Genomic DNA, 71,214 nt, shown 5'->3' on the forward strand with positions numbered 1-71,214 from the left:
TTAAGAGGTGGTGTCATTTTAATGCACCCCAACATATACATAATTAAATAACATGTTTTATTCAAACATAATATTTTATTTTAATAAATATAGTTAAATGGAGTAGTAGTTTTTATTAAGTTTTTTTAGATATTCAGCTTTTGGGGGAATTTTTGGATATTTCAGATTTCCGATTATCTTCATATTTTCAAAATTATCGGAACAGTTTGGATTTGGTAAAAAATCGTTTTGAAAACAGAATGTTAATATCAGTTATTATTAAAAATTGTTTTAAAATATTTTATTTAATTTTAAATACTACTTTTAATAATTGATGGAATTACCCCTCAAAACATTGAAGATATTATTGACCAAAAATTTTGAAAATAGTAAAAAAGTACTTCAATTGATTTTAATTCGTAGTTGACTGACCTCAAATGATATTTTCAAAGTTCATGAGCCTAAAATGGACCTAAAATGATAGTTTGACAAAATTCGCGGACCATAAAAAAATATTCTCTCTCTTATTTAATTATTTTATAGAAGATTCGGTCCGGCCAGTTTTTAAATTATTGCTATTAGAGTGTCCACAATAGCTCAGCCACGGCGGTTGACGGGGCGCAGCTGCGGCGGTGTATTGCACGTCGTGGACCGCCGCAGCGGTGCCGGTGTTTGTAATTTTTGTTTCTTATTTTATTTATATAAATACAACCTATTCCCAATTCATTTTTTTTTCATTCCATTATTTTTATTCTACTCCAATTAAAATATACCAACGATTAATAAAATAATGTGATTGATAGCTGTGGCGTGGGCTGAACAAGTTTTTGTGATTGTGGATAAGTTTTTTGACTGTGGCGTGACTGTGTCGGATTATTGTGGACACTCTTATGGTTGAGTTTAAAATTGTCACATGCAATTGGCCGGCAACATATTAAATTGAAGATGGAAAGGTCAATCAGATCTTCAGAATGAGTTGTTTTCAATTGATTGGAATAAATCAATAAAAATTGATGCATGCATAATAAAAGTATATAGTCGGAACCGATCTTAACATTTTTTCTGCTCATGCAATTAATACATTGACCTAAGTCAACCTTATGTTTGGTCAATTAAATCAACTGTATATTTTATTCACTGTCCCTTTATTTTATTTTGTTGGTATTCATGATTCTCGATCAGTCGATTGTGTGTGCATATACGTAATTGGCGACATCATTTTCAATTCCTCAAATCATAGTTGGAAAATTTAAATGCATACCCTGTTGATTTGTTGGGACAGAACATTTTTTCCTCATGCGTTTAATATGTCGACACATAATTCAATTTTTTCTTTCTTAATTATTTCATGTCTAAGCTAGGCGTTAAAAGTGGAAGATGGGAGTATATGATGCATGGAAATGATTTTTGGCGTAATTTTGTTTTTTGTTTGTGAAAATGTGTTAATTTAAGGTCCGTAGTGAAGGGTAATTAAGGGCGTGTTGTGCAATTTCTAACTTTGGGCATGTTGTATGATCAGAATATATCATAGGAATACTGCAATTTCATGATACAAATAGTCACGGAAAGGGAAAATAATTTTGCGACCTTCTACAGTCGGCGAGTTCCATCCCCACGATATTTTTTTCTTCTATATATTCAACTAAAGATAAAAATAATAGTACTAATTTAGGAAAATCTATAAAAAGTAGTAGTAGTAATAGATTTCACTTTCAGTCTCAATAATTCGAGTCGCTCATGATCTTTAGGTTTAATATCAGAAATAGACTCGCAGAAAACACGTTATTGAGTAATAATACTCCTTCTATCCTACTCTAACTGGATCATGCATTTCTTATTTAGCACGAGATTTTATATAGCGTAAAGTGGAGAGAATAAAGTAAGAAAGTGAAAAAGGTAGAGAGGGTGATATTTTGATATGTAGAAATGTATTATTTGTAGTGGGACATCCCAAAACTAAAAATTTGTTCCTTGAAGTGGGATGGAGTGAGTATAATTTTCAAATTGATAAATTTAGAGATAATAACAGTTAACATCACTAGTATCAATCATCTGAATATAAAAACCACAAAATCTTATTAGCTAAATGATGTCGGGGTCCTATGAGAATGACCAAGCCAAGATAAAATGGAATGAAAGATTGAAGAAATGCTACTTTCTTAAATCTAAATTTAATCTTAAAATGATATATATGAGACCTAAAATGATTTCTACAGTGTTTACAATTACATGGCCTAAAAACTTTCCATAATTCCTTAACAATTCAAGATAAAATAAAATAAAATAAATTGATGTTTTCGCCTCTCAAACAACTCAGGGTGGCCAAAATCTATCTCGATTTCTATGTCTGTTTCGCAAGTTGTGTATGAATTTCAAGGAATTCTTACTTGACTTTTCGTGAAAACCCATATTTAATAAAATTAATTGAATTTAAGTCCATGAAGCGATTTAGAACAAATATTAAATCGCCATCTTGTCTCTAGCAAAAACTTCCTCTACATTATTATTAAATTCTACAAATAAATTTATATCATCATCTTGTCTCTAGCAAAAATTTCCATTGCATAATTGAATTCTACACATAAATTCCACATGTGCAAGTATTGTTTCTGAACCCAAATACACTCATCCACAAGTTCAGTGTACCATTCTTATTGAGAATACAACTGTTTTCTTAGACCAACAAACATATTTTTCTTGTACCATTTTAATTTGAACATAACTTGACAAAAATATCTAAAATAGGTGAAGGCTCGTGTATTTTACATGCAAACAATCAATGGAAAGTGATAAGTATTTGAATTGATACAATTTTGTAGTCTGTGTTGAACACAATGAAAAGACTAGAAGACTATACATATATGATCATATCAACTTCAAGCTGCACGATTAATAATAAATCAAAAAATAAAAATAAAAAAGAAAAGAAAAGAAAAATTGTATTCTAACAATTTTATTAATAATTTTTTTATCACATCAATCAATTAATTTAGTTATTATTTTAATTAATTGATTGAATTTACTTATTGATTAGTAGTATGATATTTATGAATACTATTCCATGTATGTATTACACTATACAATAATACAAAGATACATTTGATAATTAATGATGATGGAAAGCTTAATAATAAACAAAGGTTTTGCCGTGACGACTAAGAAGACATCGTTTTTCAACTCCTTAGTCATCGTTGAATAATTAAATGAATACCCATCCATTTGTTGGGACAAACCTTACTATTTTATTCTCATACATTTCATATGTGGACTTATAGTTCATATTTTGTGTCTTTTAATTAATCCATGTCTAGGCGTTAAAAGTGGAACATGGGAGCATCACAAACTTAAGATATAGGTCAGCTAGTAAGTACTATTACACTACTATAATTTTATTTTTTCTAAAAATATGTTAATCTAATGTCGTAGAATGAGAAAAAGGTATTTGAAAAGATAAATAGAAAGATAAAGTTTTATAACTATCATATTTCATATTGCCAAAAGTCTCCATAAATCAACCTCCGATTGAGCACTATAGCTTCGCCTCCGATTTAGAAAAAAAAAAAAAAAAAAAAAAAACGCCACAAATATCATTCTTGTACTATTTTTATTCGAACAATAGTTGAATGAAATACGTAAATAGTTGAAAGCTCATGTATTTACATCCAAATAATCAAATTGAAAATGTGAACTAATATTTGGATATTATATACTAATATAGAGTTATTTTGGGGGGAGTTGCCACTCATCATGATATTAGTTATGCACCTAATTAGTTAACACAAATGCCAAATATTCTTGTAAGAAAATTCATAACCACATTGATAGTTTTTCTATTAATATTAATGTAGAGTAGAAAGTTCAACCAATAGAACAACCACCAAGGGCCTAATGTGGAAAAGTATTTGAAAGTGAAATAACAATATTAATGTGTATCGTGTCACAATAAATAGACTGGAATTATAAATTATATATTAGGTCGGTGTTCAAAGCGCCAACCTAGAATTCTTTTTCGTCTTGTGCTTCACTATAGGATATAAGTAAAGCTTTGGTCTTTTAAATTGACTTCTATTTTCTCACAGCTACATCAAATTTTTTAAGTTTTCAGACATTTGATTTCCTCCTAATGTGAAATGACCGCTACAACTTACTCCCGGAGTTCCACAAAAGATATCACACTTTCCTTTTTAGTTTGTCCCACAAAAGATGTCACATTTTCCTTTTTGAAAAAAGTTCTCTCTCACATGAATATAAAAATTATATTTTATCTCTTCATTTAACACACAAAACAAAACCTCCTAAAATCTCATGCCGGCCCACAAGTGTGACATCTTTTGTGGGACGGAGGAAGTACATAATAAAGTTATCTAAGAAAGTATTAAAACAAATTATTTTTCAATTAATTACTCTCACTCAAAATGATCATACTCCCTATGTCCACAAACAATAGATCACTTTTGTCATTTTGGGACGTCCACAAAAAATAGATTACTTTCTTAAAATGGAAAGTTTATCTCTCATACCTTTCCCACTTTTTCTTCCATCTCTCCAACTTTACTCACTTTTTCTCCCTATCTCTCTTACTTTACCTACTTTTTCTCTTCCTCTTTCTTACTTTACCAATTCTACATTAAAATTTGTGTCATAAACAAAGTGATCTATTTTTTGTGGACGGAGGGAGTATTTTTTAGTGACACTAAGGTTTAGGTGGAATAATTAATTTTGATAAAGTAGAGTGGAAAAAGTGATTGAATATTTTAATAAGGAGAAATGAGAGAGGTGTAATTCCAAATAAAGAAAGTGAACATCTTGAATGAGACAAACTTAAAATGAAAGATGAACATCTTGAATGGGACGGAAAGAGTAGTTTTTAAGATTAAATAAAAAAAATTAAGTCTGTGTACAATTAGTTCCCAAATCGCCTTGATGTTTTCGGGCGAAGCGTATTTGCTAGAAATGAGCCATGTTTATCCATGCACTTATTTATAAAAAAAGTTCAATTCACCATTTTATCAATGTGAGATAAGAATATGGTTTAAAAAGGATCCACAATGTGTAGGCTCGAATAATCACCCGAGTTACGCACTTGCAAGTTGCAATAATGAAATTTATTGTCAACTTAATTATGTTATGATACCATGTTAAAAATGAGTTCCTTTTTGCTTTGAAAGTCTTAGAGCACTCCTAATGGTTAGGCGTTAGGGTCGGCGAAAAATCGCCGAAAATCGCCGGATTTTCGCCGGGCGTTGGGGTGATTTCGACGATAATTCGGCGTTAATTCTACCGATTCATCGCCAACTCCCGATTCGCGATTCGGCGAATTTTTTTTTTTTTTTTTTTTGTGCAACCAACGGCTATAATTCCTACACTATATATAATTCCTCTTCCTCCATTCATCACACACAATCTTCATTCTATCTCTCAATTTTTCAATCTCATTATCTCAATCTTCAATCTTCAAAATTATGAGTTCAAGTAGGAAAAATTCCCGAAAAGGTAAGGGCAAAGAGCCGAGTACGGAATTTCCCACTGATGACGCCCCTCCCTCTTAGTTTTTTAAATCTTTGTTTTTTATGGTTTTTTATTTGTAGTTTTTTTTTTCTCGTTGTATTATATTTTCCAATGATTAATACAACGATGAATTGTTCATTATAAATCTATTAAAGACATTTGTAGGGAAAATTAAACAATATTAAAAATGATGATGTAAAAATAAAATGTTGAGTTAGGGAGAAATAAGGGAGAAACCATTGGAGCAGTTGACTAAAAGTTGGCTAAAAACTGGGGATAAATGTTGATGCTGATGTGGCGCTGCAGGAGTTAGGGAGAAATAAGGGAGTTTTTAGCCGGACCATTGGGAGTGCTCTTAGAAAAGGGAAGTTATATACTTATTTAAGTGAGTGTTCAGTTTCCTAAATAAAATAATATCAAAAAATAATTTAAGATTGAGTGGTGAGATTATTTCAGTCATAGTGGGTTAGCTCTGACTAATTATCTCATGATTATACATCTAGGATTGAATTGTAGAATTAAATTTTATGAACCAAATACACTACAAATTTAATCATAAAACATAATCTTACGAATCGAACACCCCTTATATAAATATGTTACGTCATGATAAGGAGTTTTAGTAATACTATGTAGAGTTTATCTTTTTCAATATGATAGTTTGCTTATATGTTTACATAACTCAATTATTAGCTAGTTCTCTAATCTATTAGTTAGGCAAGAAAAATATAATAATTGAATGGGCATAATTACAAATATGCCAGCATATACTAGTCTTGACTCTTGAGTGATGGAAAGTCTATATAAAGGAAGGTAACCGATGACAAGATTCACCAACACTTGTTCAATTGCTCTTTCCTTTCTGTGCAATGGCAATCACAATGAATCACTTCTTCCTACCTGCAATGGTCATACTTATTTTCTCGTTCACATCTCTGGATTTAACTGGTTAGTCTTTTTTTGTTCTCTTTTCAATATCAGTTAAATTTATCTTTAATTAATGTTCAAATGCTCACTTTCACTCATAGTTGAGACATAAAAAAATATCTACCATTGCTCAATCTTATTTTAACTTCTAAATCAATTGTATGCATTGGCCTAACCTATCACATTAAAAAGTAATACTAGTATTAATATCTTTTCTATCCATCATAAGTTCATGACTATGTATAGTGCGATGCATTCCTTAAAATTAAGAGCTTTTGTTGATTTTATAGTTGGTACACAACTTTTAACATGAAACTCAAAGTGTTACAACTAAATAATAGCACTATAGGGCTATGGTAATAAAAGATACTCTCTCTCCCACAATAATTGTCACTCTTTTCAATTTCGGTTCGTCTCACAATAATTGTCACATTTTATTTTTTACCATAAATGGTAAGTAGGTCCCACATTCCTATATAAACAAATGACTCTCATATTCCACTAACTTTTCTAATTAACTTTTCTTTATATTTTTTAAAACTTGTGCCCATAATAAGAGTTATAATTATTGTGGGACGGAGGGAGTATTGAATTCAAATTATAGTTTACTTTTATGTACGGTGTTGTATTTTCCCACATTATGGTAGCGTAGTTGCGGTGACCTTATTGTTGAAAAAAAAAGTTGTCTTACCAAACTGAGTCAGAGGTGGACCACCTTATGACTAAGTTTGTCAAATGTTCATTCACAAATATTTTTACATATACTAGTATTTATTTTTTTAATTCTGTAATTTTTCTATTTTTATTTTCAAATTCTCAAAATGTTGTTACCAATAATTTTTCCACATCAAATTTATTTTCCCAGCTATGCTTAGGATCTCCTGCTGTGCTCCCTTCCCTCCACAGTAGGGGTGTTGTGCACTTATAGCTTCAGCCTCAATATTTTATTCATTAAAATATTTTAATGAATAAAATATTGGGATGATAAAAGTACATAAACCCTACTGTAGAGAAAGCCCAGCAAGGGATCTATGTCCCCAAAACATTATTAAAAACCTTTTACTATTTTCGATAATATATGCAGCCGCCCAAATCGGAGTATGCTACGGACGGAACGGCGCCGGACTTCCCCCTCCGTCCCGAGTCGTGGAGCTTTTCAAGCAATACAATATCAAAAGAATGCGAATCTACGACACATACCAACCCGCCCTCGAAGCCCTCCGCGGCTCGGACATTGAGCTCACCGTAGGAATCCACAACCCGCAGCTCCAAGACATCGCCAACAGCCGTCCCAACGCGGACCGCTGGGTCCAAGACAACATCCGCAACTACGGCAACGTCCGCTTCCGCGCAGTCGTCGTCGGCAACGAGGTCAGCCCGATCCGGCCCGAAACCTCCCAATACGTCCCCTTCCTCCTCAACGCCATGCGCAACATCCGCGCCGCCCTCGATGCCGCCGGCCTCGGCGCGATCAAAGTCACCACAGCCATCGAGACCGAGGTCGTGGACCCCGCCACAAATTTCCCGCCAAGCAAGGGCGATTTTCGACCTGAGGTGAGGCCGTTTCTCGACCCGATCGTCGCGTTCCTCTCCGACACGGGCGCGCCTATCTTCGCCAGCATATACCCCTTCTTGGCCTACTTGAACAACAAGGCGCAGATCTCTTTCAACTACGCCTTTCTGCAGCCGAACAGCGGCATCACTGCGGACGGGGTTTACTACGACAATCTCTACTACGCGCTCGGTTAACCGAGAACCGAACCGAAACCGGTCAGTTATAGTTCAATTTTAATTTTAATTATATGTTTATTTAATACTAGAAGAAATTATAATTTACTTTCAAACTTTATCACAATGGAAGAAATTGTAATTTATATCTAAATTTTGTCAAAGTCTCGTATTGCAATGTCAAAAAGTCCATTTTAATTTGTGTCACTATCAATTATAGTATTATACTTATAAATTTATATCTCAAAGTCAATAAAGTGCTTAAGCATTACTATTTTAAGAAAAGAATCACCCTTCACTTATTATTAGAGAAATTTTTTTAAATTATAGATCATGTAAATTTTAAGTCTTTTAAAGTGCCTAAACAATTTATGTATTACTTGTAAATAATAATAATAATAATAATAATAATAATAATAATAACAATAAAGTAGACGAAAAGTTAAAAGTTAAAACAATAAACAATTTTAATTTCAATTATATTTTAATTAATAATAGAAGAAATTGTAATTTACTTTCAAATTTTATCAAAGTCTCATATTTTAATGTCAAAAAAGTCTATTTTAATTTGTATTACTATCAGTTATATTTATAATATCTCAAAGCTTATAAAGTTTCTAAATAGTATTAGTATTTTATAAATAAGATCTCTCAAATTCAATAAAGTGGTTAAGGATTACTACTATTTTAACCCTTCTCTTATTATTGGAATTTTTTTTTTATATTTTAGATCATTTAAAGTAAAGTCTTTTAAAGTGCCTAAACAATTTATGTATTACTTGTAAATAGAAATATAATAATAATAATAATAATAATAATAGAAGTAGATGAAAAGTTAAAAATCATAAAAATTTTTTATTTCAATTCGGTTAGTTCGGTTATAACCGATAATCGACCGGTTCTAACCGAGTCGATTAATTAAGTAACCGAACTTGAGATCGGGTCGATTCCGGTTAGTTTTTTAGTGAAATTTTGGGGTCGGTTAACCAACCGAATAACCACCCCTAATTCAAATGTACCTTGTGTGCATTCCAATTTTAATTTTTATATTATATTTAAAAATTTTGTAGTACTATATTTTATTTTATTCTTTTTTAACCTTTTAAAAGTTTTAAAGAAAGAGAAAGAAAGTTGATCTGACATAAACTGATTATAAAAAGTGGTGAAAAAAATCATTTCAGTCCCTCATATTAAAAAAAATACCATGAATGTCTAAAAATGTCATCCATGTCTTGGGGGCATTTTTGGTGCAAAATTATGATGAATAGTGGCAGAATACCACGAATGTGATTATACCTTAGTCCACAAAGTGCTCAAAATATTTTTAAATTCTAGGAACTATTTGCGTGCAAAACGCAAAGTTCAAGGCTATTTGCGTAGTTGATCACTCCTCAAAAGAAGATGTAATGAATTTTGTGTAATGGATGAAATAAAAAAAAATAGATCTAGGAACGAATAAATTATATTACTGTAATAGTTTTATAATAAATTTAAGTTAATTGAATTAATAAAATCTGGAACTTATTTTAATTTATGTAAAATTGAAAATGAGACTTGGCCAACAAAACTAAAAAACAAGTTTTCAAACTCCCATTTTTGGTTTTGAACTAGGTCCCGGTAACGAAGCCTTAGTGTACTGTCATAAGCCTCATCTCTCTCTCTTTATTCCCTGCAAGAGTATATATTAATTTATGAATCTATACATATATAAAATGAGTTTTGACCTTCTTTTGAAATATTTATAAGTTTTGGATATGAATTTTAATTATATACAAATTTTGGTGTAACCAACAATCATGAATAAATTTTGGTGTTAAATTTACGTGCAGTTATGCACGAATAAATTTTGGGTCATTATTCTTGCAATTAATTATAATTATTATTCCCAATGACTGTGAATATGAAGGGAATTTAGTATCATGAGAATATCCGAAATTACATACATGCCATTAATACATTATAATATATCTATTTATACATATAAAAGGATAATTTTAGAAAAAATAAAAAAAAATCATTTATGAATATTATGATAAAATAAAATAAAAAGAATTAACGATAGAAATTAAACGGTTTTGGTTTTACAGTCAATCCAAATGAACACATTAAATTTCTCTATATTCTACAACAAATGCTAATTAATACATGAATAAGAAGAGTCAATTGAAACAAAGCAAATCTCTATGAATACCTCATTCACAAAATAATTTTTTTACTCAAGTTCAACAATGAAAAACGTCGGCACAAGACGATGGATTTTTGAACAATGAAACTCCATATCTGGAGTTACACTGTTTACGAACACATTTTTTTCTAAAATTGTATTCGAAATGTCAATATTTTGTTTTATTTTGAAAATATATAGAAAGTGTTTATAATTTATCTCAGGAAACAATATAGAAAAAGAAGGGAAGGCAAGAGGAAAGGAAGAAAGAGAAACCGATACAGAAGAACGACACAAGCACTTCAAGAGGATTTGGTGGTGAATATTTTTCTGGCAGCCATATAAGAAGATAACGAGAAGAGGAAGGACTGCATAAACAGAAGAGGGAGGGTTTAGGAAATGAAACTTTTTTATGCAAAATCGTACTACTATTGAAAACGGTAGGAATATTTTCCATATGGAGTATAATTGTTTAGTACAATATCTATATGTAACACTAAATTTTGAATTACATTTACATTTGTTATATAGATCTAAATTAGTTACAATCTATCCCTATAATTATGCATCTATCCCTAAAATTATGGAATTAAATTAGTGTTACCATAATTACATGAATTATGAATTATTGTACTTTTAAGATTGTTTGCAAATATAAGTACTTTTTTCATGACTTACGAATTATTGTTTTATTTACTATTAGATTTTATTCATATTTATACATGTGTGCTTTTTATTTGTTTTATAGTTCATCATTTTATCATTTTACAATGATATTATTGTCTCCTAATATTTCATTTGTATATAAAATATTTTATTAGATTTATATACTCTACCTTGGTATATATTCTTAAATTTTTTAGTCTTATATAATATGTAATGATATTGTCACTTATTTTATTTATTCATAATATCAAAATGATAGTACAAAAATATTCTAAGTCGCGCATAGCGCGTGGATTAATACTAGTTTGCATAAAAAACTAGTTTATTGTTCACTGAAACACACACACTGACTGTAGTTGTAACCACCTAACCGGTATTATTAGGTTTAGTGAATCCAAGATATTGGATATATGAGGTTAAAATTAAAAGATGATATTGACTTAAACTGTGTTAGTATGCCTTAAATCTATACTGGTTGCCGCTAGCTAAACGAGGGTCTCGTTGTGTGCCTATTCCGTCGTCTGTGTGCCTATTTATATAGAATAACACATAACTTTGTAATATGAATGTTATTCTGTTGTCTGTGTGCCTATTTATATAGAAGATCACATAAGTTTGTAATCTGAATGCAATCTGTTCTCCGTTTTCTGCCTATGGATGTAGCCAGCACAACATTGGTGAACCACGTAAATCTGTGTTTCTTTACGTTTATGTTTGTCTCGATTACACAATTGCTCTATTCTGTTACAACAAACTGACACCCCAAACTAAGTCACGCGTGATGGTGTAGCATGGGACTCAATAGGATAGGGATGGTGTAGCCAAAAGTAAGTCACGCGTGATGGTGTAGCCATGGGACTAAATTTAAGAGTTAGTAAAAGTTGAACAAGCAAATCTTATTATTATTGACTGCAACACTTCACTCAACTTGATAGATGATTGCAACTTGAAAGTTGAAAACTTTTCTGTGTCTACTTCATATTTGACAAGGCAAAATATCCCCACTTCATTTAGCTTCTATTTATAAAACCCTCAAAAATTTGTTTCATTTACCATCCTCATCCTCATTAACAAACCTAAATTGCAATTTAATACCACTTTCATGGGGACCTCTTTCCTGTTTCCTATTTTGATTACATTAAACTTCTTCTTCTTCACCCTCACCTCATCTTCGACTTTAATCACTGATCAAGATGCTCTTCTTGCTTTCAAAAATGCCACTGTAGACACAAATGGTGTGTTGCGCAACAACTGGCTCACCAATATTTCCATATGTGATTGGGCGGGGGTCTCGTGTGGCCTCAAACACCACAGGGTCACAGACCTCAACCTCTCCAACTTCGCCCTCTATGGAAGCCTCACTCCACATCTGGGAAACCTAACGTTTCTTCAGTCTTTGGACATCAGCTCCAACAACTTCACAGGCGTCTTACCTACTGAGCTAGCAAAACTACGCCGTTTGAAGCAAGTAAACGTGGCATATAACAACTTCCGTGGAGAAATACCAAGAGGTATCCTTGTAAACATGTCTGTACTGGAAACAATAGATCTGAGATTTAACAAGCTATCGGGCAAGCTCCCAAGTGATATATGCAACAATACTCCGAAACTTAAGAGATTATTTCTCAAACGGAATCAAATATATGGAAAAATTCCAACGAGTATATATAAGTGCAAAGAGATGGAGGAGTTGAGCTTGTCAAAAAACCAATTCAATGGCAACATACCTACTGAAATTGGCAATTTGAGCATGCTTACTCTTTTATCTATATATGGCAACAATCTCCAAGGTAATTATATTTATCTATGCATAATTAACTTAAGGGAACTTTCACATTAAATTAACTATTTTAACTAATATAATTTTTCATGTTCTAACAGGAAATATTCCGGCTTCTATCTTCAACATTTCATTGTTGCAATTCGTATACCTCAATGACAATAATTTTTCTGAAAGTATACCCACGAATTTAGACAATTTACTCAACCTCCAAGAGTTGTATCTTTACTCAAACAATTTAACAGGTGCGAGCAACAACTTGGAAATATATATCCATAATACTTACTATATCTGAGTATCTCTACATTTTGTTTAAACATTCATTAGGACCATCAGCATATCTGTATAACCTTATAACTTGGAAATATATATCCGTTGTACTATATCTCTATATATTTTGTTTAAACATTTATTAGGACCATTGGCATATCTATATATTTAACCTTATAACTGTCAAACGGGCTAATTTGTTTATAACAATATGAGTTTCCATCTTCCATTCTTGACTACTCTATGGAAACAAGTTAACGGATATTAGTTGATCGTTTCTTTCATTTTGAAATAATAACTTTATATAGTATGTCGTAGTGACGATTTTTTGGGCGAGAGCATACCTTATACACTACATAACATATTAAAGTCAACCACATAATACGAATACAAGTTACACAAGACTCAATGATGTATAACATTAATACAGGACCATACTACAACATGACGAAGACACCCTAGCTTCATATTTCCCACTCTATGCTAGTGACCACACTTGCATATCAATGTCTAACTCCATATTTATAGGCTAATAGTGCAAGTTGCCAAGTTGATTCATTCTCCACAACTCCAGAATTCTACAAATTAATTAGCTTCTAAAACTTTCTAGCAAAATCGGTGTTGATCTTCTTAATACCTTCCAAAATCCAATTCGAGTTTGTCTATTTTGATTGCAAATATGTCTACCACGATTACTCTAATATTCATAACAAAATTCTAAATCATTTAACCATTCCATGAAAGCATAATCTATCATGCCTTTTAGCAGTGCCAAGTGCTAACATATGAAAGAATATTTTGTCATGGCAACTACTAAAAGTGGTTGTATATATTCGACTACATATCTCTTAACATTTTTCTTGATTATATTGAATCCAAAAATCCATATTTAATTTCACTTGTTTCATATAGTATTAGCGTTTTTATAAAATTTTATAAATAACATTGTCAATTTTATTATTTAGGTCGAATACCACGCCGAATCGGGAACATATCTTCACTAGTAGATCTTGATCTTGCTTTGAATAAGCTGACCGGTATGTTTATAAATTTAAGTACATTGCTAGTTTATTACATCAAATATTTCATAATAAATTGTTATTTGTAAATACTCCTTCTTCCCGCTCTAAGTAGAATATTTCTTTTTTGATGCGAGATTTTATGTAGCGTTGTTTTGTGAATTATGTGGACAGAATAAAGTACTCCCTCCGTCCCAGATAATTTGACCCAGTATTCCATTTCGGGCCGTCCCACATAATTTCTCTCATTTCACTTTTACCATTTTTGGTAGTGGACCCATTATTCCACTAACTCATTCCTAATCACATTTTATTATAAAACTAATACTTTAAAAGTAGGACCCATATCCCACCAACTTTTTCAACTCACTTTCCATTAGATTTCTTACAACCCGTGCCAAGTCAAAGTGTCTCAAATTATCTGGGATGGAGGGAGTAAAACATATGAAAAAAGTAGAGAGAGTGATGTTTCAATTCTAGAAATAAGTTATTTAGAGTGAAACATCTCAACAAGGAAAAAAAATATGTCACCTAAAGTGGTGACTTTGACCAATGTTCCAAAAATGGTGACTTTGAAGACTAATTAATCATATTTGAATAATTACATACTGTAGGTGAGTTGCCTGAAGAGCTTGGTAATCTAGCAAACATCGAGTTCTTAACAACATCCTTCAACGATTTGTTGTCTGATCCCATCCCCTCTTCCATCTTCAACTTATCAAATTTGGTGATACTCTCTCTTCAACAAAACCAGTTTTCTGGTAGTCTTCCTTCAGACATGGGGATCTCACTTGCCAATCTCGAAGAACTTTATTTATTCTTTAACAGACTCACAGGCGAAATTCCGGCCTCTATCACCAATGCTTCTCAGCTTACTGTTATAGAATTGAACAGAAACTCATTCTCTGGTCCCATTCCCCACTTTGGTAGTCTCAGAAAGCTGGAAACCCTTCGCCTTTGGGAAAATAATCTGACTGGAGCAGACTCTCCGAATCAAGAATTGGAATTTCTCTCTTCGTTAACAAACTGCCAGAATTTGCTGCACTTGGAAATTACCAACAATCCGATGATGAATGGTATCCTTCCCGCTTCGATTGGGAACTTATCTGCTTCTCTTGACGCCTTTTCAGCGTCTAACTGCAGCATCAGAGGTATTATTCCTCTTGAAATTGGAAATTTAACAAGTTTGGAGGTTTTGGATTTATCCAAGAATCAACTCACAGGATTCATCCCAACAGTGGGAAAACTAAATCAGCTTGGAAAGTTGCATCTTTATGATAACCAGCTACAAGGATATATCACTCATAGTCTTTGCCAAAACATTGCTTTATTAGAGTTATATTTGGATAGTAATATGCTTATAGGTTCAATACCTGAATGTTTGGGAGATATTAAATCCCTTCAAAAGGTGACGTCTCGTCAGTGGGAGCTTCGTGGAAGATCGTCTCAGAGAGAGAACTCACGCAGGGGACGAGTTCGTTTAGTGAGATGAACCTACTCGGAAAAGGTAGCTTTGGTTCAGTATTCAAAGCAGTGCTTGCGGATGACACGACTGTAGCAGTGAAAGTGTTCAACTTGGAACTGGAAGGAGCGCTCAAGAGCTTCGACACAGAGAGTCGGATACTTGGCAGTATTCGCCACAGGAACTTGATCAAGATACTTGGTTGTTGTAGCAACGAGCAGTTCAAGGCCTTGATTCTTGCGTACACGCCTAATGGGAGTCTGGAGAAATGGCTGCATTCTGATGTGTATGTTTTGGATTTGGTGAAGAGGTTGAACATAGCCATAGATGTCGCGTTGGCCTTGGAGTATCTTCATCACAATCACACTTTTACAGTTGTGCATTGTGATATAAAGCCGAACAATGTATTGCTTGGTGAAGATATGACTGCGCATGTTGGGGATTTTGGCATTTCGAAACTTTTTGAGGATCGGGAAGCTGTGATTCACACTATAACTATGGCAACTATCGGTTATGCAGCACCAGGTAATCTAAATTACTCTAAAACATCTTATATTCGAATGTCTATAATGAGGTGTGAACTTTTACTAACTCTGGTAACTTAATTATCAATTCAGTGTATTAAAAATGTCAACACGATGACATTGAAATATCAACATAAACTTAGTTGATATTTTAATACACTGTATTGACTTGATATTCAGTGTTGACATTTTAATGTGATAGCATCGACATTTTTAATACACTGCGGTGATGAGCAAACAAGTTTGCAATTTAAGTAAAGTTAACATAATAACGCACCCCTGTCTATAAGTTTAAAGTTTCTTTGCTTCTTGTGGCTATTGACAAACATGTGCAATATGACAAATAGAGTATGGATCAGAAGGAAAAGTATCCACACACGGGGATGTATATAGTTTTGGGATATTGCTGTTGGAGATTTTTACGAGTAAGAAGCCAACAAATGATATGTTTAGAGGAGAAATGGGCATAAAGGAGTGGGTAGGCAAAGCATTACAAGAAGATGGGATAAGTGAAGTTGTGGCGCCTGGTTTGCTATCAAGATCCGATCGGCATTTCCCTGCAAACGAGCAATGTGTGTCTTCTATATTTGATTTGGCGATGAAATGTTTGGCCTTTTCACCCGAGCAAAGGATCAACATGATGCAAGCAGCAGCTGCATTACAGAAGTTCAGGGCTATAGTAGAAGCAGCCAAGAAGAAGCAAAGCAGATCTTGATTATGTATAATACTAGTACTTATACTACATATCATACGTAAGCATCATTCTCGTTTACTCCATGTTAGCCTATTATTTATCATCTGTTTGTGTGTTTACAACTCCAGAATTTACTACTACAATATGTTTTCGTACTTTGGTTTGATGATCAGATGGTGGATGTCACGTGTATATATATATTTATATAGGGAATGCAACATATCAAAACTAATTCTTATATTAAAATCAAGGATAAACTAGAGTCATTAGATTAGGATGATCAATCCGCCAGAATGTGTCATGTGGCAGATTTTATGATTTATTTTATATACTATAGTAACTGTAAATTTGGAAATCAATGACGATTCTTAAAAATCTCAATAAATCCTTAAAACTTAAATTTTATACTATATCTTTTCTTTCAATTTAAATTATTTTTTACATGGCATACAACATCAAATGAAATGTTATTTTATGAGGGTTTTAATGAAGTCTAAATAGCATACTTTTCGACAAAAAAAATTGCACAAAAATATAATTTGTATATTTCTATTATGACCTATAGCATATTGTTCTTCATTGCATACTTTGATATCCTGAGTAAATGTATATGATGCCATAATTAAGTTCAATGTGTATATAAGACAATTTTAATAATGTTTAAAGGTGCTTTCAAATTTACAAGCAGTTTGGGCTTAATGCAGTATGTTATAGTGGTGTAATGCACCAAGGGGTATGTATATAATGCCCTGAGCACAGTGTATATAATACCAATAAAATGTGTAAATTTTCGAATTATGTGTGTATATAATACAATTATCAATGAGACCATTTTAACCTTAATGCCCTATTCACATTTAACTAATTGCGGCCAAAAACCCTTGATCTTCATCCTCCATTTGTTTATCTGTGGAATCATATTTGGCCTTAGTTTTGATATAAAATTAGGATTCAATTAACAATAACCTATAGACATAGATTGTCTATTTTGTATAACAAATAATTTATTTCGCATAATAAACATTAAATACAATTCGTACATATATACAATACAAAAAAAAAACAGTCAATCTCTATAATGCACAATAGACAGTCTTTAATAATATCCGCAGAACTTCATCTACAACGTCCACTAATTAATTTGTATAATAGCATTTTTGGTTCGCATTATATGTGTCACGTGCCAACACGAGATTATAAGTACGTTATTTTGCATTATAGACCCATTTCAAAACAACCCGAATATAGCCAGCGGTCTCACTAGGCGTAAGCTTTAACCTAACTCTACTTATTTCTATTGGGCCAAAACCTTGCTGATTTTTAGTTGGAAAATTCAACGGATACCCTACTGATCTCTTGGATCAAAATCGCATTGATATTAGTTTGAAAATTTAAGTTTACACCTTAATTGGTTGGGCCAAAACGGTGTAATTTTTCTTTCATGCGTTTAAATATGGGCCTAGACGGCCAACTTAAGCAGAAGCAAATACTCATTCATTTCATCTGAGTTTTGTTTAATTTTTGTTAGATTAAAATGATTTCTTTAGAGTAAATAAACCAGATTTTGAAGAAAAAAATCATATCGACAATATTAATTTACATTTAAAATTTTGAAATATTGATTCTTTCGCTATTTGAGAAATCTAACATCTTACAAATGATTTAGTTATATTTATTGTTTGATACCACCTCGTCCGCGAAACATAATCTTGTTCTTTTCTTTTAAGATATCCACCAAAATTAATTGCTATTTAGTTTTAGTTATATCTATGTAATGAGGTGAGTTCTATTCTTTATAATAATATTTTTTTTCTTATCTCTTATATTTATCAATTTTGTACTAATAAGATTATTTTTCGGTGAACAGATGTAGCATTACTAAATTATTGTGGATGGCCTTAATTAGTGGTTTTGAGTATACATCGAATTCCCATTTTCGGGCATATTGGAAGAAATTGACGAAGACTATGTTAAATTCCTATAAAAGCATTAGTATTACTTTGTGAAATTTATGGTGGAAACCCCACACTTTGTTCTATAAACTTGTTTTCATTAGAAAACATATATAGACAGCTATGAAAATAATGCACGCGTGATGGTGATTGGGATTTGCAGTGGGGCTCGCTTGCTCTGAAATTTTTAGTTTTTCTATTTATAAAAATATTTTATTTCTTTACGTAGAACTAGACTTGCAGTAGTCTCTCCATTCATCAATAAAACTCTCATAGTATAATACTAATAAAAGTCTAATTTTACATTTATTATAACGATACATCTAATTATATTTCACCATAAAACTATTGTATAAAAATAACATTCAATTTTTTACTAACATTTTCAATTCACAATTTTAAACGGGTGCCAAAATATAAGAGTTCTATTGTGGACAAAGGGAGTAATTTTCATGCAATTTTGTTCTTATATAGTAGTACATGCAATGCTCCCTCCGTCCTAAAATTAGTCACTTTCAGTTTTGACATTTTTTTTCTTAGAATGAGATTGTCCATATTCTCCACTAATAATACTCTAATCATTTTATTTATATATTTGTTATAATGTACTAATTTTGCATTAAACCAGTGACATTTTTATTTTCTTTATTTTTATGGGATGGAGGAGTATGTTTTAGAATTTCAGAGAGTGAAAAAAAAATTAAATTAAATTTAATATATAGTACAAACCGATGCATCTATTTAATTAATTTTTAAATATGATTAATAAATTATAATTTAGAATTTGTGAAAGTTGAACAAGGAAAATTTGTTTGATATGATTATTCATTTGGAAATCAAAAGATCCACTTTCATAATCTTGAATGGGAGCATCTCCCTAAAGTTGATAAATGATTACTACATGAAAAAGGGAGACTTTTCTTCGTTTACTTAAGACTTTTCTTCGTTTACTTAATTCATGAGAGATACTTACTTCAAATAGGCATATTGCTTCCACTAACATGCTATATAATCTCATCCAAATCTCCAAAACTTTGTTTCAACTTACCAACAATCTCATCATCATTAACAAAACCAAATTGCAATTTCCTACCACTTTATGGGGACCTCTTTCTTACTCCCTTTCCCACTCAAACTTTTAATTACACTAAACATCTTCTCCACCTTCACCTCATGTACAACTTTAACCACTGATCAAGATGCTCTTCTTGCTTTCAAAAATTCCACTATAGACGCAAATGGAGTCTTGACCAACAACTGGCTCACCAACACCTCCATCTGTGATTGGGCCGGGGTCTCGTGTGGCCTAAAACACCAGAGGGTCACAGCCCTCAACCTCTCCAACCTCGCCCTCCACGGAAACCTCTCCCCACATATTGGGAACCTAACATTTCTCCAGTCCTTGGACATCAGCTACAATAACTTCACAGGTGTCTTACCAACTGAGCTGTCCAAACTACACCGTCTGAAGCATGTAAACGCGGCATCTAACAACTTCAGTGGAGAAATACCAAGAGGTATCCTCACAAACATGTCTACATTGGAAGCAATAGATCTGAGATTTAACAAGCTATCGGGCGAGCTCCCAAGTGATATATGCAACAATACTCCGAAATTGAATGGGTTATATCTCAAAGATAATCAAATCTATGGCAAAATTCCAACGAGTATATATAAGTGCAAAGAGATGGAAGAGTTGAGCTTGTCAGGAAACCAATTCAATGGCAACATACCTACTGAAATTGGGAATTTGAGCATGCTTACTCTTTTATATATACATCATAACGATCTCCAAGGTAATTAGGCTAATCTGTGTTTTATTAATTCAAGGGTGGTTTCACATTAACTTGAAGATTTTAATTTAACCTAATTTCCCCATCTTATTATAGGAAATATTCCATCTTCTATCTTCAACATTTCCTCGTTGGAGTACATAAACCTTGAAGGCAATAGTCTCTCTGGAAGTATACCCACAAATTTGGCCAATTTACTTAACCTCCAAGCGTTGTATCTTAATGACAACAACTTAACAGGTACATAATTCTGTGTTAAAAATGTTTTATCCCACTTTTTTATATATTTTGTTTTATCAACAACCCAACACTAAAATTCCTTCCTTCGTTACATTATTCCACATTCCATAACATTTTTTTATCTCATTCCTTAACAATATGCACAGTTTATATTCTTTCACTCGACTCTTTAAAGGTCCCACTATTTTAATTTACTTTATGAAATCTAATAATTGTTTTTTCAAATTTTTAAAATACATTTAACTTTTCATTAATTAATATTCACATATAATTTTAATTAAAATTAATATTTCCAAATTCAACCTAACTTTAAGTATGGATCAATATCAAATTATAGTTTTATCTATGGAAACACTTTATTCTCACTCATGCTTTCTCGCATCTCTCATAATTTATTGTTTTTATTTTAAACTTTAACACATCATATTTTAAATTTTGCATCCAAAAGAAATGGAGTATTTTTGGCATAATATTACTCTTAACTTTAAACTAGATCTATGTAAGAAATTTTGACCTTTTTCTTTTTCATTCTACTATTCCTTATTATGTCTATTACATGGTGCATCCGCCAGTGGGGGTGACATCATTTCCCATATAGTTATGGATTGATGTGACATATTATTGGCGTTGCAATTGTTCAAACTTTGCAGGTTGTTTCTTAGCATATGGAGTAATTAGTAGCACACGTTAATGGACAGGTAGTATACCAATGGAGATTGGACATCTTGAGTTCTTGAGTTATATGTACCTTTATCAAAACAAATTGACAGGTATGATTTGATCACTTTCCACAACCCAATTCGAATTTGTATGTAATAAATTTAAATCCTATAAGAATGTCACAATTACTCCAATTAGCCTACACAAAATTCTGATAAATCTTAAGCTTAAATTTGTTTCCAATTGTACATGCTTTCAGTAGTTTCCTCATTCATCATGAATCTCAACATCCACTATATTTGGATTCTTTGGTATAATTTCACACTTTCAGCAAGTTTTCAAATTGATCTAAGTAACTTTGTTAATCTTTTATTTATCTAGGTTACATACCAAGGCAAATCGGGAATCTCTCGTCACTAGTAGAGCTGGATGTTGCTTTGAATAAGTTGGAGGGTATGTTCATAAGCTACATTGTTAGTTTAGTATATCTCATAATCACAATAAACGTTACTAAATATATTATGTGGTGTGTAGAATAGAGAGTGTTAGTACACCCATATCTTTCATCTTAATTTCTTAAAATTAGTCCATCTTCAATTTTTTAATCTCCGCCTCCTATAGTGATCATATATAATTTGACAAGTTAATCGGTCCTTGATCCTTATTATTCTTCAGGAAAATGTATGGTCTAAGTTATTCTGTTTAAATCTATCCCAAGCATTAGAGTCATTGAATTGATGTAGGGTCAGTCAATGTTTGCAACATTCGTCAATAAAACTCGAATAATATTCATCTTGGCTACTGGCTGGTTCGACATTGGAATCGAGATGTGTGGTTCATAGTAGAGGTTCATTACTACTATGCTCACTCCACCGAACCATACAGCTGGTTGTAAAAATACTCTCTTTCAAAGAAATTATATCTCATGGTAGTGAAATTTAGACAAATTTTTGGTTCATATCATCTATATACCTGACAAGCACACTTAACAACGCATGGAGAAAATTTAAATCGTCCATGTTTAGGGATGCGGACAAAAATAGAGCAATCATAAACTTTGGGTTTTAGGATAAGGGCAAGTTGTATTTTAGCCGGAAGGAATTAGGAGAGGAGTTTGAAGGTTTAAATTTTTTTTTCTTTTCAAGTATTCCTTCCGTCCAATAAAAGATGTCTCACTTTCCTTGTTAGTTTATCTCATTAAAGATGTATTCTCTTTCACATTAATATAAATATTACATTTTCTCTTTTCACTTAACACACAAAACAAAACCTCATAAAATCTCGTGTCGTTCCACAAGTGTGACATCTCTGTGAGACGGAGGGAGTAATTTTTAGAATCTTAAGACAAAATTGAAAAGTTTCAACACCTAGGGAACCTGGATACAAATATCTAGAAGTTAATGGACTAGATATAAGTATGCCAATATATGAGGGGCTTTTTGCAAAATTGAATGGAAGGAAGAAACCACCTTCTTCCCTTCCAAATACACTCGCCGCTGCCCTTCTTTTTTGGACGGCGATTTCTCCATTTCGGGCGGTATTGGTTGACAACGTTGTGAGTTGTTTCAAAAACTTCAAGCTCTGTCTCCTTCCACTATCTTCCCCGATTGGATGACAACTGTCTCCTCCAATTGGTATGTTTGTTGTAAATTCGAGCTTTTTTTTGGTCTCTCTGTGAGATAAATCCATAGATTTTGTCGATTAAGGTTTCGATTGATTTACTATTAGTGAGAATTACAATTGATTGAGAATAATTCATCAATTGAACCTGCTCTGTTACCATTTTAAGTGATGCAGAGACTATTAAGAGATATTAGCTTCATATAAAGAGGATTTACTGTATTCACTTTTAGTATGTTTTGTTGCACATTTTTAGAATACTTTAGAATCATTTACATCATTTTATTGCTCTTCAATAATACCATGGCTTGAAAGTTGAAATTAGACCAATGTTCCAAAAATGGTGAGTTGGTGACTTTGAAAACTAATGTATCAAATTTGAATAATTACCAACTGTAGGTGAGTTGCCGGAAGAGCTTGGTAATCTAGCAAACATCGAGTTCTTAACAGCATCCTTCAATGATTTGTTGTCCGGTCCCATCCCCTCTTCCATATTCAACTTATCAAATTTGGTGATACTCTCTCTTCAACAGAATCAGTTTTCTGGTAGTCTTCCTTCAGACATGGGGATCTCACTTGTGAAGCTCCAACAACTTTATTTATTCTATAACAGACTCACTGGCGAAATTCCGGCCTCTATCACCAATGCTTCTCAGCTTACTGTTGTAGAATTGAACAGAAACTCGTTCACTGGTCCCATTCCCAATTTTGGTGATCTAAGACAGCTGAAATCCCTTCGCCTTTGGGAAAATAATCTAACTGGAGTAGACTCTCCGAATCAAGAATTGGAATTTCTCTCTTCATTAACAAACTGCCGAAGTTTGCAGCACTTGGAAATTACCAACAATTCGATGATGAACGGTATCCTTCCAGCTTCCATTGGGAACTTATCTGCTTCTCTCGTCAACTTTGAAGTATCTAACTGCGGCATCAGAGGTGTAATTCCTCCTGAAATTGGAAATTTGAGGAGTTTGCGGATTTTGGATTTATCCATGAATCAACTCACAGGATTCATCCCAGCACCAATGGGAAAACTGAATGCACTTGGAATATTTTATCTTTTTGATAACCAGCTACAAGGAAATATCCCTCGTCATCTTTGCCAAAACAGTGCTTTGGTGGATTTAGACTTGAGTGGTAATATGTTCACGGGTTCAATACCTGAATGTTTGGGTGGACTTAAATCTCTTCAGACAATCTCTTTTGCATCTAACAAGCTCAATTCCACACTTCCATTCAATTTTTTTAACCTTCAAAAGCTCATAAGTCTAGACTTGTCCTCAAACTATTTCAGTGGTCGAATTCCTGATCAAATAGCAAATTTGAAGGCTATTGACACCCTAGACCTGTCTTTTAACAACTTTTTAGGAAACATTCCAAACACACTTGTTGGTTGCCAATCTCTTGAGTATCTGCTTTTGGCAAATAATATGTTGAATGGTTCCATTCCCTTGTCTTTGGGAGAGGTTAAAGGGTTGAGGGAGCTTGATCTTTCTGGTAATAATCTCACTGGTTTGATACCCAACCCTATTGCAAAGCTCGCTCTCGAATCTTTCAATGTTTCGCACAACAATTTGCAGGGAAAGATTCCGGAAGGGGGTTGTTTCGTTAACTTCACTGCTGAATCTTTTACTCAAAACCCTGATCTATGTGGTTCAAAGAAATTCCAAGTGCCACCATGTGGGAGTGGAAGGTCAAGATCGGAAACAATTGCTCTGATAATGAAGTATGGTGTGCCTCCCTTCGTTGGAGCTTTGATTTTGGTACTAATCATAATTTTCCTCATAAAGAGACGCAGACGGAAAAATGTGCCAGCTCCTGACGTCTCATCAGTGGGAGCTTCGTGGAAGATCGTCTCAGAGAGGGAACTCATGCAGGCGACAAGTTCTTTTAGTGAGATGAACCTACTCGGAAAAGGGAGCTTTGGTTCAGTATTCAAAGCAATTCTTGCGGATGACACAACTGTAGCAGTGAAAGTGTTCAACTTGGAATTGGAAGGAGCGCTCAAGAGCTTCGACACAGAGAGTCGTATACTTGGCACTATTCGACACAGGAACTTGATCAAGATACTTGGTTGTTGCAGCCATGAGCAGTTCAAGGCCTTGATTCTGGCGTACATGCCTAACGGGAGTCTGGAGAAATGGCTGCATTCTGATGTATATGTTTTGGATTTGGTGAAGAGGTTGAACATAGCCATAGACGTCGCGTCGGCCTTGGAGTATCTTCATCACAATCACACTTTTACGGTTGTGCATTGTGATATAAAGCCGAACAATGTGTTGCTTGATGAAGATATGACTGCGCATGTTGGTGATTTTGGCATTTCGAAACTTTTTGAGGATCGGGAAGCTGTGATTCATACTATTACTATGGCAACTATCGGTTATGCAGCACCAGGTAATCTTTGTAACTTTAAAATCTTATATTTCAAATTTTCAATGTCTATAACTTTCTTTTTCTCGTGAATAGAGTATGGATCAGAAGGAATAGTATCCACAAACGGGGATGTATATAGTTTTGGGATATTGTTGTTGGAGATTTTTACGAGTAAGAAGCCAACAGATGATATGTTTAGAGGGGAAATGGGCATAAAGGAGTGGGTAGGCAAAGCATTAGAAGAAAATGGGATAAGTGAAATTGTCGCTTCTGGTTTGCTATCAAGAGCAGATCGGCATTTCCCTGCAAACGAGCAATGTGTGTCGTCTATTTTTGATTTGGCAATGAAATGTTTGGCCTTTTCGCCCGGGCAAAGGATCAACATGGTGCAAGCAGCAGCTGCATTACAGAAGTTCAGAGCTGTAGTGGAAGCAGCCAACAAGAGACAAAGGAGATCTTGAAATAGTATGTATAAATATTGTAGGGGTGACTAATATATCAGGAGAAATAGAAATGCTATGCTACATATCATATATGGATGTGACTGCCAATCTCGATTAGTCCATGTTGGAATATTATATATCATCTGATTGTGTGTTACAACTTCAAAATTTTCTGTTACAAGATGTTTTCGTACTTTGGTTTGCTGATCAGAGATGGTAAATGTCTCATATAAATATGGCTTTTAATTATATTGTTGGTCTTGAATGATATGCTCAGAACTTTAGCATGAACAAAAAAAATGAAAAATCTGTTTTTTGTACATGTAGAACAGAGGATAGAGTGCATTCCTCTTAGGGCATTCACAACATAGCCAGCATGGATGGTTGCTAGCCGAGGCCCTACTGCAGAGTCGCCTCTATCTGGGCTGCCGAGATTTCAGCCCTAGCACGGTGAGTGGTCAGCCGGACTGCTCGGTTATTTCATTGCGCTACTGTGACCGCTGTGGTTATCGGGATGGAATTTTTCTCCTTCCTTAACATTTTTTTGATTTTATTAATTTAAAACTATTGGTTTCTCTCTGTTTTCTGAACTATGTTGAGTTAATTATGTTGTGTGTATATTAATTGAATTTGTATGCGGTGTTTATCCATTGCATTAAAATACTGACACTTCTGCATTATACATTTGGCATATAATTATTCCTCCGTATTATTTCGACTAACGTACTTGGTTTTTTTTCAATACTTGGCACAACAAAAGTAATGTAGTTTTCTACGTGGTTTGTTTTATCTTACTTGCCATGAATAGAAAAGGTGGTCTTAAAATTATAAATGTTACAAGGTTGTCCACGTAGTGCTATTTTGCTGAAAATAACTTATTTGGATCGGGTTGGGAAATAACAGAGAGGATGTAAAGTTTGTGATTTTTGACTCAATAAGAATTTTAAAATATGCTACTATAATAGAAAGTAAATTAAAAAAGTTACTGAAATGTTGGCTTACTTTTACGGAGTATTAGTTTTATAATAAAATAAATCATCGATCAACTCTATGTAACCCTCTCTGGGAGGGAACGCTTGCAATACCTTCCCCATTCCGTTCCGACGTGACGAAATGCATCCCTTGCATTGCGAATGCCATATCTTTTGCACTCGTTCAGTGGATAGTCTCTATTTAGTGTTGTGTCAAATTGAAGTTGATGGATCCGATAATGGTGATAATTTTTCCAACACTATCATAAACTAAAATAAGATTAGCCTATTGTGAAAGGCAGAAAGGGTATATTCCATGTAGTCTCCTTTGTAATGTTGAGTTAATTTTATATGCCACTACTTAAGTGGCATAGTATTACTTAAGTGAAGTAAGTGGGTTAATTTTATATGCCACTACTTAAGTGAAGTAAGTGGGATTATAATAAGTTCCACTCCCAAATTACAAAGGAAAATGCTTATGGCTTACCTTGTAAAAAACACTAATGATCTTTAATTACATATCTAATTGTGGATTGCACGTGTGCCTACCTAATTAATCATCTTTTTGGAAAGACATGTCTTATCTTGGTGAACCCAAAATTTTGTTGTCGGGAAATTAATCTCAACATATTTGTAATTTTATTTTAATACAGTTTTGAAATTTTTTGTTATACTAATATCTTTCGATGGAGCTTCTTTCATGTGTATATCGATAAGAAAATTGCTCATACTTACAAGTACCAATGTGTTTATTTAAATACGCACTCCGCTTAGTCTTATTCTAATTAATGGATATAGTTTTTGAGTCACACTCTAAATGACAAATTTCTAAAAACAACAACACTATTCTCTCTCTGTATATCTTATAAATAACACTACATAAAATCTCGTTTCAAATAAGTTATGCTTAATTTGGATATAGGTGTAAAACTTGTAATATTCTGACATTTTTTTTTTATCTTTTACTATTTAATAGTATATGCGTTTAAAATTATTAATAGATTTAATGCATTATTTTGTGTTTATGTATCTACATGGAATATATACCCTTTCACAATAGGCCAATCTTATTTTCGTTTAAGACAGTGTTGGAAAAATTAACACCATTATCGGATCCATCAACTTCAACTTGACACAACACTAATTAGAGACAATCCACTGAATGAGTGCAACTTATGGAGTGTTCGGTTGGCAAGACTAAATCTCATGATTAAATATGTATCATGTTTGGTTCATAAGATTGACCCCCTCAACTTAATCCTAGATGGATAGTCTCATGCTAATTAGTCATAGCCTCCCCCCTCCAATTAAAATAATCCTACAACTTAATCCTAGATGGATAGTCCCATGATAATTAGTCATGACAACCGAACGCCACCTTAGAAACCGAACGCCACCTTAGAAGACAATTATGGCATTCGCAATGCAAGGGATGCATTCCGTCACGTCGAAACGGAATGGGGAACGTATTACAAGCGTTTCCTCTCAAAAAAGGGTTACTTAGAGTTGAATCGATAAATTGGTTAAAAATTATATTTTATTGTATATAATAGGGGTGTATTAGGGTCCTCGCAGCTTTTTGGCGTTAAGCTTCAAACAGATTACAATCCTTAGATCTTTGGATTGGATGTTTGTGATAAACTACATTATTATACTAAATGTCTAAATTATTAGTCGGTGTACATTATTAGGATGAAAATCTACATTATTAGACTATAATGCTACATTATTAGAATGAAAATCTACATTATTAAATGACGCGTGACATTAATCTAACTCTTAGATGACAAAATTGTGGGGCTGAGATTCAGTTGAATATTTGAACATTATATAGAAAAAGAATATGAATATATCTTGTATATAATATATAGTATTAGAAAGTAAGTTTTCAAATACTAGAAATGCCTTTTTCTTAGATAGGATTTTCAACTTTAATATTCGCATTTTTTAAAATAGGATTTTCAAGTTTAATATTCCTTATGATTTTGATGTGGTTTATAGTTAATGAGAGTTTTTATATTTAATAAGAGTTCTTATTGCTCTATATAAATTCATTGGATTTTAAAGAAAGTCAATGCTTAGTCTAGTAAATAAATCCAAGAGGTTAATAGAATATGAATCTATGTTTATATATTGGTTAGTAAAATAAGTCAGTAAAATATTAGTGCTATATATATTATTAGAAATGAGTCACTCATCCTTTAAAAGGTCTTATAAGGGGGAGGGTTGTCCATACTTTTATAGGTGAATTAGGATCGTTACCAAGCCGATGTGGGACAAGATATTAGAATTTTAACACGCCCCCTCACGTGTGGGACGGAATGACATATCGGACTTCCATCACGTGGGTAGGCAAGAGAAGAAATTAAGATAAATCCATCATCGGCTTGGTCCCGCTCTGATACCATATTAGAAATGGGCCACTCACCCCTTAAAAGGCCTTATCACTCTTCCGCATATCACTCTTATCTCCCGATCTATTTCCTCTTTGTTCATAATGAACAAACGTAGTGATTTGTTGCCGGAGAGTTCTCCGATCGACTCACCGCCAGCGGAAAAAGTGTTTGATCTCCTCTCAGTTTTTCAGTTTCCTCTCATCAATCTCTGTTTTTCATTTCAATCCAAAATCGGCTTGGGCCCGCTCTAATACCATATTAGAAATGGCCACTCACCCCTTAAAAGGCCTTGTCACTCTGCCGCATATCACTCTTACTTCAAGATCTATTTCCTCTTTGTTCATAATGAACCAACGTAGTGATTTGTTGCCGGAGAGTTCTCCGATCGACTCACAGCCGGCGGAAAAAGTGTTTGATCTCCTCTCAGTTTTTCAGTTTCCTCTCATCAATCTTTGTTTTTCATTTCAATTTTGAATCAGTTGATTTGAATCTCAGCGATCTGATTTTTTTTTCTCATTAAAGTTGCTCTGATACCATATTAAAAATGTGACACTCACCCCTTAGAAGGCCTTATAAGGGGGAGGGTTGTCCATACTATTATAGGTGAACTAAGATCATTACCAAGTCGATGTAGGACAAGATATTAGAATTTTAACATATATGCCTAAATAAGGGATTTATATACTACACTCTCTGTCCCATTGGAAATGCAACGTTTTCCTTTTTGGGTTGTCCCACTAAAAATGAAACGTTTCCTAAAATGGAAGCATCAGTCTCTCTACTTTTCCCTCTCTTATTTTACTCTCTTTTCATTAACTCACAAAACAACACTGCATAAAATCCCGTGCCAAAAACTATGTTTCATATTTATTGGGACGCAACGCAGGGAGTATTTATCAGCGCACAAAGTAGTGATTTTATTGACATTTTTTTATAAAGAAGCAAAATGCTCAAACTATCGAAGATAGTGAGCTAAAGTTCAACAAAAGGTTGTTTGCGGTTAAAATTATATAATTATATTTATAATAATTTTAAAGCATTATTTATATTTATTTACTGAAACATGGATTCACTAGATAGTGTTGGAAAATTATCACCATTGTTGAATCCATTAACCAACTTGACAGAAACGTAAACAGAGACCATCCATCCACCGAGGGCCAAACTATTTCCATGTAAGGCTATCATTATTATTGAGAATTGAGAATCATCTATTTTATTACCTTATAAAATACTGTTTAATACTTACTATCTTCGTCCACCAAAATTTGTCCCTATTTAATCCGGCACGGATTTTAAGAAATGAAATAGAAAATGAGTTGAAAAAGTTTGTGGATTGTGAGTCTTATTTTTATATATTAGTTTTATAATATAATGTGAGTAGGAATGAGTTAGTGGAAGATGGGGTCCACTACCAAAAATGGTAAAAGTGAAATGAGACAAATTTTAGGGGACGGACGGAAATAGAAAAATGGGACAAATTTTGGTGGACGGAGGTAGTATTAAAAAGTAAAAAAATAAGCAGATTTTTCTTAAAATTAAAAACACTTCAACTAGAATTGAACTAACTGATTCTTTCATAGTATTTCCTTAACAAAAAAAAAATCAATCAATGAAAATCCGTAAAATTAAACTACTGCTGCTATGGTAAACCAAACTATCACATGCAACGTAAAATATGGTCATGCAAAGTCTAAAATATTAAACCTTAAAAAGTTAATAAATCTGCAGATTTTTCTTCAAATGAGGAACACTTTTAATACTCAATCAGCAGATTTTGAAATATCACCATCGACTGTTTAAAAAAATCTAGTTCTGTCACTAGGCAACGACAAAACAAAGAAGAAAAGTACTAGTGAATGCCGATATAGGGTTGAGAAAATTAATAATTTCATATTTCTTCTCAATGCAGAAAAACTAAATAACATTTCTATTTATACGAATATTAAACCTTATACGATTCGACTCTCTTGAAAAAAAAATGTCGATGAAAAACCCGAGAATATACTATTCTATCCAAGAAAATTACTACCTCCATGACTCACTTTTCTTTTTGGTTTGTTTAAATCAAGATGACCCAATACTAAAAATAGAAATATCTTTCTATCTACTTTATTCTCTCTCTTTTCCTTTACTCTCTCCAATCTACACATAAAATAAAGTTGCATAAAATCATGTGCGGCCAAGAAATGGGGCATTTTCCTTGGGACGGAGGGAGTACATGAGAAAACCTCACAAAAAAATTTGATAGTTCTATAATACTCCCTCCGTCCCATTAAAAATGAAACATTTTTCTTTCCTATAACAAATGAAACGTTTCCTAAAATGGAAACAATGTCATCTCTACTTTTTCATCTCTATTACTTTACTCGTTCCTCGTCAACTCACAAAACAACATTACATAAAATCCTGTGCTGAGAAACAAATGTTTCATTTCTAATGAGACGGAGGGAGTATCCTTTCGAACATTCGGGTGGCGTGCGGACATCCTCGAGCTGTCGACTGGTCTTCGAGTTCTGACTCTGTCTTGGGCTGGACTTGGCTGCTTGGAGTGGAAGGGGCCGTGGTGTTTGGTGGGTTAGCTAATGGGCCCGTATAAATTATAGAAGTACTCAATATAGATTACTTTTTTATTATACTTGCTTCAACTCCTAAATCTTTTTTAACATTTACTCTAAAACCTTATTTTTTATGTGAGAGAATATGGACTCGGATCAAGTTGTGATTCTTTCTGGAGTTTACCTTCATAATTGGCCATTTCACCTAATCAAACGTACACTTATTCATAGTTGTGATTCGGAGCACTTAATTGGGCCACAAAGGAAATTTCCACTTACTTGATGTGGCTTTCTTGGAACCTGGCCTTCCAAAATTACTTGTTATTTTAGTTTCCCCAAATCTTAGCTTAGTGTAAAGTTTAAAAAAAGGATAATTGTAACTAAAATAGTAAAATTTGGGTCAATGCATTTAACAAGGATAATTGAGAACTTTGTGTCATACATTTAAAAAATTTAACACTAAAAGTTGTAAAAACAATAATAAATAGTTAGAGTGGAGAAAATCTTGAAATTGTGTGGATACTTTGTTGACATTAAAATCTTGAAATTTTACACTGTGTTGATATTGTATTGAAACTGTGTTGAAGCTGTGTTGAGGAGTTTTGAGTCTGTACAATATATAAGTTTGCATATCACTACCTTTAAACATGAAATATATTTATCTACACAAACTAGTAGAAATAAAAAAGTCTCACATTCCACTTACTTTCTCTATTTACTTTTTCTTTAAAAAGTCAAATAATTTCTTAACCCGTGCCGAATCAAAATGGTTCTTTAAATGGTGGAAGCGGTTCCAAGTGCACACTTGTGGCAAAATGTGCATATCTTGGTACGGGTGCAATAGATGGACATGCAACGACGTCGTTTAATTTAATTTTTAGATACTTTGTACGTGTTGGCATTCTACGCTTGAAGCTCTGCTACGATTTAAATGTAATTGTTGATGCTTTCGTATTTTCAGCAAGAATTTGTCTAAGTGGAGAGATTATATTGTCAAGAAGATTTTGGCCCCATTAATTATAGTATTATTGACAAAATTAGTACTATAGTTAGCACCCAAAGCTCTATAAATAATGAAGTGGCTATAGGGATGTAATTAACTTGCACAATTCAATCTTATTTGGGGCTTTCCTTTGACCATGGCTACTACATTAAATCACTTCATCACAACAATGCTCATCTTGGGGCTGCTTGTAACTATCTCTCTCGATTTCACAGGTCAATTTGCATCTCATTTCCTTCGTTTGCTCTTTAAATATATGTTTCATGTCTAATTATACACACATGTATATGGAAACACTGCTTAAAATAGTATATGTCGGCTACATATAGCTTTTATAAATCTCTATTTTTATTTAAATATATACCCTAATATGTCCAACATATTTGGTCCTTACTTCATTCGGCAGGAGTTTTCAGAAAAATGTAAAATGGGTGAAAAAAATGGATATTGTATCTCACTTGTATATACTTTGTTCGTCCATAAAAAACATTAGTATATTTTTATTTTGGTTTGTCCTCTAAAACTAGTCCATTTTTATACTCCATCCGCTCGTAAAAATATGTACACTTTTCATTTTCATCCGTCTCATAAAAATATATGCATTCCATTTGTTTGAAAGTTATCCAATTTATTACTCCTATACATCAACTCGTTTATAACTTATACCATCATTAAACACTAATAATTATGTGAGGCTCATTATCCACTAACACTATTTTAACTTTCCTTTTCATTACTTTATCAATTTTGTCTTAATTCTCGTGTCATATCAATTGATAGTATTTTGTGTCATATCATTAAACACTATCAATAATATGGTATAAAGATAGTATTATAGACAACAAAATTTTTCTCACTTTTCTACTTTATTCTATCTCTATTCATTCAATTTAAACGCAGTTGCCCAAATCGGAGTTTGCTACGGAAGATTGGGCAACAACCTCCTCTCGCCGCGGCAAGTGGTGGACCTCTACAAGCGCCACAACATCAAAAGAATGCGCACCTACGACGCGGACGACGCCATCCTCGAGCCCCTCCGCGGCTCGGGCATCGAGCTCAATGTCGTCATCACCAACGGATACCTCGAGTGCCTCGCCAAAGAGCCCAACAAGGCCTACGAGTGGGTCCTCAACCACATCTACAAGTACCCGGACGTCGACCTCCGCTACATCTCCGTCGGCAACGAGGTCAACCCGGCCAGCAGCGTCTCCGCCGTCTACGCGCCTTACGTCCTCCCCGCGATGCGCAACATCTACAGAGAAGTCTGCAGATTTGGGTACGGGAACCGGATCAAGGTCACCACCACCGTCGGCATGGACACCCTCGGAGCCTCGTACCCGCCTGAGAACACCGAGTTCCTCGGCGCGGTGAAGCCGTACATGAGGCCGATTGTGGCGTTCATGGTGAAAACCGGCGCGCCTTTCATGGCGAACGTGTATCCTTACTTCGCGTACAGTAGCAACGACAGGATCGACGAAGGATACGCGCTCTTGCAGGAGGGTCATGGGATCACGGTACGAGATTAATTCCCCTAATTTTTTCAACCCACTTTCCATTATATTTCTTAAAACTCGTGCCAGGTCAAAGTAGGACACGTATTGGGGAAGAAGGGAATATATCACAATCCCTTTGTCCACTAATATACATCTTGCTTTTCTGCAATTCGGATTTTAGGAAATGTTGATGGAAAAAGTTTATGCAATAAAATGCAAGTGAATGAGCTGAAAGAACCATAGATGTGTTATCCGTTGCTAACTTTTCTTAATTGCCAACCCGCTAACCCGTTAATGTAGTGTATTAAAAATGTCAATATAAACTTAAATGTCAACACAAATATGTGTTGATATTTTAATGTGATCGTGCTGACATTTTTAATACACTACGTTGATGAGTTAACAAGTTAGTAATTTAAGAAAAGTTAGCATTATAATGTACCCCTAGAATCATATATAATAAATGTGTAATGAGACGATTAAAAGTGGGTGGGTCACAATGACCGAATGAGACGTTTAATCGCAGACAGAGGGAGTAAGTAGGATAATAAAGCCTAAACAAAATCAAATTTAGGAACGAGTCGACCTCACCGATGTTTATGTGTTTCAGATAAACGGAGTGTATTACGACAATCTTTTCTATGCGATGGTCGATGCTGTCTATGCAGCGGTAGAGAGGATGGTTGATCCGTCCTTGCATGCGACCCGTGGGGTGTATAACCGTACAATCGAGAAGAAAGGAAAGCACAACCAGATAGGACCGGAAGTAGTGTCAGAGAGCAACGAGGATTCACTTTTAACAGTACTGGTGTCAGAATCCGGCCATCCGTCGCACGGCGGCCCCAAGGCAAGTATGGAAAATGCAAAACTCTATAACCAGAATTTGGTAGATATTGTGGAAGGTGGGACACCAAGGCATCCTGGGCCTATAGAGACGTACATATTTGCTCTGTTTAATGAAAATCAGAAGGACGGGGCCGAGACGGAGAGGCATTTCGGGCTCTTTTATCCAAACGGACAGCCCAAATACAGCATCAATTTCAACTAGTGCTAGTTTGAAGATGAGCCTATGTGTTCGATGTTTGTAATATATATGTGTTCAATGTTGTACAAGTGTAAGTTTTAAGATGAGCCGATGTGTTCGATGTTGTATAATATGTACTGATGTATTATGGTCGAACGAATGAAGGCAATATTATAAATAAATAAGCAATTGTTGAATGTTATTTTTGTTCTATTAAGTTCGTATACGAAACTAGCTAGGCAAGTCATTACGATGATAGATGAAAAGTTATCAATTATTTTAATCAATTTCGAAAATGAAAAATTACATTCTTCTAATTTTTTTCAACCTTAATTTATACAGCCAAACAAGTCTTTAAATTGCGAACGGAGATAATGGCAGATAAACAAGGCTGAATAAGAGCATTAACAGTGGACGTTTGGAGGGGAATCACAATGCAACAGGAGGTATGGCGGGTTCCCCTCCATTGTGCGCGGACGCGACGGGGCAGCACCGGCAGTTGATGATGTGGCAAGGAGCCGTGGCGTGACAGAGCCCTCCCACTGTGGACAATTTCCAACCATTACTAATTTAATTGGGAAACTAAACAATTATAAAAGCTACTTAAAAGAAAGTGTTACACTATCCACACATTTTCTATCTCCATCTTCACATTTTCAGTTGGAAATTTCAAGTTGAAGACCCAAGTTTTCCACCTCCAATCTGCACAAAGCAAGGTAATAATTCGATTTATTTATTCTCTAGCACCTTTTAAACACGAAATTATGGGCTAAATTGGAAGAACTCCTTCCTTAGGTAAAGAATTTTAAAATGAGGAAGCATTTATGAGTTTTGTTCTACTTTGCTTAAATTGGCTGTGAATATGTGTTATGTGTAGTTGGAGTTAGAATATAATGGGCTAAGTATCAATGGTGAAACAAAGATCAAATCTTGAAGTTTATGGGAAAACGACAGAAATATTTGAAGGATTTAAGTGCAGATTTACGCTTTATAGGCTTGAATATGTCCAGTTGATTTTTTTAAAATGAACTGAAATTGTGGATTGGAGAAGGTAAATAAAAATCTGTCTCAGAACTTGACTACCGACAACAATTTGGGTACCTTTTTTTTTTTTTTCTTGAAACTGTTTCTAATTACTTTGATTAATCTGTAGTTGAGTTGGGAGAATGGTTATGGATGACTGTTGACCTGAAAACGGAGTTAGAAAAGGGGTGAAGGTGTTAGTCCAAAGGTAAGTTTGAGGTGGTTGTGGTTCAATAATGTTGATGGTGAAAGGGGTGAAGGTGTTAGTCCATTCTCATTCTCCATTTTGAATTCTCTAAGTACGCCTTGCACTTCTGTCCCTCTAATTTTTTTTTTTTTTTTTAAATTTGGTTTTCTGTTTTTAGGGATTTTGAATTGTAGACTTGTTGGTTGTGCCCCTAGTAGATGGAGGTGTGGGGGTAGAAGCTCTTGAATTCTCTGCAAAACGCTAGAAGTCGAGAGCTTCCTTATCTGCAGTTTCCATTCTAGAGGCTTGTGCGCGAGATTGCACATGACTTCTAGATGGATCTGAGGTTCTAGAGCGCTGCATTTAAATGTCGTTGGAATGAGTAGGGTCGGGTCAGATGGAAAATTTGCACAACCCGTCAAAGTTCATGATATTGCGACTATTTTTGAAGTATACTGTAAAAACTAGAAGAGGCCTAAGTTGGTGATTTTAGCTGGTATTTGCCTCTTTATAGTAAATGGTGGAGAGCACACAGTCCTAGCACTTTAATAAGTTAAGTTATGATTGATAGAGGCCAAATTATCTTATTTGTGGAGAATCAATGGAGTGTAGGAAGCAAAATTATCCACACATATACTCCCTCCGTCCCAGATAATTCGACCCAATATTCCATTTCGGACCGTCCCACATAATTTGTCCCACTTCATTTTTACCATTTTTGATAATGGACCCCATATTCCATTAACTCATTCCTACTCACATTTTATTATAAAACTAATACTTTAAAAGTAGGATCCACATCCCACCAACTTTTTCAACTCACTTTCCATTAGATTTCTTAAAACCCGTGCCGGGTCAAAGTGTCCCAAATTATCTGGGACGGAGGGAGTAGTATTCTATAATTCTTGAATTTACAACATAACTTAGATAATTCAACATGACAAAAATAAATGGTAGAAAACAACAATAGCCATTATTCAACATCAAAGGCTCAACCTTTTTATCTTCATCTTCTTTGTGGTGCCACATTTCGTCTACGGCTTCTCATCTTTATCCTGTAAAATCTGTAAATCCATTCTAACAACCATTTAGGCCTTCCGTACCCAAGAATCAGACAACCCACAATCAGACCGATTACGAATCCACATCCATACCCTGAAACAACAGCCTGCCAACAGAATCCATCTAGAATACCATAATCTTGATCACCATCTTTCAACATCGATGAAGGCAAAGGCTCTTCACATTTTTGTGTCAATGGAAATCCACATAGTCCAGAATTCCCAACATATGATGTATTGTCAAATGTGGGAAACTGGCCACTCGATTGAGGTATCATCCCTGAAAGATGATTCATGGAAAGGTTCATCACAGAAAGAAATGTGAGCTTTGTTAGCTCCGTTGGAATTTCCCCTTCCAATCGGTTTGAAGACAGGTCCAACGACTCGAGTTCTGTAATGTTTCCAAGAGATGCAGGTATACCCCCTGTGAGGCAATTGTGAGACAGATTCAAATATATCAAGGAATTTAAATCTCCTATGGAATTCGGTATACTGCCTGAGAATCTGTTGGATGACATGTCAATTGTTGTGAAGGTTGTCAACATTCTCTTGTATTCTATATCTGAACCTTTCACTGTTAATGTAAATGAATATCCATAATATGGATACTGGAATGGAAACCCTTGTTCTCCTCGATGATTGTTTTGCACATCCATCATCGCTTTGAAATTTCTGAAATATCCTTGGGGCAGATTGCCAATGAATGCATTATGGGATATATCCAAAACTTGCAACTTGGGGAATGGAAGACCAGTCTTGGAAGTGTGAGAAGAAATGGTACCACTAAACTTGTTGGATCTCAATATCAAAACGCGAAGATCAGAGAGATTTCCGGTCCAAATTGGAAAGGTGTCTTGTATCCAGTTGTTTCCAATATTAAGAACCTGCAGACTTCGACAATTGGAAAGGGATTGGGGTATCGATCCTGCCAACTTATTACCATTCAAGTCGAGTGACTGAAGCCTACAACCCTTTGAAAATGTAGTTGGGATGAATCCTGTGAGTTGATTCTTGGATAAATCCAAAACCTGCATAGCATGGCAATAGAGTAAGAATCGGGGTGGGCTGGGTGGCAATCCTGCGAATTGGGGTAGGCTGGGCACTCTTTCCAGCAGAGGCGTACAGCCCATTGGAAATGTAGTTGGGATTAATCCTGTGAGTTGATTCTTGGATAAATCCAAAACTTCCAAATGCCTCAAATTTCCAATTTCAGGAGGAATTATACCTCTGATGCTGCAGTTAGATGCTCTAAAGCTGGAAAGAGAAGTAGACAAGTTCCCAATGGAAGCTGGAAGGATACCATTCATCATTGGATTGTTGCTAATTTCCAAGACGATCAAGTTTGGGCAGTTTGCTAATGAAGAGAGAAATCCCAGTTCTTGATTTGGAGAGTCTGCACCAGTCAGATTATTGTCACTTAGACCAAGGAATAGCAGATATCTTAGGTTACCGAAGTCGGGGATGGGGCCAGTGAATGAATTGCTGCTCAAGTATATATCAATAAGCTGAGAAGCATTGGTGATAGAGTTTGGAATTTCGCCTGTGAACATGAGTTTGTTATTATATAAATCAAGATAGAGCGTCTTTTTTAATTTGACAAGCTGAATATGGAAGACTTAACAGTAATAAATTAATATAGTAATTAAAGTTTGATAAATCAAAGCTTTGTTCTTTGTATCTTGTCCAAGTGACACACCATTTTGGACAACATACAAATTTATAACCCAATTTATTCAAACCAAAATCCAACAATAGTAATTGAAGATAATATAAGTTAGGTTTAAGATTTATTTGGAATTTGGTTACAACATTAAATTAGACAAATTCAAATTTGAATTCGATTATGGAACGTGAATGCCGGCCTATTAATTTTAGTCGTTATTCTCGAATGAAGTACTAGTATTTAAATCATACCTGTGAATTTGTTATGAGAACATGTACAAAGAGGTGCGTTAAAATGACAACACCTCTTAAAGTAACACCATACCACCATTTCTAGCCAATCATTTGTACACGTACACGAATAATCAGCTGTCATGTAACAATCATAAAAAATGCTAAAAGGTAAATTTTTCTCGGTCAGCAATATTCAATACACTAGACAATAATTTTTCTTGGCCAACAATATCCAATACGCTAGATAACAATCTATAGATTGTTGTCTAGCGTTTATACTGTTGATGTGTAGCGTTTATAATATTGTTGGATACGTGGTGTCACAGTGTCACTTTAAGAGGTGTTGTCATTTTAACACAAACCTACGTACAAATATTTCAAGCATGAGATAAAATTGTGGCATATAAACTACAGTTTAATAATAAACCATATATTGAATCATATATAAACATACCTTCCAACTTATTGATTGCCAAATCCAGTCTTCTTAGCGAAGTGAGGTTACCAACTTGGTCGGGTATGGAACCTGAGTTAAACATGTATTAGATTGTGGGATTTATAAAACAGAGAACATCGAATGTTGAATAAATTTTAAAGTCCATTATAACTCTTCAAGATCCAATTTTGCTTGAGAGAGTGAGTGTGAGTCTGTTATAATATAAAGCTTTTTTTTGGTATTTTGTCCGAGTTGCACCATTTTGGAACAACGTATAAATTTATAAGCCAACTTATTCAAAGCAAAATCCAACGATAGTAATGAGTAGAGGTTCCAGATGATCCAAATAATCAATTGACAAATTTACTAGCCAAATATAAAACAATCCTAAAATTAGTCTATAAAATTAGTCAATATACAATATTCAAGATTAAGTAAGATAGTATTGAAGTGATGTTGTTAAAATTCTTAATATCTTGTCCTATATCGACGTAGTAACGATCATAGCTCACCTATAGAAAAATATGGATAACTCTCTGCCTTAAGGGGTGAGTGACCATTTTTAATTGATGTACAAGCCAATACAAAGTTAAGATCAAGATTAGTATTTGGTAAGAGATTAGATTAGAGAAGACAAATTCAAATTCGAATTTTACTATGAAAAGTGATTATGGTAAAACAGAGAACATAGAATTTTGATTAGATTGTATAGCTCATTACAGCGTCATGATCCAAAATTCAGGAATATGCCAAGTATTTGTTATTAATGTGTAATGTAATATTAGCAATGCACTATAAATTAACAATGCATTACTCTCTCCGTTCTTGAAAAGCATGAACATTTTATTCAAAACAAGTCTTAATAGTGAAGAGAGGTTAACTTCATTTACAAAACTTTATTTAAGTACTGAAATTGTACGAAAGAAGTCAACTTTAAGATTCAAAATTAACTACGAATTGAAAATATAGAATAGATAAATTCCGAACATAAAATTATGTTTAAGATTGATTTAAAGTTTATGGGCATTAGATAAATTGTGACTAACATTTTATGATTAAAGAAGACAACTTTGAAATGGATCGTGGAAAGTTATTAATACAGCTTGATCAATTGAACTTTGAACTTTTATAAGATATCCCCTTCGTACTTTATAAGAGTATATCTTGGCAATAAATTAGGAAAGTTTAACATCATATATAAACATACCTGTAAACTTATTGAAACCCAATTGTAGATCTATTAGCGAAGTGAGGCTGCCAACTTGCTTTGGTATGGATCCTAAGTTGAACATATATTAAATGGACTTGAATGACTTCTTGCATGATTATAATAAAACAGAGAACATCGAATTTTGAGTAAATTGTAAAGTTGAAGATCAATTATTCAGGAACACGCTAAGTAGTTGTTATTAATATGTAAATATTTAACAATTAATGAACAAATTTAGCAAGATACTGGCCTAATAGTGAAGAGTGGTCAACTTTACTTACAAAATTTTATTTAATAACTGAAATTGTACGAGAGAAGTCAACTTTAAGATTCAAAATTAACTACCAAAATATTGAAGAGATATAAATTCCGAATATACATTTAAGTTTAAGATTGATTTAAAGTTTATGGGCATTAGATTAATTGTGACTAACATTTTATGATTAAAGAAGACAATTTTGAAATGGATTGTGGAAAGTTATTAATACAGCTTGATCAATTTGAACTTTGAACATTTATAAGATAGGGAAATTGGTCTCTAAAATCATGAACTTTACCTAAAATTTGGTATTTCCCATAAATTTTGAAATTGGTATATAATATCACAAACTTTGCATTTTGTTTGGTATTTCCCAAACTCACTCAAATAAGATATTTTCATCAAAATCTTATTTAATGTAGACAACTGTGATATGTTTTATAATATTTTGAACCACTTTTTAAGTTCATAACATGTAGGATAAAAAGTTACGTTGAAAATCACGTTGATTTAATTGTGTGAAGTATGATGAAAAAGCCTCGTAAGTTAGTCAAATATAGTAATAGACATGCCGTGGGAAATACCAAACAAAATGCAAAGTTTGTGATATTATATACCAATTTCAAAGTTCATGGGAAATACCAAATTTTAGGCAAAGTTCATGGTTTTAGAGACCAATTTCTCTATAAGATATCCCCTTCGTACTTTATAAGAGTATATGTTGGCAATAAATTAAGAAAGTTTTTGGTCACAAAATTAATAAGACAGTTGTCTAAAAATTAAATTAATTTAAAATTAGAGAATTTATTCCGGGCCAAAAGAGTACTACTAGACATAAGTTGCTACTCGTACCTGTTAAGTTGTTGCGGCTGAGTGACAATTCTTGGAGGTTGAGTAAACTGTCCAAATTTGTGGGTATACTTCCAGATATAGAATTGCCATCGAGGTATATGGATTCCAACGAGGAAGCGTTGAAGATAGAAGAAGGAATATTTCCTATCAAAATATGAATTCTTGAAGGACTAATAAAACATAGAACAATCAATCATGAATAGATAGTAAATTTCATTACAACTATTAAAATTCCAACTCCGGCATACGCCAAGTTGTGGTCGGAAGAGTTTTAGATACATAAACTTTTGGAATGTTAGAATTAGATTTGGTGAATAGTAGAAAACTAAATACTTCAAGAAATTCGGGACCAAGGAGTAATAGATATCTAAATCCAAATTGTAGTGACGGTATTATGCAATCCAACGATGAAACATTGAGGATAGAAGACGGAATATTTCCTACAAAATATTACTCCCTCCGTCCTCGATTTAGAGTCACACTTTTCCATTTCGGTCTGTCCCCAATTAAGAGTCACACTTCCTTTTTACCATAAATGGAAAGTAGGTCCCACATTCCACTAACTCACTTTACTCACATTTTATTATAAAACAAATATAAAAAAGTGGGTCACACGTTCCACTAACTTTTTCAATCAACTTTTCTTTACATTTTTTAAAACACGTGCCCGATCAAAGTGTGAGTCTTAATTCTCGAAAGAGTAATAAAACAGAGAACAGTGAATCATGAACAGAGAGTAAATTTCATAACAACTACTCCCTTCGTCCCATAAAAATAAAGACATTTTTCATTTTGGAATATGCCATAAAAAAATCCTCTCCTATTTTTGGTAACTTTCTTCTCTCTAATAAAGTGGGCTTATATTCTCTACTAATAGTACTATAATTACTTTTTATTTTACCAACCATGCATTAATTTCTGTACCGTCCCAAATGTCCATATTTTTATAGGACAGAGGGAGTAATAAAAATCCAACTCAGGCATATGCTAAGTAGTGGTTGGAGAGTTTAGAGTATCTCCAATGGCAGCTCATGTCGTTGGCACGGACAAGCTCTTGCAACCGAAGCTAGCGAGAGCTCTCTGCGATGGACATTGGCGCGGCGTGGGTTGAGCGTTGTTTTTAGCCGTGGTAAATGATTTTTATTTTTCAAAAATTAAAAATTTTGAATAAATTACTCCGAAAAATTCCACTTCCCAAAAAAATATATCCATTTTCTACACTTAATTTATTTTTTAATTTTTTTACTCCGAAATTCACATTTTTTTCATTAATAAATACATCTTATTTCATTCCAAAAAAATCACATATTGGGTTGCTCTCCTTTAATCAAAGTTAACAAGTGACTCAATGAAACTACCCCTACCTCTTCTCCTACTTGTCTTATATTTCAATTATTGCGGCTGAGAAATAGGCATCAGCTCCCATTGTGAAAAACACACCATACGCCACTCACAATCATCATATTCACGGCTCTCCCTCCACTTATATTTTCTCTTGTTTTCTACTTTTCATTTTGGGATTATCATTCTTGTAGAGAATTTGTGGGCTACTTGTTTTGTTAGTCTGGAGAAAAAAATTTGTACTCCCGTCAACATTTTAGTGGAATTTTTGGCTCTCTCGCCGGTGTCTTTAACTCTATTTACGGAGGGTTTTTCCACCTAAAAATAATGGTGTCAATTTTTCTTTCTTTCTTTATTTCTCATTATATTTGGTTGAATTAATCACGCTTCCGCACTATGTACCCCTACAAATTGATACCAGAGCCACCATAGTTCAACCGGGATATTTTTTTAAATATGTCGACGAAATTCAACATTGAGAAATTTGGTGGTAAAATTAGCGCCGAAGCTAGTTTTGCAGAAACTGAATCTGATGGGGATTGTTTTATTGCTTTCTGATACTGATCTAAGGTCTTAAAATGACTGGGTTCTGTTATACATTTCACGTCACCTAATAGAGACTGGATTACCACCTATGAATCTGTTAATGTTGGTATTGTCTCAATGGGCAACGATGCTTCAATACAAAGTTGTCGGCAAAAATACAATTAAAATCAAGACACACAATGGAGTTGTTAAAACTTTGACCGGTGTCCAACATATCCCTAATTTGAAACGGAATCTCATTTCCCTAGGAAAAGAATGCATTGCCGGGGATTTCACCATTCCAGAACCCACAAAAAAAGGAGGAAATGATGAAAAACCATCTTGGAGAAAATTTCATTGCAGCCCCCCTTCTATTTTGAAAGAATTTTGGGCAAGGGTTAACCCGGGTACTTGATAAACCGCCACCCAAATCGATCCCCGTCAAAATTCCCAAAAAATTTGGTCATGTAACCCCCTGAATTATTCCCAATTTTAGAATTTTGTGTCTGCTTTTTCTCATGTGAAAGAGGGAAAAAAGGGGAAACCCCGTGCTAAGAAATGCATTTTCAAGGTTTGGTTAGGGGTTTAAAATTATGTTTTTATAACCCCCAGTCTCCAAAAAAATTTATATAATTAACCTTTTATGAAAATGCTATCTTCTGGGGAAAAATATTGTTGTTCCCTCCACGATACATGTTAAAAGAAGGTGGTATTTGAGCTGAATTCCCATTCGGGGAAACAAGTTCCCCAATTTTTCCCCTACTCGAAGATGAAGTCCTGGACCAAAGGGGTCCATAACAAATCCACCTCAACGTCGAGGTTTACCACAAACCCTACATGGTCAAGGACTTACAACAAAGACCCAAAAGGGCTCAAAGACCAGAGAACTGCAACATTGCTTTTGCATTGGCCGAGAAGAGGGTGAAGACGGGGAACCCAAAAATTTTTTTGAAGCTATCCAGTGACAACTCATCAAGGCTTGGTTACTAACTTGGTCTACAACAAAACATTTTTGTTGTGTTCTGCGACAGTCAGAGTGCTGTCCACTTAACCATGAACAACAAGCATCACTCAAAGACCAAGCACATTGATATTAAGCACCACTTTATCCGTGATATTGTTGATGCATGAGATATCAATGTTAATCAAACCACTTCCAGCCGCTAAGTTCGATCATTGCCTGGACTTAGCGGGTATAATTCGTAAATGATCAGGAGTTCATGGCGAGAGAGTTTTCCACTCAAAAGGAGATCAAGGTAGAGATTTGTTGGGTTGCTCTCCTTTATTCAAAGTTAACAAGTGACTCAATGAAGCTACCCCTACCTCTACTCCTAGGTATCTTATATTTCAACTATTGGAGCTGAAATCATTTAATGCATTCACACAATTAACAATTAAGTCTTCAATTGTGTGTTCAAACTTGCCTATAAATAGGCATCAGCTCCCATTGTGAAAAACACACCATACGCCACTCACAATCATCATATTCACAGCTCTCCCTTCACTTATATTTTCTCTTGTTCTCTCCTTTTCATTTTGGGATTATCATCCTTGTAGAGAATTTGTGGGCTACTTGTTTTGTTAGTCCAGAGAAAATATTTTGTACTCCCGTCAATATTTAGTGGAATTTTTGGCTCTGTCGCCCGGTAGTTTTTTACCTCTATTTACGGAGGGTTTTTCCACCTAAAAATATTGGTGTCATTTTTACTATCTTTATTAATTTCTTGTTATATTTGGTTGAATATTTATCATGCTTCCGCACTCTGTACCCCTACATCGCACCACACACAACTCTTCTCTCAATCTCATTTTCTATCTCAAATTTGCTAACATGTCTGACCAACAATCTCCCCACACTCTTCCAACCCAAGACTCGGGCATTTCGGGTGGCTATCTACCTTACCCGGTGGACATACCGAATGCGGGCAAGGGGCAATTTGGGGGGACGCCCGAATACGGTTTAACGCAACCGTTGTTCCAACTTCCGAAGGGCAACACCCCCCCGACGTGCAATGCACTCCATATACCCCGACGTAGATGCAAAAATTGTTTCAGGCCTATATTTCGGTGTCGGATGATTCGGTCACCGGAACCAATCAAAACGGGAGGAAGTTTCGGGAGTGCTTCATAATCACCTACAACTCCAACCGGCCGGCTGGAACTAGAGAGCCAACTCAAGTATGTTTCGCAATACATTTAGAAGCGCAAGCAAAGATATCCAAAAGTTTATATTATTTTATCTCGAGGGAATAAGGACGGGCAACAACGGCACAAGTGAAGCCGACATCATGACGGGGGCCATGTTGGCTTACCAAACGATGATGCACAAACCATTCAAGCATATCACAACATGGAAGCTTCTTCGTCATATACCTAAGTGTTCGGGAGGAACCCAATCCTCGACGGGCTCCTCCTTAAAATGGTCGAGGTCGCAATTCGATGTTGGCGAAGATGAGGTGGCAAGCTAGTTCACTGAAGCTCACTTGGATAGTTCCAACGCCGTCCACAAGGGATGAAGGTGACAAAGGCTAGTTGTCGTCGCCCACAGAGCCAAGCCCTGGGGATGTTCTTAATAATATAAACTTTTGGGATGTAGAATTAGATTTGGTGAAATGTAGAAAACTAAATACTTAAGTGACTTGCGATGCAAAGGAGTAATAGATATTTGAATCCAAATTGTAGTAACGATATTATGAATATTTAATACTTCATTCATCCTAAAGAAGATGACTCCTTTTTTGGATGAGACAACTTTATTTTGTTCTTTAAATAAAGAGAATAAAATAGAATAAAAGTGTTTTTATTTTTAGTATAATAGTATATTTAGTAGTAATAGATATTTTTGGTGAAATTAAGTCATTTTTAATGAGACGGAGGCACAATGCTCACAATATACAGAGTTTATAAATATACCCCGCAAACTTATTGAAAAGTAAGATCAACTCCTAATATTAGACATGTCAAAGTTACTTACTCCCTCCGTCCATGTAATACTGTCCAAATTTGATTTGGCACGTATTTTATAAAATGTAAAGAAAAGTGAGTTGAAAATATTAGTGTAATGAGGGGTCTCATATTTATATATTAGGTTTTATAATAGATTATGATAGTAAAGATTTAGTTGAAAGTGGAGATCATTTACCAAAAAAAATAGGAAAAAAAAAAAGCAAAATGGACAACTATTTACAGATCAAAACGAAAAAAACTGAACAACATTTCACAGACGGAGAGAGTAGTACAAAATTTTACTCCCTATGTCCCTTAAAAATAAAAATATTTGAAACGACACGAATTTTAATGCAAAATTGGTAAAGTAAGAGAGATAGAAAGAAAAATGTGTTAGTGAAAAATGGGTCTCAAAAAGAAAAGTTTTTAATTTTTGAGAGATAAAAAAAAATAAAAGAAATTTTTATTTTTAGGGGACGAAGAGTATTAAATTGCTAAAATTGTATGGAAAAAAAAAATCAATTTGAGATAATATTGAATTAGGATAATATTGTGATAGATATTTTAGAAAAAAGTCATTTGAGATAATATTGAATTAGGATAATATTGGGATAGATATTTTAGAATTAAATTAAACGATTTGAATAGAATTGTGGAAAGCAGTTAACGTATAGACATTTATTTCTTCTGAAATCAAAGTAGTGATAAAGTCATACCTGTCAATCTATTAGAACTTAAAAACAGATGAGTTAATGATGTAAGATGTCCAATCTCCTTCGGTATGACACCTATAAATTTGTCAGGTGTGCAGTTAATAGTGATAGACAAAGGAATTATTATAGGCATTTTAAAATTAAATCAGACAACTTAAATTGGAGTGGTGATTAAATATATTATGTCTGTTTAAAAAATAGAAAAAGTTATAAATAGTACTTCCTTTATTTCATAAAAATATAGATAATGCATATGATATGGAGATTAAGATAAAATTGATAAAGTAAAAAAGATGACGAAAATGATATGGTAAAATAAGAGATAGGAGGAAAATAGTAGTTAAAGTAGTGTTAGTGGATAGTGAGACTTACACTATTATATTGATATAACTTTCCAAAAATAGAATGCACACATTTTTATCAAACGAACAAAAATGAAAGTTGCTCATATTTTTATGGAACAGAGGGAGTATATGTTTTAATGCTCATCTGATATGGTAGGAGGGAAAAGGATAAAATATGGTAAAAATAATGTTCGATGATTTGAGTTCCACGTAATAAAATGTTGTGTAGTTAATATTCCCTCCGTCCCATAAAAATATGTACATTTTTTGTTTTCGCCACTCCCACAAAAATATGTGCATTAGTTATATCAATTAAATAATGTAGGTCCCACTATTTACTAACACTATTTTACCATCATTTTTCTCTTCGCTCTTACTTTATCAATTTCATATTACTTGCCTTTCGCTCTTACTTTATCAATTTCATATTACTTGCCTTTTCGTACCCTTGTTCATATTATTATGGGCGAAAAGTATATTATTTATATTTTTTATATTTAAAGTGTCAGATGTCCAATCTCCTTCGGTATGACACCTATCAATTTGTCATATCATAGGCACGCATGTGTAATTAACAGTGATAGTGATAATGATATCAGTGAATCTAGGTGGCCAAATTTTGTACAATCAAAAATTTATTTATTTGAGAAAAATAGATTTATTTATGCATTTAATTAAAATATATGGGTGTACATGGAACATGCATAATATTGTGATCAGGGACGGAGGGAGGGTGGGGCCAGGGGGCCCATGGTCCCCCCACCAATTCTTAAAAAACCTAGGGGTATTTTAGTAATTTCACTATAATTATAATTTATATTATATATAATATTAGATATAGGTTTCAGAATCTTCGTTCCTCTTAATTTTATATATATAAATATTATATATAGGTTTACCTTCCTCTTAATTTATATATATATAATATTAGTGATAGGTTTCAAAAAATTAGATATAGGTTTCAGAATCTTCGTTCCTCTTAATTTATATATATAAATATTAGTGATAGGTTTACTTTCCTCTTAATTTATATATATATATATATAATATTAGTGATAGGTTTCAAAAAATTTATATCCTTCAGCCGTTCCAATTCTGAAATTGGTTATTTAGAATTAGGTATATTTCAAAACTCAAATATAATTTAATTGATTTTTCTACATAGTTGTATTTTTGTTTGGTTGCAATAATAATTCAAAGGAGGAGAAAGAAGATAGGTATGTAATTCAATGCTATGGTTGTTCTGTTGTTGGAATTTTTTAACCCCAATTCTTTATTTGATGTGTATGTGTTAATAGGTTTATACTATTTGATTTGTGAGTGTGAGTCCCAATGTTATTTCTAAATTATTGTTTGTAATGACAACTTTTTAGATGTGATATTTTGGTTACTCTTTATTCTTTTAGTTGTAAAGTATAAGATGAACTTTATTATGTTTTGTGTAATTGTTTATATTTTTGTGTAATGATTTATATCCTTTTACTAATTATTGTTGACTATTTTTGTAGATATATGGATCGTTATTTCAAGAAACTTTCTTCCGTTGATTCTTCATCAGTTGAACCTTCACTTCTTCAACCTCAAGAATCATCCAATGAAAATAAAAATAAGGTTGATTTAGAGAATCTCCCAAGTGATCCAGGAGAACGACCTGATATAATGAGTTATCCACCAAATTTAATAGAACAAGTTATGAACTCTCTCAAGTGCTACAAAAGAAAGATCAAGACATTGTTAATGCGATGAATCTTGTCAAGGTAGCAAAATCACGTCTGCAAATAATGAGGGAAAAAGATTGGGATATATTGCTTGCTGATGTTTCTAGGTTTTGTAGCAAATATGATCTGGATGTGCTTGACATGGAAGATGAGTTTGTAGCTCGAAAAAAAGGAAGACGTAGAGCTGAGAAAATGAAGAATCTCCACTATTATCGAGTTGAGCTCTTTTGTTCTGTTATTGACTTGCAAGCTCAGGAGTTGAATCAACGTTTTAATGAAGTCAACACAGACTTAGTTTTATGCATGTCATGTTTTGATCCTAGGGATTCATTTTCTGCATTTGATTTGGAGAAGCTGCTTCGTCTTGCACGGTATTATCCTTCTGAATTTTCTGAAGTTGCTTTGTCTGAGCTTGAAAATCAACTTGAGAACTTTATTTTCGATGTGCGCATAGATGAAAAGTTTTCACAAATATCAGGAATCAGTGGTCTTGCTCAAAAGATGGTTTCTACAAGGAAACATGAAGTTTTTCCAATGGTTTATTTATTAGTTAAGTTGTCATTGATTTTACCAGTTGCCACTGCATCAGTAGAAAGAGCCTTTTCAGCAATGAAGATCATCAAGACTTCTCTACGTAATAGCATGGGAGACCAACTATTGAATGATTGCTTAGTTCCTTACATCGAAAAGGATGTGTTTGTTAAAGTTACTAATGAAACTATTATGCAGCGATTTCAGAAGATGAAGAATAGAAGACAAATGTTATGATGTGATTGCATTTAAATTTTACATTTTGAACCTTATAATTTAATTATGTAATTTTTTTTTGAAGTTTAATTTTGGACCCCCCACTATGAAATCTCTGGCTCCGCCACTGATTGTGATCATATATTAGTGATTTGTGTATAATTTTTTTACTATTTCGCAATTATAAATGTAATTAATGCATACTTCAATTTAAATTTGAAAAATTATATACTCCCTCCCAACGCGATTGACAGATGAGTTAATTTCTCATTGTTTGATGCTCTCATTCTCTTTTGTGATATAAATAAACTTGTTGGCGATTGACAAGTGAGAGCATCAAACAATAAGATTTAAAAGAAAGTAACTTCAAATTTCACAAGTTCAATAGTACTATTGAAGAAGGGATGAAAAGGATAACAAATAGTTGAAGCATGCAAATTACTCCCTTCGTCCGCCGTTAGGAATCTCATTTATTAGCAGAACGAGTTTTATGAAATGTTAAGAAGTAGTGGAAAAAAGTTAGTGAAATATATGTCTCACTTGTATATATATAATAATTTTTTAAATAAAACTTGAGTGAAATAAGTTAGTAGAACATGAGACTCTATTACCATTTATAAAAATGATGAACTGAAACTCTTATTCGCGGATAGACTAATATAAAAAATAGATATCCTATTCGTGGACGAAGGGAATACAACTCAAGGTCTGTTAGATTACCAAGTTTTTTCGGCGGGCGATAATTACATAAAGTTATAAATTAAAGGGTTGTTTTTGTACATTTCACGTTCATCCATTTTGCAACATTGGTCAAAGTTCAAGCCATAAAACATACTCCCTCCAATCCCATTAATTATTCCATATTTTATTGATGGAGGGTTTAAGAAATTGTTTGACTTGGTTAATAAAATTAGAGTGTATGATTCGTTGCTAACTTTCTTAAGTTGCTAACTTTGTTAACTCATTAACGCAGTGTATAAAAACGTCAACACGATGACATTGAAATGTCAAAACTTAGTTGATATTTTAATACACTGTGTTGACGTTGATATTTAAAAAGTTAACATAAATTTGAATTGACATTTTAATGTGCTCGTGTTCACATTTTTAATACACTACATTGATGCGTTAGCAGACTTAAGAAAGTTGGCAATATAACGCACCCCGAAAATTAGGAGAAAAATGTTAGTAAAATGCGAGTCATACTTTTATGTACTCCTTTCGTCTGAAATTTTTCGGATGACACGGAGTTTTATGTACAATTGGTGAAACAAGAGAGCTACATAAAAGTGTTTAAAACTGATTTAGAATATACTCCCTCCATCTACAAAAATTGTCTTATTGATGGACAGTAGTGATAATATGAGACTAACTTTGGTGGACGGATGAAATTGGAAATCTGAAACTATTTTTTATGAAAGCATGATGTACTAAAACTACACTCAGTTGAGGACATATTTGAGTTGGGTTGTGGACAGTGATTAGTTCAGCAACACAGCTTATTAACCTTAGTAATTTTGAAATCGAAATTGTGATAAAATTATTTAGGTCGAGATGTTTTCGTTAAGGTACGACAGTATATGGGTGTGAAATTAATCACATCCATATGTTGAAATAACTTGATCAGTTTGAACAGTTATAAGGGTATATATAGTTGTCCTTCGGTCTGTAATAAGTATATCCTGGCAATAAAATTGAAAGTTTAAAATCATTTGATAACAAGAAAATAATAAAGCACGTATCTGGGGACAGAAGAGTTACTATATAGTACTCGCTCCGTTATATTCTATTGCAGTTGAGTCATTTCCTCTTTTGGTAAAAAGTACTTTACTCTCTCTTCATCTCTTTACCTTTTTCCTTTCTACTTTATTCTTCTTTTACTTAACTCATTTAAAACAATTTTTCTTAAATCTTGTGCCAAAAAGAAATACTTCTACTATAGAGTGACGGAGGGAGTATAATTTGTTCCACTAACCTGTTAAGTTATTCATGGCAAGATTCAGTATTTGGAGGTTTTGTAAATTGTCCAAATCTGTTGGTATGCTTCCAGATAGATTATTGCGAAAGAGCTGTATGAATTCCAATGAGGCAACGTTGAAGATAGAAGACGGAATATTTCCTGTCAGAAAATATGACGAATAAGGTTAATTCAAAGCGACCTTGAATTAGTGGATACATAGATTAATTAGCTTGGAGATCGTTATCATAAAATTGTATGCATACTCAAATTTCCCAATTTCAGTTGGTGTGTTGCAATTGAATTGGTTTGCCTAAGGTTAAGGACTTTTTCCCTATTTCCCATTAAAAATAAAATATTTTCCTTTTTAAATTGTCCCATTAAAAATGAAACGTTTCCTAAAATGGAAATATCTCCATCTCTATTTTTTCATCTCTCTTACTCTACATTAAGTCACAAAATATCAATACATAAAAACTCGTGTTGATTCCCAAATGTTGCTTATTTAATGAGACGGAGGGAATAGTATTGATGAGATATACAAATGTTTTTTATTGATTTAAAATGATTTAAAGTTTATGTGATTGCAACAGATATTTTAGGATTAAATTAGACAAATTTGGATTAGAAGGTGGAAAGAGATTAATTCAGCGTATTAAATTTAATATTCTCAAAATCAAAGTATTGATAAAATCATACCTGTCAAGTGATTACCATAAAGATACAAATAAATCAAGGATGTAAGATTTCCAATCTCCTTCGGTATGGCACCTATCAATATGTCATAATAGTAAGCATAGCAGTGTTTGCAATTAATTACACCTATACATAATATGCTTGAAAAAATTACTAGAAATTTTGTAGTGATGAGTGTGTGAAGTCAAAAACCAGCAATGTACAAGTTTATAGACATACCCGCCAACAGATTTAAACCAAGATCCAGACCTAGTAGTGAAGAGAGGTTTCCGATTTGTCTTGGTATGTGACCTAAATAATTTAATTGATAAAGTTACTAAAGAGATATAGAGTCAAATACAAATTTATGTTTCAAACTGATTTAGAAATTTACTAGAATCACACTAACTGTGACATTTAGAATTAAATTACACAAATTCACATTGGGTGCGAGAAAGTGATAAGTTTATTTTGAAATCGAAGTATCAGATTATGAAAATTATAAGAGTTGTCTGAAAATAATGTCCAAAATAGTTCCTCTACCTTCGCTTAAAAAAATTTAGTTTTCCACATTAATTACTACAATAACTTCTAGTCTCAAACAATATTTTTGGGTCCATATTTAATTTATCTGCCAAAAAATTAACAGTCTACAACATTTTCACCGAAATTAGCAATTTAATTGCAGTTAAATTAAAAATTAAAATGAGCAGAATATCATTTTATATTTTTCCTCTTAATATGTGTATTTTAAATTTAAGTAATTCTTAACTTTTATAATTAAAATGATTTAACTCACTCATATCGTCATCTTTTTTACAAAATTAAGCATGAAATATGGACAAAAGATTATAGAAGCATTCAAACTTAATTCGTATGATCAAAAGGTTTGATGAACAATATTCAGTAAAAAAAGGACACAAAAGTTGAGAAATAATTACTCCCTCCGTCCCAGATTTGTAGTAACATTTTGCCATAAAAGTTCGTCCCACATTTGGAGTAACATTTAGAATTTACCATATTTGCACATAAAATTTTACCCCATTATTCACTAAAATTACACTCAAATGTCATTATCTATATTAAAATAAATCAAAACAAAAATAAAAAACCAAAAAGTCAAAGAGGGACACCTTCAACCAACTCACTTCATTTATTACACACTTCATCATCTCACTTCATTTATCACACACTCCATCATCTAACTCCATCAACTTATTACATTTATTACACACTCCACTTCTCACTTCATTAATTACACATTCCACCAATTCATTAAAACTCGTGTCATAACTAAATGTTACTACAAATGTGGGACGGAGGGAGTACTATATAGCGTTGGAATTTTTTTAAAAATAACAACAATTTATGACGCAAAAAAAGCTTTTCTATGTTAAGGACAAATTAACTTAATCTTTTGTTTTTAAGGACGCTTCCATTTGCGTCATCTAATTTTCGTTGGCCGGGACATCAAACATTAAGGTCACTTTTTAAAGCGTTGGTGGTATATTTAGAAACACAATGATTTTTTTTTTTTTTTTTTTTTTTTTTTTTTTTTATTGCAGTGATTGAACTTTAGTACAATATTAATATAAAACCAGAGCATTTATTATGGGGACAAATGAGTGCAAGATATAGTTTGTACATCATACCTGTTAAGCTGTTGTTGCTAAGATACAACCATCGGAGATTGAGTAAATTGACCAAATTTGTGGGTATGCTTCCACATAGTTTATTGCCATCGAGGTTTATGTATTCCAACGAGGAAATGTTGAAGATAGAAAACGGAATATTTCCTGTCAAAATATAACAAATTAGGTTAATTGACATTGTTAAATTAATGTGAAGACTCCCAATTTTAGTTTGTATTTTGCAATTGAAGTGGTTTTTGACTATGGTTTTTTGTTTCACTCAGGTTAAGGATTGCTAGTTGTCTTAGATTACCAGAGTAATACCAGTACATAATGCAGGTTAAAAATGTGGTAGTACAATTTATTCCCCTGTTAATTGGCATTGTTCAACTTAACTCGTTCTATGAGAATTGTAGCTGAAAGTGGTTGGAAAAGGTTTGTAAAATGTGTGTATTATTTTTATATACTCCCTCCGTTCCATAATTTTGTGCCATTACTGTGTCATTTTTTATGGGACGGAGGGAGTATTAATTTTTAATAAAATGTGAGTGAGATGAGTTAGTGGAATTGAGAGTCCATTACTAAATATAGTAAAAAGTAAGGGTACAAATTAATTCGAGACAGACAAAAAATGAAATTAGTGGTAATTAAATTTGGACAGTGGGAGTACATAAATATGGTCGATTGACATTCTGTATTGTATACATTGAAAGATGCAATGAACAGTATTATAATGCAAGAAGGCTATATGTAGAGAATGTTATGATATACACCTATGGAATATGAGCATCATCTTTGTTTGATGCACCTTTAGCGTTGTTTAACTTTTTTTTATACATTTATTTTGTTCAAATATAATAAAATTTGTTGCTGACATTAATTTATGAAATTTAAAAAATCAAAGCACGATTTGATTTATAAGTAATAAAACACAATTGTATGAAAATCATTAATTTAAATTTTAAAACAGAGCATTTATTTGGCGCCAAAAGAGTATTAGAGTATATTTGTTCTCGCACCTGTTAAGTGGTTGCTGCTAAGATTCAACACTTGGAGGTTGAGTAAATTGTCCAAATTTGTGGGTATACTTCCAGATATAGAATTGTCATTGAGGTATATGGATTCCAACGAGGAAACGTTGAAGATAGAAGACAAAATACTCCCTATCAAAATATGAAAAATGAGGTCAACTAGAATTGTTAAATCAAGAGTAAAGGTCAATCATGATTCTAAACATATGACCAAAATTGAATTTTGTTCTAAATATCCACTTTTCGAAAAACAGGTCCATAACAAATGAAATACTTGTCATGATCCTTTTTTGACGGTTCTGTAAAAATACTAACGGTCATGGTACTGTGCAATTAGCGTTGACCGTAAGTTTTTTGACCCAACCGTAAAAAAAAAAAGACCACTTCGGCCACATTTTCATTTGGACCAACTTCCTATTTAAGTCATATATTTAGTACCAAAATTGACCTTTACTCATACATAGAGTAATAGAGAATTTATCCAGCGCTAAAGAGTATTAGATATAAGTTGTCATCGCACCAGTTAAATTGTTGCTGCTAAGATACAACACTAGAAGGTTGCGTAACTTGTCCAAATTTGTTGGTACATGTCCAGATAATTTATTTTGACCGAGCAATAAGGATTCCAACCGCGAAAGGTTGAAGATAGAAGACGGAATATTTCCTGTCAAGATATGGGAAAATGAGGTTAACTAGAATAGTGAAATCAATGTGAAAGCTCCATTGAATTAATTATACACATATTAATATAGTTACCTTGGAGATGGTTATCATATAGAGATAAAACTGTAAGCATAGTAAGATTTCCAACTTCGGTTGGTATGTTTCCACTGAACATATTCATGGACAAGCCCAGCTCCTGCATCTCACTACACTTACATATACTCCTTGGAATATTTCCATATATTTGATTCGCATCGAGAAATAATCTCTTCAGTTTCGGAGTGTTATTGCATATATCACTTGGGAGCACGCCTGATAGCTTGTTAAACCCGAGAACAATTTCTTCCAGTAAAGACATGTTTGCAAGGATACCTCTCGGTATTTCTCCCCTGAAGTTGTTAAATGCCGCATATACTTGCTTCAAACGCCGTAGTTTAGACAGCTCAATAGGTAAGACGCCTGTGAAGTTGTTGGAGCTGACGTCCAAGGACTGGAGAAACGTCAGGTTTCCCAGATGTGGAGTGAGCTTTCCGTGGAGGGCGAAGTTGGAGAGATTGAGAGCTGTGACCCTGTGGTGTTTGATACCACACGAGACGCCGTTCCAGTCACAGATTGATGTGTTGGTGAGCCAGCTGTTGCTCAAGACGGCATTTGTGTCGACAGTGATGGCATTTTTGAAAGCAAGAAGCGCATCTCGATCAGTGGTGAAATCTGTTAGTGTTGCAGATGAGGAGTGGATGAAGAAGATGTTTAATGTGAATAAAAGCATGAGTGAAAAAGGAAGTAAGAAAGAGGTCTCCATGAACTGAAATTTAGGTTTGTAAAAGATGAAGTTGTTAAAGAAAGAGGGTATTAAATAGTAAGTAATCAAAAGCTAAATGAAATGGAGATATTTTGTCTTCTCAAGAATGAAGTTAGCAAAAAAAGTGTTCATTTTCAGGTTGCAATCATCTAACAATTTTTTCTCAAAATAATTTTTTAATCATGGCCACAATTTAACTCGAATAGATGCACCGTGCATGTAATCAATGCTTTAATATGAGGTAGATTGTAAAAAGTGCCGCTGAGCATTCATTAGTTTTGTTATATTTTGTTAATATTAGTGAAGTTTATGGGAAATAACATAAATTTTTGAAGATTTTTTAAGTGTAAACAATGAAAAACCTTCATTTTCCAAGTTGCAATTACCGAACAAAGATGTCCTATTTCATAGTTTGCTAGTTCTCAAACATGATTCATACTAACCCCTATCCACAATTTAACTTGAATACATGCATCGTGTATGTAATCACAAAATTGAGTGTTCGTAAATATTCCGAAAGAAAATCAGGCAAACACAACATAGACTTAGGTCCACATAATATAACGGAATATAGATTTAATTGACCTAGTCCTAAAACAACAAAAGGTAGAACATAACCACATATTCAATGCATGGCCAGAAAAATTCTTAGAACAGTTCCACATATTGAGAAATTGTCTGTTACTTATATACATACAAAAGCATAACATCGACTTAGGACCACTTGTATGGATTCATCTAATTTTTCCAACGAAAACTATTGAATTGAAAAACAACACTTTGGTGGTACTCCGGACATCAAAATATAATTATTTTGCACCTTGGATATATTCGAGGATATTTTGATACTATTGGTTCTTATACTATTTGTTTATGATTTTTAACAGTACAAACTGTGGAATCATTTTATCTCCTAATGTCAATTTTAAAAATGATTAAAAAAAGAAGAAGAATGACAAAGATCTGTAAACTAATGACATGTACTTCAAAATTTGTGTATGGAATTAGTTCCTTTATGAATTCAACATAGAAATTTCATATCAATCAACATAAAAAAGATTAGCATTTTACAAATTTTTAGTTTTAATGATTCCGAAGCTTTGAGAATTAATCATATCTATATCGAGAGCAATCAATATTGGCCCGGTCCATGTGAAGAAAAGTTTAATCATACAAAGCCTAGTGACTTCGCTAGTGGGCATGCTCACTTTAAGGCCCAATGAGGCAGAAATAACGGGCTAAATAAACCTAATAGAAGATGGGTTTCCAAATTGTTTTAGTATAGCACCTGAATTTTGTCACTATACATTAGATGAATAGAATAAAGATTTATAAATACTTGCTCAAGTTGCTACAGTTCCAGAAAAAGTGGTCGTTGAGACATTTTGACAAACACCTTAGCGCAAAAGGAGAGACCGTACCTTCAAAAGAGATAAACTCAAAGCAGCCTCGAATTCCAAATTTCAGTATGTCTCCTACCGCTGAAACAGCTACAACGAATCTCCCCATTAATCTGCAAAGACAGCATTTGTGTGTGATCGATCGTTTAAAATGTTATAATGGAAAATTAGAGGAAATCAAATTTGGAATTGACCTTGTGTTTAGATTACTCTTCCAAGCATTAGATACGCATTGTGACACCCCATCCTTTTTTGATTGACACTTAGCATTAGGAGAATCCCTAAAGCCTAAAGCTAGACATTTGCCACGCCATTAACAAAACACAAGAGTGAGAAGTCATATCTAATTTTTAAAACCCAAGTGATAATATTTAGTTGAGGCCCAAACCATCGTATTCGATAAGCCCAAGTATTTATATTTAGTTGAGGCCCAAACTAATGTATTTGAGAAGCCCAAAATACATATACTATTTTTTCTGAATAAAAATTCATGAATACTAAAAAAACACTAAGTATCCAGTTATATAATCCAATACTATATGGATAACGCAGCAATGGATTGTACTAGTAAGAAATATATACATATACTCCCTCTGTCCTCGATTAAGAGTCACACTTTTCATTTCGGTTCGTCCCTAACTAAAAGTCACACTTCATTTTTACCATAAATATTAAGTAGATCTCATATTCCACTAACTCAATTCACTCACATTTTATTATAAAACTAATATAAAAAAATGGGTTCCACATTCCACTAACTTTTCTTTACATTTATTAAAACTCGTACCCGGTCAAAATGTGACTCTTAATAGGGAACGGAGGGAGTAATATTTTATAGAATCTTCCGTTTGCAACATAAGTTAGAAAGTTCTACAAATAAAACAACAATTCCCATTATTCAACAATGTCATAGGCTCAACCTTCTTATCTTCTTTTTTCTTTTGTGGTGCCACATTTCTTTTATAATTTCTCATCTTTATCTTGTAAAATCTGTAGATCCATTCCACCAACCATCCTTCCATACCCAAGAATCAGACAACCCACAATCAGACAGATTACGAATACCATTATCCCTCTAGAAACAACAAGAAATGTGTCTCGCTTATCTTGGAACTTAGAGAGTATGTGATAAATGTTATACATAAGTGTAAGTTTTAAGATAAGCCAATGTGTTCGATGTTGTATAATATGTACTGATGTACTATGATCGAATGAATGTAGGAAATATTATAAATAAATAAATAAGCAATCGTTGAATGTTATTTTGTTCCTAAGTTGGCATACAAAACAAGCTAGGCAAGTCATTACTGTTGGAAAAAGAGATCATAAATGGCCGCCCGACATTCATTACAGTGGAGTCCCTAGAGCATACTTAATAGTGTAGAGTTCCTAGTTGTGGTGTAGTTCCAATATTCATTAATTGGTGTACTCAACGAGGCATAAATCTCCCTATAAATACTAGGGAGATGAGTATCTCAAATACACAAGAAATACACAACACTATTTCTCTCTACTTTCAATATGCCTTCTCAATCTTGCTATACCTCTCTGATTACCATCTTTAAGATGGTAATCAGAGCAGGAAATCAACAAAAATCCTCAAATGGAGGTCAACCAAATACATACTCTCAAGCTATTGATTGAGACAATCTCAAATCTAATTGATTTGTACAAAGCCAACACAAATCAAAACCAAAATTCCTACCAGCCAAAGAACTTCAGCGTAGAGACCAATTCTCCTCTGCCACAGCCACTCTCACACCCAAATGGTGAAGAAACCGCTCAACCAGACTTTCGTTTCTCTACCCCGAAGAAGACCAGCAGCGGTGAATCTAAATCTGACACAATGGAAGAATTTGGCAACGCTGCTGACTCCCGCTCGCATAACCACCACAACAGTTCGCCTCCCGATCAATTCCTCGGAGTATTCAGTCAGCAGCCAGCGGTAGAGCTCTCGGAGGGTGAAAGGATGGCTGCTGCAGTATGCAGCGCCTCCCGTCACTGACAACAACAGCGCCACCTCGCTCGACATCAACGGCGGAAGCAGTAGCACCAAACGGCAGCAGCACTCATCGCAGGCTGAAGCAACGTCGGCGGCGGAGGCTGTGCAGCGAGGAAGAAGAAAAAAGCGGAGAAGGCGCGAGATTTGGGCGAGCGGCAAGGACCGAACAACCACCTCCGACCAGGGTGCTGCGAGGAGGAAGGCCGGCGGCCCCTGGAATAAACCGATCTCCAAATTGTCCGTCGGACATCACAAATTGGAAGAAGATTTGGTGAAGGCTGCTACGGTTGAGTGGGAAAGATAGGGGTGTTTTAACCCTCATCAAAATTTGCAAAATGACCCCCCAAGTCCAAACCCCTTAAGCCTAAATTTTCCCTACCATCCAAAGAGCCACGTTACAACCTTAATAAGTCCTTTCTGATTTTAAATTCACTTTCACATTCTAGTAGAGGAGATGTTTGATTTTGAGCAAGCCTATGGTAAACACTACTTGTATTTTGATTTGAGAGTATTATTTTCTATACATATACTTTTGAGAGTGAGATACACATACACAACATCTTGAGAGAAGCATGAATCCAAGGAGATATACGAGTTAGTAGTAAAGGTGCATTCGACGGCTTGACTTGATAAGATTTGTATTTTGATATGCTCTTTTATTCCATACTCTTTGAAACAATGATGATGTCTAAACCCCTTTAAAACCAAGTCTTCTTTTAGTTCTTTTTTTCTTCATTGCTCGAAGACTAGCAATTATTTAAGTTTGGGGGAGTTGACATACTTGGATTTTACATGGTTTAGAGGGTGGTTATGTATGAATTTGATCATATTTTGTCTATTATTAGGCGTGTTTATATCTACTTCTCTATTATGTTGGTAAGTTGACCATTTTGTTAAGAATGTGTAGAAAAAGGTACAAAATATGTGGATGTGCAGCAGCCTTGGTTTGAGACAATATTTACTGGATATTTTGAAGTTCAATCAGCCCCTAATGCATATCAATCTCTTTGTCTTCGAAAGAGCTTCGCGTGGGTATCTCGCACGCCTCAATCGGAGTTCGGTAGAAGAAGTTATGGCTGTTATACGAATACTGCGCTGTCCAGAAAATCTCACCCGGCCGGGTGAATTATTATCCTATAATTCCACCCGGCCGGGTGGCGTAATTATGCCTGCGAGATTCCAGAGAGTACCAAGAAGTCCCACCCGGCCGGGTGAATTTCCAGTGGATTAATTCCACCCGGCCGGGTCCGTCAATCTGACGTTTTTCAAAGCAGAAACGCTATTTTTGAAGAGGGGAATAAGAAGGAAGAATTAGGTCAATTCTAGGAATTCTCTACCGCCGTAAAACACACAACCCATCTCTCTCAAGCACTCTTGGAAGAAGATTGAAGATTCAAGCTTCAATCCGCCAATTGTACTCCGTATCATGTTTTCTATTGTTTTCCTTAGTTTAGACTTGTTTTCTTCCATGAATATGAGTAGCTAAACATTACTTGTAGAATTCTTGGTAAAGATGCATTAATTTCATAGTTTTTATCCAATTGATTTTGTTCTTACCTTGCTCTTGTAGTTATTTGATTATTCTTGGGTTCATTCCTTTCAATTGCTTGATCACCATTTGATTGTGTAGGATTAATTAGATTAATCGGGAGATGAAATAATTAATCTGGAAATAAGAATAGTTCACACCTTAATGCAATAAAACTCGGGAGAGTTGAGGTTTTGAGTGAGATCTTTGACCTAATCGAGCTTTTGGGAGTTAGGGGTTTCAAGATTAGAAGGGGACTTCAATCCTAGCACTTAATCTACAGGTTTCTCACCTCGGGAGGGGGTTTAATCTATAAATGTGGTCGACTTAGTAACTCTAGAGACACCAAAAGGTGAGACAATTTGATTGGATAAGAGCTTGGAATTGTGCATCGGATTCTTGAGTTCTACAATTTTCTCCATATATCTTTTCACTCCGTGTTTACTTGCTTTTATTTATCTATTCGTTCATTATATGCTTTCCGTAGTGTTAGAACAAAACCAAACCTTTCCCGATTCTCTAGATAGTAGTCAATATTTGTTCGTGGTAGTTAAGTTGATACAAATTAGTCTCTGTGGGATACGATACTCTTACTTGCTAATTGCTACACTAGCCCCGTACACTTGCGGGTATCACTTGTGTTAAAATAAGTCGAGTCAAAATTACATCCCATATTTTTGAATTTAAGTCATCCATTCCATGTATAAATTCTTTCCAGCCTCTTGCGTACTCATCATCCTCCCACACAGGACCTAAAGACTACCACTGGATTTTTGACTCTGGGGCAATCGATACCATGTCCTTCGATGCATCCGATTTCCTTGATATTTCCTAGTCCACAAAAACTTATGTTCAAACTGCTAGTGGGGAGTTAGCACAAGTGAAAGGGGCGGACACAATCACTATCTCACCAACTCTTCACCTCTCGAACTGCCTTTATGTTCCGTCATTGTCACACAAACTTTTGTCTGTTAGTCATGTAACAAGAGATCTCAACTGCAAATTGCTAATGCAACCTTATTTTTGTATGTTACAGGATATCAAGAAAGGGACAATAGTTGGCCGTGACTCTGAGTGACATGGACTGTACTACGTGGATGAGATAGTCCAACAAAGTACTGCGATGCTAACTCACGGAGTGACTGACAGACAGATTTGGCTCTTGCATCGCCGGTTAGTGTTAGGATTGGTATACAGAAAAGCATGTTTCGAGCAAGTTTCGCGCCAATAGAATCTTGCTTGTATACGTAAAACTTTACAATTCACTTTTAACCCGATTCAGTATTATTCGAGCAGTCTCGCACGAATAGAATCACTATTATTATTACATTGTGTTTGCTTGTGCATTTATAAGATGTTTTACAAACATTTAAATGCATAAGAAGTAAACAAAGTCTAAGTCTTTTGCTTAGTAGACCGGTTGTGGGCGTCGTCCACTTTAAGGTAACACGGTCGGATCTATGCAATGCTTTGCAAAAGAAAAGAAGAATTTCGCAACCTAGATAGGCTTTGGCTACCTATCGTGAAAGGTTGCAATGTCAGTCCGTATATTTCTAAGCCTTACTGAAATAAGATGACATTGGTGTGGTATAGCACTGAACGGATCTAACAGCAAGACGTGTCTTTATGCTATCTACTTGAAAGACTAGGTCTTGATAAAATACTATTTCTTAATCTATATATGTTAGTATTGAGCATACGGTATTTATTATGCACTACTTTGACTTATCAAATGGTGCGGGTTTTCGCAACCCAATAATCCCGATATATTGGGTAGTGGTGATTAATATCTAGCGGTGCTAGGATTGCTATAATGTTGAATCGTGCGCGAGGTGAGTCTCGTTTGATAATGTCCTCAAGAGGAGCTCGAACAAGGTTTTATTATTTGGAAAACTGGTCAGTTGGAGTTTTATTACTATATGAATAATAAATAAATGTTTCTTACTAAGTCCACTCTTGGAATTAATAAGATGTTAATTAATTAAGTCCATAGCAGACTTTAATTAATTAATGAACATTTATATCTTAAGCGCGAGAAATAAATAATAAACAAAGTGGAAACCCGGATTACTTGTAATTTCGGATTTGGATGGGGAAAGTTCAATATTACTTCTGTAGTGAATGCTCGTAATATTCCAATATAAGCTTGTATTAAATTGTGGGTTCAATTTAATTAGTAAAAAGCTAATTGGGGGAGCCCATATCCAAAACCTTCCATAGATCCCTGTCTGGGCCCAAAAGGAACTTAATATAAATAGGAGAATAAAGGAGATAGAAATCATTCATTATTTTTATCATATTTTTCGTCTCCCTCTACCTAGAGGAGTTTGAATTTCTCTCCTAATTGGAGAAGGATTTCTTCTGTCTTCTTTATTCGAGTCCTAATATTTTGATAAGATCAGCCCACCCCCTGATATCGAGATACAGTTCGGGAACCAGGAGAGAAGATCCGTGGTCTAGTATTGAAGATCAGCACATGGAGAAGGCGCGAGCAATCGACGATTCTTTGGAGATTCAAATCGGTAACTCTAAACCGTAGAATTCATGTTTTAGGATTTACTTTCTTTGAGCATGAATTATTTGCGTTCTAGCATGCAATTATCTGTTTAACATGTGAATTGATTAATCGCATAATCGGTCAAATAGATCCGTATCTGATTTATTTGTTTTGTACAAGTCTTCCGCTGTGCAAGGGGGCTCCAAACCCCAGCAGTTAGGACACCCATCTACAAGATATCTTCGCTTACTCTTTCCTGAGTTAGTTTCTTCTACGCATGTTTTGAATTGTGAAACTTGTGTTTTGGCAAAAAGTCACAGACATTCCTTCAAATCAAACAATACTAGAGAAAAATCACCTTTTGCTTTGATTCACTCTGATGTGTGGGGTCCTGCTCCAGTTACTGGAGGACAAGGTTTTAGATATTTTTTGTTATTTATTGACGATTTTTCACGTATGACTTGGATTTATTTTTTGAAGACTAAATCAAAAGTTTTTGAGAACGGGTTTTGACGAGTTTTATCGTCTTGTCCAAACCCAGTATAACTCAAAAATTAAAATCCTTAGATCTGATAACGGGAGGGAATACGTGAACTCTAGGATGACATCCTTCTTTACTAAAAAGGGCCTTGTCCACCAAACTTCGTGTGCTTATACGCCCGAACAGAATGGGGGTAGCCGAGCGGAAAAACCGATACATCCTTGAGATCACCCGTGCGCTCCTTATAGAGTCTAACATCCCTAAATCCTTTTGGCCAGAAGCCATCACAATAGCTGTTCACCTCCTCAATCGTCTTCCCACAGGAATCCTAAACTTCAAAACCCCTTTAGAAGTCTTCTCTTCCAAAAACTCGATCCCATCATCTGTCACCCTCGAACCCAAAATTTTTGGGTGCACAGTTTTTGCTCACATACCCAAACATGACCGTGATAAATTCTCACCATGTGCAGTCAAATGTTTCTTTTTGGGTTATGGGAAAAATCAAAAAGGGTATAGATGTTCACAATAAAAAAAGCGTGCGAGATGGTTGTCCGGGGAGATCTGAAAGGGTTTGGGTTTTAAGGGATACACTTAGGTATATGAAGTAGACTATGAAGTGTCTTTCTCCCCCGTGGCCAAGCAATACGTAGAACCCCTTTCGTAGGCGCATGAAAAATTTGGGCCCTTATATCGGGTTTGATGTTACAAATAAAATTTTTCGGGAACTTAAAGAAAAATAAGGGAAAACCAAAATGGAAGTTCCCCCGGGGTTTTTTGAAGAATTTGGAAAAGGCGGGTATCGAGACTAAAAAAAACCCCTTTGGGTTTAAAAAACATCCCAAAGTGGGTTTGGAAGATTTTGTCGAGAAAAATTTAAACATGGTTTGGGAAAATTGGATCACCCTTTTTTCCCAAAAAATTTTACCCCTAAAGAAGATGAACAACAAATGACATTTAATATATATGTTGACAACATGATCTTTGGGGGCTCGATGGAAGAGATAAAAACAAAGGGAAGAATTTTAAAGGAGTTGAAATGAAGGATTTGAACATTAAGTTTTTTAGGAATTAAAGTGTTGAGATATAAAAGGATTTTCCCCAAGGCGGATAGTACTTGACATCTGTTCAACGGGCCTTTGGGCAAGCGGGGGCCTGTGATACCAACCCATGGGTTAAAAATTGGGATGGGCAAATTTTAAGGTGAAAGGTATCAACGTTGTAGGAAAACTTATATATCTTCTCTGGGCCCGTTTCCCTTATCGGGTTGGCATTGTGAGTCAATTCATGCACCCCCCCGGGAAGATCATATGAATTTTTTGCATGAGAATTGTGAGGTATTTAAAAAGGCATTGGTTATGGGGATTTTAAAAAAGAAAGAAGATGCAAATCGATGGATCAGTCCGTTGGGCAACAATCGTGTAAAAAAATCCGGAGGTTTTCCCCTGTTGGGGTAACTTAGTCCGGGGGGCAGAAAAAAAAGTCTAGCCTAAATGCGGGCAAATTTTGGGGAATTAAAAGGTAAATCTCCCTATAAATACTAGGGAGATGAGTATCTCAAATACACAAGAAATACACAACACTATTTCTCTCTACTTTCAATATGTCTTCTCAATCTTGCTATACCTCTCTCGATTACCATCTTTAAGAATTACGATAATAGATTGAAAATCATAAATTATTATAATCAATTTCGAAAATGAAAAAATTACATTCTACTAAATTGTGGACGAAATTAATGGCAGTTTAAGCAAGGTCGAATAAGAGCATTCACAGTGGACGTTTGGAGGGAATCACGAGGCTACAAGGAGGTGTGGCGGGTCCCTCTCCATTGTGCGCGGACGCGATGGGGAGGCACTGGCAGTTGATGATGTGGCAAGGAGCCGTGGCGTGACAGAGCCCTCCCACTGTGGACACTTGCCACCATTACTAATTTAAGAAATGGTAAAAGAAGTATTACAGTACTTCCTCTGTCTATTTCTCATCCATATCTGATATCTCCCTTTTCACATTTTCAGTTGGAAATTTCAAGTTGAAGGCCCAAGTTTTCCACCTTTAATTTGCACAAAGCAAGGTAACAATTCGATTTAATTTGTCACTAGCAACTTCTAAACACGAAATTATGGGCTAAATCGGAAGAACTCCTCACTTAGGTAGAGAATTCAAAAATTAATGACGAGAATTCCCCATAGAGTTTTGCTCTGTTTTGCTTAAATTTTTCCTAATATAATGGGCTAAGTATGAAGTATCAATGGTGTAACAAAGATTAAATCTTGAAGTTTATGAGGAAATGACAGAAATATTTGAAGGATTTAAGTGCAGATTAATGCTTCATAGGCTTGAATATGTCCAGTTGATTTTTTTTTTGTACTGAACTGAAATTGTGGTAATAGGTTTTAAATGGATTGGTAGAAGGTAAATAAAAATCTATCCCAGAACTTGACGACCGACAACAATTTGGGTACCTTTTTGATTTTGAAAACTGTTTCTAATTACCTTAATTAAAGAGTAAAGGTCAATTTTGGTCTTAAACATATGGTTGAAATACCAATTTGGTCCAAAACATTCACTTTTTTAAAAACGGGTCCATAACATATGAAATTCGTGTCATTTACGTCCAGTTTTGACGGTGCCATCAATTTTTGACAGTCAACCGTCCATTAACGCAATTTTAACCCGATTAAGCTAATTTTAACCCGATTAATCTTATTATTATATTTTTGAAAAAAAAATTGAAAATGCAAAATTGAATATGAAAAATTTTGAAAATGCAAAATTGAAAATGCAAAATTTTGACCCAATCGACATAATAAACTTACAAACTAGTCCTTGATATTCATAATCATGATCAAATCGGTCCTGAACATTTAACAAATGAAATCAATGCTTGTGCCAATGATGTCAAAAACAAGTTTGTATGGCATGGCACAGTCAAAACCACCATACAAAAACAACTATCAACCATACAAACACCAGTACACACCATCATCAAACAAGTAGCCACCAACAAAAACAAGTATTTAGAGAATTCATTACAACCCTTCCATTAATTCTACTTCTTCTTCTTCTTCAGCGAGACATCAATCCCTAGCTTCTCCAACACGTCATCAACCTCCAGCTTCGACCATTTGTTTGGATCGCACTTGTGAATGTATTCCAGCTCCCCATTCAGGTACTGCCTCCCACACCCTTTCTCAGCCTCAATTACACCATTGTAGTGCACCCTCGTAGTGAAGGTCCCATCTGCATTCATAACAAAACGCAAATCAACTATTCAGAACAAATAGATCCAGTATATTTGATAAATAAACCAGCTTAGTCCTAAACATTTACAGACATAACAAAAGGTCACATTGTCGTTTAGTTCCCTACAACCAAACCACGTGTTCCCCACCACCAGCCAACACACCCATTGAATCTTCATTCAATGTAGACAAATTGACCCCACATAACACCCAATACACACCATTTCAAAACATTTGCATATCCCCAAATCAGTTCCAAATCATATGGAAACCCTCATCATGTAAATGGGACCACTTCACAAATAAAGACAACACAAAAAGAACAAAATTCAATTATGTAGAAGAATTTTTCGACAAAGAATATAAATCTCATGAAACCCTTATAACATCTCAATTTTTTGACAGAGATAGCATAAGAAGCACCAAAATTCTAACATTCGTGATTTCGAGTTGGACGAATTGGATGTGGAAGTGAACAGCCGTGTCTGGCCTTGGTCCTCTCCTCAAAAGAGGCAACCTTTCCCTTCTCCTTTGGTTTTTGAGGCTGCAGAAGCGGACGATCTTGTCGGTGCTTAGTCCTCCTCTCAAAATTCTCTTCGGTTTCTGGAAAATTGAACGGCGGAGCTCCACGGTCATGGTCGGAAGAACTAGGGTTCGTCATCTCCTCCCTGCGTCGTCTTCTTCCTCAGGGACAACAAGATAAAATCGGCGGCTTCGACGGCGTTGTGGGTCGGAATTGGGCTTAGGGTTTTTGTGATTTTTGTGTGGAGAGAAAGAGCAGAGATAGATAGAAGAGAGAGCTGCAGGGTTGGGAAATAGGGTTTGTTGTTTTTGTGTCGATTCATGTACAATTATTTTTGAATTAGAAATAGAAAAGAAATTTAAAAAGTCTTAAAAAACAATTTAATTAGAAAAATAATTAGCAAAATAATTAGATGACTAATAATCTAGATGAAGCTTAATCAGGTCAAAATTGTGTTAATGGACGGTTGACCGTAAAAAATTGACGGCATTGTCAAAACTGGACGTAAATGACACGAATTTCATATGTTATGGACTCGTTTTTCAAAAAGTGAATGTTTTGGACCAAATTGGTATTTCGGCCATATGTTTAGGACCAAAATTGTCCTTTACTCTTTTATTAATCTGTATATGTGTTATGGTGTGTTGGGAGAATTGTTATGGGTGACTGTTGGCCTGGAAAGTGAAAACTGAGTTAGAAAAGGGGTGAAGGTTTTAGTCCAAAGGTGAAGTTTGAAGTGGTTGTGGTTGATATGTTGATGGTGAAGGTGTTAGTCCATTCTCATTCCCCATTTTGAATTCTCTAAGTACACCTTGCACTTCTGTCCCTCTGATTTTATTTTTTTTTAATTTGGTTTTCTGTTTTTAGGGATTTTTGAATTGTAGACTTGTTGGTTGTGCCCCTAGTAGATGGAGGTGTGGGGGTAGAAACTCTTGAATTCTCTGCAAATCACTAGAAGTCGAGAGCTTCTTATCTGCAGTTTCCATTCTAGAGGCTTGTGCGCGAGATTGCACATGACTTCTTGATGGATCTGAGGTTCTAGAGCGCTGCATTTAAATGTCGTTGGAATGAGTAGGGTCGGGTCAGGTGGAAAATTTGCACCACCAGTCAAAGTTCATGATATTGCGACTATTTGCCTCTTTATAGTAAAGGGTGGAGAGCACACCCAAAGTCATAGCAGTTTAATAAGCCAAGTCATGATTGATAATGGATGCCAAATTATCTTATTTGTGGAAAATCAATGGAGTTTAGGCAGCAAAACTATCCACACATATAGTATTGTATATGTCTTGAATTTACAACATAACTTAACTTAGATAATTCAATATGACACAAATAAATGGTAGAAAACAACAATAGCCATTATTCAACATAAAAGGCTCAACCTTTTTATATTCTTCTTCTTCTTCTTCTTTGTGGTGCCACATTTCGTCTACGGCTTCTCATCTTTATCCTGTAAAATCTGTAGATCCACTCCAGCAACCATTTAGGTCTTTCATACCCAAAAATCAGACCACCCACAATACCACCTATTACAAATCCACATCCATACCCCAAAACAACAGCCTGCCAACAGAATCCATCTAGAATACCATAATCATGATCACCTTCTTTCAACATCGCTGAAGGCAAAGGCTCTTCACATTTGCGTGTTAATGGAAATCCACATAGTCCAGAATTCCCAACATATGATGTATTGTCAAATGTGAGAAACTGGCCACTGGATTGAGGTATCTTCCCTGAAAGATTATTCATGGAAAAGTTCACCGTAGAAAGAAATGTAAGGTTTGTAAGCTCTGTTGGAATTTCCCCTTCCAATCGGTTTGAAGACAGGTCCAACGACTCAAGTTCTGTAATGTTTCCAAGAGATGCAGGTATACCTCCTGTGAGGAAATTGTGAGACAGATTCAAATACATCAAGGAATTCAAATTTCCTATGGAATATGGGATACTGCCTGAGAATCTGTTGGAAGACATGTCAATTGTTGTCAAGGCTGTCAACATTCTCTTATATTCTTGATCTGAACCTTTCACTGTTAATGTCAGCAGATATCTATAAAAGTATAACTGTTCTTGAGCTCCTATAAGATTCTCTTTTTCATCCGTCATCCCTTTGAAATTCCTCAGATATCCTTGGGGCAGATTGCCAATGAATGCATTATGGGATATATCAAAAACTTGCAGATTGGGGAATGGAAGCCTAGTCTTGGAAGTGGGAGAAGAAATGGTGCCACTGAAGTTGTTGGATCTCAATACCAGGGCGCGAAGATCAGT

The 71,214-nt window shown here is 34.3% G+C and overlaps 8 protein-coding genes and 1 long non-coding RNA gene across 13 annotated transcripts in view; 6 read left to right on the forward strand and 3 right to left on the reverse strand.

Annotated features, from left to right (window-relative positions):
* Positions 1-6,336: 6,336 nt before the first annotated feature.
* Positions 6,337-10,563, forward strand: LOC125205947 (glucan endo-1,3-beta-glucosidase, acidic-like). Its single transcript, XM_048105170.1, has 3 exons — positions 6,337-6,435; positions 7,499-8,184; positions 10,543-10,563. Exons 1-2 carry the CDS (start codon positions 6,357-6,359, stop codon positions 8,161-8,163), a joined length of 744 nt encoding a protein of 247 aa, XP_047961127.1. The 5' UTR covers positions 6,337-6,356; the 3' UTR covers positions 8,164-8,184; positions 10,543-10,563.
* Positions 10,564-12,074: 1,511 nt separating this feature from the next.
* Positions 12,075-15,533, forward strand: LOC125206659 (LRR receptor-like serine/threonine-protein kinase FLS2). Its single transcript, XM_048105898.1, has 3 exons — positions 12,075-12,762; positions 12,854-12,997; positions 14,656-15,533. Exons 1-3 carry the CDS (start codon positions 12,075-12,077, stop codon positions 15,531-15,533), a joined length of 1,710 nt encoding a protein of 569 aa, XP_047961855.1.
* On the forward strand, positions 15,530-16,773 carry LOC125206660 (probable LRR receptor-like serine/threonine-protein kinase At3g47570). Its single transcript, XM_048105899.1, has 2 exons — positions 15,530-16,028; positions 16,375-16,773. The coding sequence occupies exons 1-2, from the start codon at positions 15,530-15,532 to the stop codon at positions 16,740-16,742; spliced, it is 867 nt and encodes a 288-aa protein (XP_047961856.1). The 3' UTR covers positions 16,743-16,773.
* Positions 16,774-19,705: 2,932 nt separating this feature from the next.
* On the forward strand, positions 19,706-26,449 carry LOC125205944 (putative receptor-like protein kinase At3g47110). Of its 3 annotated transcripts, XM_048105167.1 has the most exons (7): positions 19,706-20,469; positions 20,563-20,706; positions 21,405-21,476; positions 21,748-21,819; positions 23,386-25,383; positions 25,456-25,827; positions 26,133-26,449. In XM_048105167.1, exons 1-6 carry the CDS (start codon positions 19,773-19,775, stop codon positions 25,821-25,823), a joined length of 3,351 nt encoding a protein of 1,116 aa, XP_047961124.1. In that variant the 5' UTR covers positions 19,706-19,772; the 3' UTR covers positions 25,824-25,827; positions 26,133-26,449. The 3 variants fall into 3 exon arrangements, with proteins under 3 accessions (XP_047961124.1, XP_047961125.1, XP_047961123.1); XM_048105168.1 differs by lacking the exon at positions 25,456-25,827; XM_048105166.1 differs by lacking the exon at positions 26,133-26,449 and having other exon boundaries at positions 19,707-20,469; positions 25,456-26,015.
* Positions 26,450-32,855: 6,406 nt separating this feature from the next.
* LOC125205946 (glucan endo-1,3-beta-glucosidase-like) lies at positions 32,856-35,361 on the forward strand. The gene is made up of 3 exons (XM_048105169.1): positions 32,856-32,948; positions 33,634-34,247; positions 34,837-35,361. Exons 1-3 carry the CDS (start codon positions 32,870-32,872, stop codon positions 35,272-35,274), a joined length of 1,131 nt encoding a protein of 376 aa, XP_047961126.1. The 5' UTR covers positions 32,856-32,869; the 3' UTR covers positions 35,275-35,361.
* A 332-nt stretch (positions 35,362-35,693) lies between these two features.
* Positions 35,694-37,206, forward strand: LOC125208538. Its single transcript, XR_007174131.1, has 3 exons — positions 35,694-35,966; positions 36,404-36,481; positions 36,639-37,206. It is a non-coding gene; the product is annotated as an uncharacterized LOC125208538 (long non-coding RNA).
* A 260-nt stretch (positions 37,207-37,466) lies between these two features.
* Positions 37,467-39,071, reverse strand: LOC125206661 (receptor-like protein 9DC3). Its single transcript, XM_048105900.1, has one exon. The coding sequence runs from the start codon at positions 39,069-39,071 to the stop codon at positions 37,467-37,469; it is 1,605 nt and encodes a 534-aa protein (XP_047961857.1).
* Positions 39,072-39,457: 386 nt separating this feature from the next.
* Positions 39,458-58,935, reverse strand: LOC125207296 (receptor kinase-like protein Xa21). Its single transcript, XM_048106575.1, has 14 exons — positions 58,862-58,935; positions 58,689-58,780; positions 56,559-57,176; positions 56,323-56,466; positions 55,791-55,934; positions 54,793-54,936; positions 53,381-53,452; positions 53,165-53,236; positions 52,484-52,627; positions 47,703-47,774; positions 42,175-42,318; positions 41,061-41,132; positions 39,872-39,943; positions 39,458-39,779 (listed from the first exon to the last, which is right to left on the reverse strand). The coding sequence occupies exons 2-14, from the start codon at positions 58,774-58,776 to the stop codon at positions 39,769-39,771; spliced, it is 1,797 nt and encodes a 598-aa protein (XP_047962532.1). The 5' UTR covers positions 58,777-58,780; positions 58,862-58,935; the 3' UTR covers positions 39,458-39,768.
* Positions 58,936-70,172: 11,237 nt separating this feature from the next.
* LOC125207295 (receptor like protein 22-like) overlaps positions 70,173-71,214 on the reverse strand; it is an 11,803-nt gene continuing 10,761 nt past the window's right edge. For all 3 annotated transcript variants that reach the window (XM_048106574.1, XM_048106573.1, XM_048106572.1), the window contains one exon: positions 70,173-71,214. This exon is cut by the window's right edge and continues 770 nt beyond it. In XM_048106574.1, coding sequence (XP_047962531.1) covers positions 70,330-71,214 — 885 coding nt within the window. In that variant the 3' untranslated portion in view covers positions 70,173-70,329.

This window comes from Salvia hispanica, chromosome 2 (genome assembly GCF_023119035.1).
Source record: "Salvia hispanica cultivar TCC Black 2014 chromosome 2, UniMelb_Shisp_WGS_1.0, whole genome shotgun sequence".
Classification (NCBI taxonomy): Eukaryota; Viridiplantae; Streptophyta; class Magnoliopsida; order Lamiales; family Lamiaceae; genus Salvia; species Salvia hispanica.

Excerpts from the sequence above, each read along its gene's own strand:
- LOC125205947 (XM_048105170.1), top strand. The coding sequence starts at position 6,357 with ATGGCAATCACAATGAATCACTTCTTCCTACCTGCAATGGTCATACTT. Across the intron at positions 6,436-7,498 it reads CACATCTCTGGATTTAACTG|CCGCCCAAATCGGAGTATGC; the intron begins GTTAGTCTTTTT and ends TAATATATGCAG.
- LOC125206659 (XM_048105898.1), top strand. The coding sequence starts at position 12,075 with ATGGGGACCTCTTTCCTGTTTCCTATTTTGATTACATTAAACTTCTTC. Across the intron at positions 12,763-12,853 it reads ATATGGCAACAATCTCCAAG|GAAATATTCCGGCTTCTATC; the intron begins GTAATTATATTT and ends ATGTTCTAACAG. Across the intron at positions 12,998-14,655 it reads TTACTCAAACAATTTAACAG|GTGAGTTGCCTGAAGAGCTT; the intron begins GTGCGAGCAACA and ends TACATACTGTAG.
- LOC125206660 (XM_048105899.1), top strand. The coding sequence starts at position 15,530 with ATGAACCTACTCGGAAAAGGTAGCTTTGGTTCAGTATTCAAAGCAGTG. Across the intron at positions 16,029-16,374 it reads TATCGGTTATGCAGCACCAG|AGTATGGATCAGAAGGAAAA; the intron begins GTAATCTAAATT and ends TATGACAAATAG.
- LOC125205944 (XM_048105167.1), top strand. The coding sequence starts at position 19,773 with ATGGGGACCTCTTTCTTACTCCCTTTCCCACTCAAACTTTTAATTACA. Across the intron at positions 20,707-21,404 it reads TAATGACAACAACTTAACAG|GTAGTATACCAATGGAGATT; the intron begins GTACATAATTCT and ends GTTAATGGACAG. Across the intron at positions 21,477-21,747 it reads TTATCAAAACAAATTGACAG|GTTACATACCAAGGCAAATC; the intron begins GTATGATTTGAT and ends TTATTTATCTAG.
- LOC125205946 (XM_048105169.1), top strand. The coding sequence starts at position 32,870 with ATGGCTACTACATTAAATCACTTCATCACAACAATGCTCATCTTGGGG. Across the intron at positions 32,949-33,633 it reads TATCTCTCTCGATTTCACAG|TTGCCCAAATCGGAGTTTGC; the intron begins GTCAATTTGCAT and ends ATTTAAACGCAG. Across the intron at positions 34,248-34,836 it reads AGGAGGGTCATGGGATCACG|ATAAACGGAGTGTATTACGA; the intron begins GTACGAGATTAA and ends TATGTGTTTCAG.
- LOC125206661 (XM_048105900.1), bottom strand. The coding sequence starts at position 39,071 with ATGTTCACAGGCGAAATTCCAAACTCTATCACCAATGCTTCTCAGCTT.
- LOC125207296 (XM_048106575.1), bottom strand. The coding sequence starts at position 58,776 with ATGGGGAGATTCGTTGTAGCTGTTTCAGCGGTAGGAGACATACTGAAA. Across the intron at positions 55,935-56,322 it reads TAGCAGCAACAATTTAACTG|GGAGTATTTTGTCTTCTATC; the intron begins GTGCGATGACAA and ends ATATTTTGATAG. Across the intron at positions 41,133-42,174 it reads CAGCCGCAACAACTTAACAG|GATCCATACCAAAGCAAGTT; the intron begins GTACGAGTAGCA and ends TGTTCAACTTAG.